Source organism: Sceloporus occidentalis, unplaced genomic scaffold, assembly GCF_023333645.1.
Source record: "Sceloporus occidentalis isolate IW3139 unplaced genomic scaffold, rSceOcc1.0.p SCAF_157, whole genome shotgun sequence".
Taxonomy (NCBI): domain Eukaryota; kingdom Metazoa; phylum Chordata; class Lepidosauria; order Squamata; family Phrynosomatidae; genus Sceloporus; species Sceloporus occidentalis.
In genome coordinates this window covers 289960-362048 of record NW_028317137.1, presented here as the reverse complement: position 1 = coordinate 362048, position 72089 = coordinate 289960, and the positions used below count along the sequence as shown (strand labels likewise).

Below are 72089 nucleotides of genomic sequence, written 5' to 3'. Positions count from 1 at the left end.
CACACACCTCATCCAGCTAACCCCGACAAGCCCAGTTTTATTTAGGATATAGCGGCACTGAAAAGGTTTTATCCGCTAACCTGTAGCGGCAAGAACTGTTATAAAATGTAAGGCTGCTTAAGCCCTAAACATGTTTGGGTTAAAATTACGCTTTTATTTAAAATATAATGATCTTTACAACTTGGGGGGAAAGCGTTAGCATTCTGTAGTTCGCTGTCGACAGATATTCAGCTTTTGTCTTGTGGAATGTAATAATTTACTAAATATTAGGGACACCTATCTTCCGGTACGATTTAATTACCTTCTCACCGGTCACATTGTTATGTTATATACTACTTGTTATGTCCTGTCTACCCGTTGTACAGCGCTATGGAATATGACTCCGCTATATAAAACAATAAACAATAATAATAATAATTAAAGCAGCAGTTTTCTTGCGGAATAAGGAAAATACCAGTTTTTCTTAAGTAAGTTATCCACACTAGAGGGTGCCAATGTGCTGCTTCTTCTGGTCAAACTTAGCCTTCTTCCAGGATTCTTTTCCAGCGGGGATATGTATTGAAAATGCAAAGAGATTGAGCTGAGCTGGCCATCTGGCACCTGGGGCAAATGCCCAGTGGGCCACTGGCGGACAGCACCACACGCTCACCCGATCCGCTCCAGCTGGACGTCGGGCGCTGCCGCGTGCGGCCACCGCTGGAGATGCCTGGCAGTGAGCAGCTGCACATACCTAGCCGCCGGCCACATACTTAGCCGCCGGCCACATATCCGCACTGGAATCAGATATTAAATTGTTTCAAAGAAACTTTTTTTTATGAATTCCCTACATTCTCTCCAATGATATTTAAATATCCATTGCAAATCTTGTATTTTGCTAATTTTAATCCAATGACATGTATTATTAGTATTATTGGGGAAACCACCGTGCTATTATTGGATTTTTCGAAAAGGAAATATGCCATCAACATAGGGTGACCACATTTTGTTTCTGACATTCAGTGGCATGAGATCACACACAGGCGTACATTATATATACACACTGATTCACATATACACACCGTCACGTACAAATACAATGCCTTTTATATTAATCGATAGGGAGCCTTGGGAACCATGCTGATTTCAGATTTAATAATATATTTATCTTATAACATACATACACTCATTACACGACATGAGCAGTTTGAGATAATTAACCTCTCTATTACCAGACATGAGCAGATTCAGAGAATTAACCCCTCTATTACCAGACATTACACTCACAGTCATAATGTTATAGACACACGGGTCAACGCCATCCTAAAGCGCATGATTTTGGAACGGGATGTCCAATAAGCTCGTATAGGTGTGATGGTCATGGCTCCACATGCTTTTGGCCATATAGTGTATATCGCTTATTGCCATCTGTAAATACAATTATTCACCTTATAAAAGTGGAAAACGTAGGAATTGGGAAAACTGACCCGTCTCATTTAAAGACTTAAAACTGTGAATTCAGATGAAAGTTATAGGGACTATATGACTATAAGCATAGAGGTGAACGATGCAATAGGTTAATAAATTCATTTCACAGGACGGGCTTATTTAATAGACTCGCTTCAGCGTTCTAATCATGCAAAAACAGAACAAGGGATCCACAACTCACGGGTTGGTCATAAACCTGCCATGAAGGTAAACGACTCCATTGGGGAATCCGCATTTCATCAGAGGGGTGCGGTACATTGTTACCGTGTATTACGCCAGTTAATGATGTGAGAAGAGGCCCACGGGCCAGACCTCTGGCCTCATGCCCGGCTGCTTTGTTTTGTGTACACATGTTTTTTTTTGTTTTTTTTTACCGCTACTCTATCTGTTTATATCACGTACCGTACCTTGGTGGGTCTGTATAATGGAGAACAAGGTAAACATCAACGTATGTCACATCATCAACCCGTCAGTCGTCACGCTCTGGATTTATTAGAATTCAGGCATAACCGTGGAAGCTCATGTAATAACGTTCCGAAGACTGCATGTAGGCACGCTCCTGGGTGGGTTGGGTATTTCTAAGGCAGTTATTTGGGGAAACTCAACAGAAGGGACGTAGTTAACACATCCCATTATTCATTATTGGTGATTCTATCAAATATCATAGATGCCTTCAAAAAAAGTTATTTTAGAAAAACTCACAGGGCTATAAATAATAAATAGTAATATTTTGTTGAATTTCTTGATTCAGGGAGAAATCTGATTGCCTTTTGGGGTGAAGAAGGATTTTTCCCTCCTACGTGGCATAATTTGATATTTTTTTGCCTTTTGGGTCGAAAGCAGGACGGATAGGTAGAAGGGTTGAACTTGATGGACTTGAAGATGGTGATGGTGGAAAGGCGCTCCATGAGGGCCTCAGAGGACACTGGGTCCCTGGTCTTCTTTTTCTTGGGGACCCACTCTCCAAAAGTGAACCCTTTTGGGTTCGAGTGGCCATGTGACTGACTTAAGTGTCTGCTGGGAGGCTGTTCCAGTTATCTACCACCCTTTTGTGCTTTAAACCCTCTCTATTCCATCCTTTTTTTTTTTTTTTGAAGAGCTGAAGTGATGATGAATGAGACAGTGATGCTGTATTACATGTTAATCATTGGCATGCTAAACACCCTGACAGACCAGCCGCTGTGAACTACAAGCTGCAATTTGCTTTTGATTTTTGGCCGGCTGAACCTTATAGGAGTTGCAGTCCCCAGTAGCTGCATTGCTAGAGGTAAACATAAATTATTCAAGCGCAAATCACACAACTTTCTGACTTTCTGAAATAACTTAATTTCTTTCTTGGAATAAGCGTGGGAATGATCCATTCACCGACATGTCTTCTTATTAAATTGTGCTGGAAATTTGATAATTTTTGTCTTGAAGGAGGTCCGAAGGCCGGATGGGCTCTAGTTACTAGAAAACTGGAAAAAATTAATCTTGATTAAAGCATTTCTTCCCTTGAGCGAGAGACCCTGAGCCTTGATTACTGGACAGCTGTGCTCGTGGCGAGTGCATGAAGAAGGAGAGATCTGAAGAATCGTGTGTGTGGAATGAAGCCTTTCCGTGGCGTAGATTAATAGAATGCTGACAAAAGCTTATTTCCAGCTAAATGCTTCTAACAAACCGCCAGCAGTGATCTAATACAATGTGCATCAGCCGTCGGTGTTAATAACAAGATGGCTTAATGAGTTACGGGTTCATTCTTGGAATGACGCTTTGCGATATTCAAATAAAAAACTTAGTGTATGAATGAACAATCCTTCTAAATGATACTGAATTCTGTATTGAATAATGCACTATGCAGGGCGCTTTAAATATTAACCCTTTAATAGCCCATCTTAAATACTCTATGTAGTAACTCACCAAATGTGTTCATGTGGCTCTAATGCCGGTCCACCTTGAGTTGTCATTCTGTAAAGATTCACTTAATTGAATCACCTGCATCCAAGCAGGAATATTAAGCATAATTATCTGGGAGGGAAAATCCCCAATAAGGAGTCTTATGTATGATCATAGCGGTATAGAATATTAAGGAATCAGTTCCAAACTGTGTGACCCTTAGAATCTGCCCCTTCACACTGAGATTGGGGCAAAACCCCTTAGGGTCTATTTTCTGAGCGTTAACCGCCTAACATTTGAATTAAATACTCGATTCTTGCTGAAATGCGGAGAGCGTAAAGGTTATTAGATGCCTGTATTTTTTTGCCTGAACAATCAAGTAAAATCTTTAATCAAAAGATATTCTAAGAACCGATTGATGTTAAGTTTTACATTACGGACATTAATGTACTTTTTTAATGATTAATCTTCTCGCGGTTTTCTTTTAAGCGATCAAAGTCCTTAAAGGTCTTCCTTGAATTCACGTTGGGTTTCATCAGACGTTGTTTCGTAGAAATGATACCAACCTATACCGTTTTTTTCCCCCCTTTTCAATGGAAAAAGTGATATAACGGATCCCCAGAGATTTTTATATTAACCCGGTAATCATTTGTTGACCTTGGCTGAGAAACTTTGACCTCCTCCTTCCTTGCTAATAATTTCAATCAGGAAACCATAGACGCGATGCAAGGTAAAGCCCTGCGCACAGGGGGTGAACTGTGTTAAATAAATCATGACCGAGGATACACAAAATATGAATAAATACCAAGTCCCGCTGGAATTATCCATATGGAAAAACATGTAATATTACATTTCTCTCTTATTTATTCTGATTTAATTGCAAGCTCTCATTATTAGGATTTTCTGTTGTTTTTTTTAAAAAAAAAACATATATTTTTTTGGTGGAAGTAATAATTTCTTTCAACATCTGTTATTTTAATAGAACTGTTTAGGATTTTATATCTTGCGTGGAGAAGACTGGAAGGTTGTGGAACTAAACCACAATTGCACACCAATCGCTTGCAAGAAACTTTGCCGGTTATGTATAAAAAGTGATTGTAGTGCAGAGCGTTGGGGGGAAAAAAGCTGTCTTATTACCATAGTAACCAATAGAAACGTCTAGTTCCACGCACATTCCATTGGTTGCTATGGTGATAAGTCCACTTTTCAAACATTGCACTCCAATCGCTTGCAAGAAACATTGATGGTTATGTATAAAAAGTGATTGTAGTGCAGAACGTTGGGAAAAAACCTCTTATTGCCATAGTAACCGATAGAAATGTCTAATTCCATGAACATTCTATTGGTTGCTATGGTGATAAGGCCACTTTTCAAACATTGCACTCCAATCTCTTGCAAGGTACATTGATGGTTATGTATAAAAAGTGATTGTTGTGCAGCACGTTGGGGGGAAAAAGCTGTCTTATTACCATAGTAACCAATAGCAACGTCTAGTTCCATGAACATTCCATTGGTTGCTATGGTGATAAGTACACTTTTCAAACATTGCACGCCAATCGCTTGCAAGAAACATTGATTGTTATGTATAAAAAGTGATTGTAGTGCAGAACGTTGGGAAAAAAACTCTTATTACCATAGTAACCGATAGAAATGTCTAATTCCATGAACATTCCATTGGTTGCTATGGTGATAAGGCCACTTTTCAAACATTGCACTCCAATCTCTTGCAAGGTACATTGATGGTTATGTATAAAAAGTGATTGTTGTGCAGCACGTTGGGGGGGAAAAAGCTGTCTTATTACCATAGTAACCAATAGAAATGTCTAATTCCACGAACAGTCCATTGGTTGCTATGGTGATAAGGCTACTTTTCAGACCTTGCACCACAATTACTATTAACATAACCACCCCATTGTATTGTGTCTTACTCCTCCACGTTGTGTTTACATGTTTTAAGTGGATCGGAAGGAAAACACTTTAGTAATTGATTCCATCTCTTTTTCTAGGGGCATTTAAAGCGCACACGGCGTCCCTCTTCACCTGTAATAAAACAAATCACAATGATTTAAAAAGATTCCAGATGAGAATGTCCGAGAGGAAAATCAGGTGCATCCTGGCAAACATCATGTTCTATACCCAAGAGACTGCTAATGAAAGCGCAGGCGTGTTATTATTATTACTTTTAAAAAAAACTAGAAAAAAACTTTAATGTTAAATATAGACACTTTGGGTACTCTAATGGTTAATACATTCTTGTTTTTTTTACAGGTCCTCTTGAAATAATATTCCAAAAAAAGGGAGAATTTTTTTCAGTAAATTCCAAGTCGTTTGATTTCTTCTGGCCCTCAAGGTATTCCAAAAAGAATTTCCACAACGGCTTAGACTTTCCACATGAGGCATCGATAAGTGATCGCGCAGGCTGTGGATCAATTTATTGTCGGGTATGTGGGGTAAACTTTTTTTGCCGTTATTTATGGATATACCCGATAATATCTAGTAGGGCGGGCTATGTAGAAGAATATGGAACTCAGCGGCATTGTACAAGTGACAGCTTGCACGCTCTTTATGGAATTTTTTTGTAGATCGAAGCTCAATTACCTACCCAACGCTCCTTTTTTTTTTAGGATCTCAAAATATGTTGTTCGTATGCTGTGGCGTATTTACTTTTGACGTTGGCCCCCAGAAAGCGGGGACAAAAAAGCCGCAGGGACGCAGGGATAGCGTTGCAAAATCGGGACTGTCTCGCACAAAGCAGGACAGTTGGAAAGCATGGCCTGGGAACGCTCTGAGTTTCGCTCCGGAGCGCTACATCTCCGTTTCGGCACCCAAATACTCCGGGTTGTGGCAGCGGGATCCTGACACGCCCACTCCCTGCCCATTTCCCCCTTAAATGTCCCACAATATCGGAAGGAACGCCCACTAATGTCAGCGGGACCGCCCGCCGATGTGAGATCAATAAATAATAATAGTCAATAAAAGATATTGGATGACCTAAAATCCTTAAATTTAGATTAAAAAGTATTTTTATTTTGAAGGCCCAACATTCTGTTGCCATAGCAGCAGAAAAGGGGTCCTTAAAAGCTTTTGTATTTTTTTTAAGATGCGAAGTTGCTTAAATACTGTTAATTTTCCCCCCTCAACGAGTCGGACAGCCTATGGCGGCACCCAAATCCTGTAGAAATTAGTTGTGGCCCGGTCTTTCCTGAAATGACATACGGATTGTACCGGTTGGTGTTGCTTCCTTTACATAAGTTTGTTTACAGCTACCAAGATGCACGGACCGGCGAATTTATTTTCCTAGCGAAACATCAGTGATTCATTTACTAAATCGAATTATGCGACTGAAGAGATGTGTGTGTATTTTGGAGTGACTGGCTATTGATAAAAGCCAGATGGAAAGAGGAAACGGCCCATTTCAGGACTTTTTAAACATTTAAGTTTGTTAACTCTCAGCCCCGGTTACGGTATAGCGTATAAGCAATTTGTTATTACAAGGACCCTCTGAAGCACCGGCTATGGAATATAAGCGTCTTTTATCTGGACGGCCCACCGAACCGTCCTTACGCCAAATATCTGTTAATTCCAATTAGATATGAATGATATATTTAATATGTGAGCTTCTAAAGGGCAGGGCTAACCGTGGGCGGGGCTATCCACGGATAGCAGTAAGTGGGTTGGGTGTGGGAAGGGAATTGGGCGGGGAATGGGTGGGCTTAACAGACATGAAGAAAGAGGAGAGTATCCCGGAGACCCATGGAAGCAACGCTTCACCCAGAGACTCCAAGTGAAACCCGGAAATTCCCATGCATGATAATATAAATATACTGAAAAATCTTGTTTTAAATTCATGCGCTTAGGTATTAACTTACATGTGGAATTCTTATTTTTTTTTTTATATTTTAGAACATGTCAAGACTACTTTATTTGCCAGTAAAAGATCACAGCTCATAGCCGATAGCAATGAAATAAAATTGAATCTATGGTTATATGAATATCAGAAGAATGCCCACAGGGTCTGATTCCGAGTCTCAGGGTGAATGGATAAATTCTCAGGGTCTACTCTGATGATATCAATACTATCTCATAGCATTCCAATTGGTGCTTTTCTCATTGGTAAAAGTACATCGGAAATTTCTGATTGAATACAGGTGACTAAATATCTTTACCTGCTTACTAAAAGAAAAAAAATGCAGGTGCAAAAAATAAAAGGAAATAAGACACTTCCCTTCCTAGGAAGCACTCTTCCCCCCCCAAAAAAGAAAAAAAATAATAATAATTAAAATAAATAAATCCGTGTATATAATGAGTACACTAGAAACTAAATCACTTATATGAAGAAGGATCTTGAGAAGAATACACTGATTGTCCTTAGTTGCTCAAAAGTGTGTAATACTATAACAAAAAATACTGATATTTACAAAAATCTCACTTCCAACCCAATCAGTATTCTGTGAGTGCTGCTTGCCTCGTTGGTGTGAAAAGCAGGAGAATAGGAGTAATGGTGATGGTCTTTTGCCACCATTAGCACCTCACTGCAATATAGTCTTAGTAGGACATTTACAGTATCTAGCTTGGCTTCAGCTTTAATATTTAAATACCCAAAACTAAAATAGAGAAGGTCTTGTTGACCGGTCAACAGCAAAACAGAGGATAGAATGGAGAAAACCAGTAGCGGATTGGAGAAAAAAGTGGTGGTGCAAGATCGTACTTCAATGGGGCTACGTCGCAGTCACTCATCCACCACGGCATCCATAAAACATTAGCACACATGACATGCGCCTAATCTGTTTTACGGGAAATCTGGCCGTATTAAAAGATCAGTTATGTCGAAAGAGATTTCCAAATGCTTGCAGTTAAAGGTTTTGAGTTACACGGAACCGTTCGCAGTCATTTAGGTATTAAAAGTATTTTGACAACAAATTGGGGCTTCGGGAGCCGCAATTAAAACTCAGGTCAAGGTAATATTTAAATAATCATTAGAAATTGTACAGCTTGGAATAAATGATTGTTAATTACATAAGCAAAATTAAAGCTTTGTTTAGTCCTTTTTTTTAGCAAACCTTTTTTTTTTTAATAAAAATAATCCATAAATAAGCCGTTTATAAATAAGCTTATAAAAATACACTGTCATTTTTTTCTACTTTTAATTCGTTTTTTTTTCTGGAATATATTATAATTTTTGGGAAAAGACAATCATTAAATTTTTTTTTTTTTGTAATTTTAATGGAACAATAAAGACAAAATATTTAAAATAGAATTAAAGGTAATTTTAACGTCATTAAACAATCTCATAAGAGAGAACCGCTTTTTGAGTATTTATTTTGATTTTTTCATGTACTGGCATTTTTTTTTAACACGTTCTTCAACCAATATACTTATTGCTCCACAAAATATAATTTAATTTTATTTGAAATTTGGGCTTTTTTTTTAAAAAAAGAAAAAATATATTCTGTATTGGTCATATTTCACATTTTTACCATTCAGTTGATTATTAATTCTCTAAAAAAATGTATAATTTTCTCACTTTCTCACCTTTTTTTTTTTTTTTTTATCTGCCTTTTCACTTTATTCTGTATTTTACATGAAATGAAATGTAGTATTGTAGACCGACCTGGATATTAATTAAAAAGATTTGTTTTAAATTCATATGGCCTAAAAACATTGTTTCTGTGTCCCAAAAAAAAGACAAAAAACATTTTTATAATAGAAGAACTAAATGACCATAGCAAAAAAAAAACAAAAAACCTTTTAAAAATAATAAATAATTACTTACAAAAATGTTGTCAAGTGTAGATAGAGTCATTATATTATAGAATTGGGAAAATTACGGTAAATATATTTCCGCACTTTATTTTTTTCCAGTGGGGAGATTGATTGGTTTAAGGCAGATATGGAATAAAGATATCATGTTTTCTATCTCACTTATTTCCAAAATATTATTAAATTCATATGTTTTTATCCCCCGTTAGTTTACTAGTCTCATCGGGTTACTAAACTTAAATACGTTATTTTTATCCTAAACGGTGATGATTAATACCATTGTCCTTAAGTAATTTGTGCAGAAAGGGGTCAAGGTTCTGTTCGCATTTAATAAAAGTGGTGAAAGCGGCGGTTTATGGGTTGACATCATACGTGTCCTCTTTCCTCGTGGTATGTATACATGGTTGATGATATCACGTCGAGTGTTTTATCATTGGCGGTTAATTCCATAGCATGTGCCAAAAATTATCCTTGAGTCGTGTGTCCGATTGTTTGGCCAAACATGCCACGATCCATATGGGCCTTGTTGGAAACTCTTCCACATCATCAAGGTCCATGTGCAACTTATAAAGGGAGTTTTAATGGGTAAATAACAGAGAGACATGGGGGGGGGGGGGGAGACAAAGCCCGTGCAAGAAGGACGCCCTATATGTTTTCGAAGTGCTAAACTCCAGGGAAATTACTTCATCAGAACCTAATCCAGACCCTAGCAAACAAAGTCTGAGATGTGGAGAGTCTTCAACCATGTTGACTTAACGGCGTCTTACTGGAATTAATCCACGTGCATTTTAGATCCGTGAAATCATTTCCAGGCCGCGGTGTCTTGAAGACTGACCTCATCTTCTCAGGCCAGATGCTGAATGAATAGGATCGGGGGGATTAATGCTATTAATGAGATACTGTTGTACCCGAAGAAGTGACAGCAGCCTGTCTTCATCAAGACAAAAAACGAGGCTTTCACCAACATTCCTCTTAAACCGTGAACCATGTAGAAAATTCTTCGCAACAATCGGTGTTAATAATATCTGGGGCTATAATTGCGTATCGAGTGTTGCTTGGAATTTTCGGGCTACGTGTTATGATCCTTTAGGGATTTTTGTATCCGAGTGTGCTTATTTTGCACTTAATTACACATTTGCAGGCAATTTATTGTGGAATATGATGGAATAGAAAGGATAAACTGTGTTAATTTTGAACTGTGAACATTGGAAAAACACATTCTGTTGCTTTGCTTTTGCCAAAATAATTATTTTCCGATACATATTTTTTGTTACCCCATCACATTTTTGCCCTCAAAGTCACACGGCGGCACCTATTTAGTTAAATATGTACACTTCAGCCATCATATCCACCTTAACGTATATGATGTCTTAAACTTTTTGTCTGGTTCCCCCTTTGAAATTCATGTGGGGGGATTCTGCAGAATTTTCCCAAATACATTTGCCCCTTTTCCCATCCACCAGCTTCTTGACTTCCCGCAAACACATCTCCTGCGCCCGCATGGTGTACTCACCCGCCAGGCAGCTCGAGTGCTGGCTCAGCAAAGATTTTAAGGAGGTCTTACAAGACCCCCCAAGTGCAGAAAGGGCTCACAGTTTCCTGCCACTTCAGGCAGTCAATCAGAGGTGCAAAAATGGGACCACGGAGGGGGTTTCTTCTAAGGGTAAGTGATTTTATTTGTATTGTTTTAACAGGTGGAAGCGCGATTATTAAAGTAGTCCTTACGTCTTCGTTGGTGATGTTGCTCGGGACACTGGAGTTATTCTTTACACTTTTCTCCTGGCTGGTCCGTTGTGAACTATTTGAAATTTTTTTAAAAGTTTGTATATTTATTGTATTGGCCAATAGGTGGCCATACCTTGTATTGCATCACTTGCTCATTATATATATATATATATATATGCTACCGTTCAAAAGTTTGGGGTCACTTAGAGACATCCTTGTTGAGATGGATCAGAAATACAGCGCAGATGTTAATGTTGTAATGTGATTTTTAATGGAAAATCTTCATAGGCGTACAGAGGCCCTTTATCACTCCCATCACTCCTGTGTTCCAATGGCCCTTTATCGCTCCCATCACTCCTGTGTTCCAATGGCCCTTTATCACTCCCATCACTCCTGTGTTCCAACGGCCCTTTATCACTCCCATCACTCCTGAGTTCCAATGGCCCTTTATCACTCCCATCACTCCTGAGTTCCAATGGCCCTTTATCACTCCCATCACTCCTGAGTTCCAATGGCCCTTTATCACTCCCATCACTCCTGAGTTCCAATGGCATGTTGTCTTCGCTAATTGATCGTTAGAAACCCCTTTTGCTATTATGTTACAGCTGGAAATTTCCCTGGTTTCCATGAATATATATATATATATATATAGTGTATGTATATTATGCACACATAAACATCTGTATAATGGTTTTCCCCAGTTTTATGATAGCTGAGGGAGATTTCCCCAACATGTAGTTCTAAATTAAGCATGCGCGTTATACATGGGTATATGCTGCACACTTACAGTACATTAACATATACATTCATACGTTCCCTTTAAACGGAAACCGCGGCACGTGGTATTAGACACATTCATTAGATTAATGGTACAAAATATGCCTCGGATCATAACCAAAAGCTTTTGATTCCTGATAAGATTAAAATTCTTAATCAAACAAAGGCTGTAGGCTTCTAGAGACTAAAGTGAATCAGGATGGATTCTCTGTCGTGTTTTAGATTTTAAAAAGACGAAACTCAATAAAGAGATGGGGGAACCGCCAGGAAAATATGTCAGTTTTTCTGTCCTGTGCTTTCCATTATAAAATAGAACCAAGGTTAGAACAGATGTACAATTAATTATTTTGCCATGTCGGCAGATAAAAGCTTCATTCCATGTATCTTCCTCCTAGAATGGATCTGGATTAAGCCACAAACGCTCTGGATCTACTCCAGTTATTGGTGAAAATTAGCCCCAGGGACACATTTTAGACACATTCTCCAGCCACACTGGGGTAGAAGTATCTAGAAACTGGAAAACCATTACTTTTTACTATCACAAGCACATAAATATGACATTGACAAAAATATTTATTTTACAGATCTAAATTCATTTAAAGCTCCTAGTAAAAACATCAGGTTTCTAGTCTAGATGTGTATTTACTGATACTTTCATGCTGCTAAAAGAATAAAAATTGACCAGACCATGCTTTTCATGAATTATTCATGAAGTTAATGAAGTTTTGTAACGTAAGGACGTTTTACTTCAAGGACAGAGTCGTGGTTAAAGGGAACAGCGACCCAGCAGAAGTGGTAGAGGCTAATACAGTGAATAGACATGCATGGGATAGGTATACGGCTCCTGAATCTAAAACAAAACCAACGACTTATTAAGGATTGAGTTTTTATAGCAGGAAAAATGGGCCAAATAGGTCTGATCTGCCATTAAACTCTGCATTTCTATAAATCTCTATAAATGCAGCCACGATTGGGTGTATACAGCTTTACATTTAATTGCATTATCCTTACTATCGTACTCTTTAGCTTTATCTTGAAGCCGTCTTGGGTTTAGAATTATGATCATTTATGGTGACGCACGGAAAACCCATTATTGATCATTTAAAATGCAAATGTCATAATTGAAATGATATGGCAGGGAATGTAGCAGTTAATATATAGTAACATTTGCATGAAAATATATTTATTCAGATCTGATAATTAACATAGTTCTTTGCAAGGGAGGTTAATGGGAAGATTAGTATTAAAAAATACATTTCCATAAAAATACACAAAAAGCTGAAAATAATAATAATAATATTAATAATAATATATATATATATATATAACATTTCCAAGCTTGTGAGCAGCCTCTTCCTCGGAGAGTTGCAGTACCTTCTGTCCCCTATGAGCTGAGCTACTCCCCCATAGGAAAAAACTATACAATGTGTAACATCTTATTGATAGAAACAGATACATAGAATCCGATGGCAGATCAGACCCATTCTCCCCGTCTAGTCGCCCGTTTCTCCTGCTGTAAAGACTCAGACCTTAATCAGTCGTTGGCCTTGTCTTAGATTCCGGAGGTCTATCCCATGCATGTTTACATTCAATCGCTGTACTAGCCTCTACCACTTCTGCTGGGAGGCTCTTCCGTTTCTCCACAAAGGCTTCTATTGGTGACAGCGAGATAATCAGCAAAGAAAAGGTTATATCCGCTACATTTTAGCAGCAAACCTGTAGGTATTGGTTAAACAACTCATGTATTAAATAAATAAGTATTTAAATCATGGCAATTCTAATACCAGTGCCTTGAAAACAATGAACAAGGTGAATCTGTAGACCAGGAAATGTGCTTTTGAGCCAAAGAGCTTACAGTAGTCATACCCCCTCCGCAGGCTGGATGAGGATCTTGGGAGTTGCAGCTCATCAATAGCTTTAGAACCTCATCCTCTGATGTAGCGTTTCATATTAAAGCTGCTTAATGTTTCTAATTAAATACATGCAGCTGATGCGGCTCACATCTGTACTTTATTCCACCCCGTGCGGATGAGTTAGCAGTCTGGAGGGTATTTGACCCCGTGTATTAAATATGGGGCAGTTTAAATACTTTGGATTATGTGTGAAGTGGTGCCAAATACAAAAAAATAAATCCCTTGTAATATGACGCAAAATAAAAAAGAAAGAAAATCACCTGTGTTTTTGTAGCCTCAGGTTAATTGAGTGCAGTGCAGTACTGTAACTACGTTACGCAGCCAGGACACCCCATCAAAGCCCCAAACCGTCATTTATTCAAATCACGGGACACTACTTTATGTACCGAGAGCTAATTAAAATGTAAATGTTACCGAAGTGTGGTTTGACATTGTTAACGATACTTAATCAGGTGGAATCATTACATTTACCGGTACTTAACAAAACATCTGCGTCTTAAGAAGGGATCTCTGAGATCTTGAAAGCTAAATTTATTTTTTTTGGTGAGTTTTGCCTGCAAAACCATCTTTAGCCACCAGGGGGTGACAAGAGTAACACACCGCTAAGTTGAAAGTCGCCAGCCCTCCCCTGCCAACACGACATTGTCTATTTATGTTTAAATCTCCCATAAGGCAGGGTATGGGAGGTCACTTGCCCCCCCAGTCTTGAATATTGTGAAAGGACAATTTTTGGATTCCTGCAACTGATGACAACCTATTAGCTGGGTTGTTGCGCATGGCCACACAATAAATAAATAAATAAATAATTATTAATAATATATTATTAGTTTCTGCGGCGCTTCTTACAGTCCGTACATTCAAAGGAACTGATGCATTGGTGTAAAGACGGCCCGTCTCCTGTTTATTGATTTGCAGGCCAGAAAAGGTTTAGAAATGTAAGTTTATCCATCCATTGAAAATGGCGTTTCAGGTCTGATTTTCACCACTTTGGCATTTTTTCCACCCTTTCCTGGATTTTTTTTCGGAAAAAAATAGCTGTTCCTTTGCATAGACTAACTTCGGGCTTTGCTGGTTTTGGATTTATTGCGTGTAATATAGCCCCATTCTGGCCGTCTTTATATTTAGCTCGGTTTATTGGGATATAATAAAGATACAGATGTCAGTGATAATCAAAAACATACTGATATCCAAATAAAGGTATTATATGTGTCCTTCCACAATTATGGATATTCTTTTACTTCGGCATTGTGCGACCGTGGGAATCACACAATATGTATATAAAAAAAAAAATATATATATTGTGTGTTTGGGAGAAGACAGAAGGACTTGCTTTATAAATGTATAGGACAAGGCATGGCATGCGTAAGGAATTAAAGGAGCTTCTTGCGCGGGGATCTATTTTTTTGAGGACCGGCCTGGACCTCAGAATACTCGCAACTGTGTGTTCTGTGGTTTTATTCCGTTGGGAGAACAGACTTAATCCTCAGGTTTGTGTTTTCAAAACGGTATAAGCATTGCTGGGAAAGCTGGGTTTGACCCGGAGTCTCCGGTTGAAGAGCTGCTTTCCAATGATGGCCAAAGTGTATAAGAACCAGAATCTGACTCCAACAAGTACACGGAAAATAAAAACATTTTATTTATGGGACGAATTATTTAAATGGGTATACATTTTGGCTCATTGTTAAAGGCATTAGGTGCGTATTTTGGCATTGGGGGGGCTTTTGATTGGGTCATGGCCGTGATAATAACATCCTGTTTTCTAGATCATTATAAAAATAACAAATGGGGTTATTTACTGAAATGTAACCAAATATATGTTATACGGGGGTTGTGTTTCAATCACTGTGTGGGTAAAGATTTATTTCTTTAAAGATTTATTAAATTGTGTTAGAATTTCTGGCCTATCTGGTTTTATATTGAGAAAATAAGAACCACATTTCAAATAATGCATGTTTTTTTTTATATTATATATATATATATATATATATATATATATATATATAGAACGGCACAATGAAGACCTACAGAAAAAAACTGGTGGAAAAGTGTTATCTGCCCAGAGCTTAACCATGTCCAGTGACACGTTGCTTTAACCATACCTCTCAACAGTCATGGTTTTCAAGGGACTTGCATAGTCACCTCATGACCATACCTGAGACTCTGGGTAAAGTACCGCTTCTCTGGGTCTCCGGGTCACCATTGAGAAATACTGGGTTGCGGGAACGGCAACTTTCCTGCGTGTGGAGGTAGCCCGGCACGCAACGTCACTGGGACCGCCCACTGATTTCAATGTACCTCCCCCCTATGTCAGCAGGACTGCCCACTGATGTCAATGGACCGCCCACCTATATCAACGGGACCACCTACCGGGATCCCGAAACGGATGGGGTCCTGGTAGCCTCAAACTGGATGTTCCCAAGTATGCTCACAACAATCCTAATTCCGCAATAATATTACGGCTTGCTGTTCAAATGCGTCACATGGTGTAATATTACGGTTCACTATTCAAATCTAGAATATAGTATATCTCGTAACATGTAATAATATTACGGATCACTATTAGAAGTTGTTACACTTTGTACCGTACGATACATTGCATGTAATAATGTGGCGGCTCGCTCTGCATAATTTCTTTGTTACATGATCCTAAATTTGACAATGATTTTCACTCTGAATTAGAGAGTGAAAATTAAATTAAATCACACAATTTGTTTAGAGCCAAGAGAAACCGAAAACCAGGCGCTTAATCTTTTGCCTTTTCGAGATGTCTCACAAATGCGAAGGAAACGGAGGATTACCATATATACAATTTTTTAATAATGTCATCTGAACCGAGATAAGAAATAAGAAAGCTAGACGCTGCCCTGAAATCTTGGCTTCCAATCGCTTGTACGCAGTCGACGTCGAGTATAAGGTCATCTCCTTCCTAATCTGATAGTGTGTCACGGTAATTCACTTGTGTTTATCCATGACACACCGCTGGGTTCAGGAGTGATATACCCGGCCCTGGCATTCTGTCAAGACTAACATCGCACCGCGTTCAGGAACGGAGCGCGCCGTCATTTTTCCTGCCCTCCGGCAATGACAAAAAAAGGAAGTTTGTTAGGATCAGATTCTTACATTGAGAAGGCAAAGCGAAAGGGGGTTATCTATTAAACCGAGCTCCGGTAGAGGTATCGGTGCCATGTGCAAAAAAAAAAAACACAAAAAGAAAAGAGCAAATATTTGGTTTTCCTATCAAAACATTCTAATAAAACATAACGTGCGTTTTTGTTAAAACGTGACTTCTAACAAGAAAAGAATGTTGAACGCTGGGAGTCGAACATCATATTTCATGCTGTATGTTTCTTGTTCAATAGCAATGGAGCGGGGAACGTCGCATCTTGGGTAGCTGGGCTCGTTCACATACAATTTTTGGTATTCTTTTTAAATCATATTTTTGACGGTGCTATATTTTGGGTCATGCGTGTGATTTTTCTTGTTCTATAGCCCCATTGATAGATGTGGCCCCTGCCCCAATAGCCCTCCCTGCATTCAGTTGACTTCTTCCTGGTGCCTACGCTTCGGTCTCCAAATTGTCGACCCCATTCCAGGTGACCTCTACTGTTCCCCTCTACCCAATTGGAAGCCCTTTTCAAGCACCTGTGTTGCTCCCCTTCTCATTGGTTACTTTGTCCCTTCCCTGGTTGGTCCCTGTTTAAATTGATTGGTTCTGCCAAGCAAACCTTCGTCAACATTCTCAACACTCTACTGGCCAGAGGTAATGGCGGGCAATTTGAATTGTGTTACCATGTGCTTAGCGTGAGTTACTATTGTTCTGCTGCCCTTAAAACCCAGTTTGCCCATTAAAGTGTGTGTTATTTTCCATTCTCACTGGTGTGTCGGTTCTTTGGTAGACTTTCCCCAGAGTAGTCTCTGAGAACCTCGTAGCCGGCAGGGCCGGCCCGGGACCTCCTAGTCGACCTAGTTCCTGTTATAACATCATACAGGGTTAACCAAGCTTAGGGTCGTAGAAGCTTACTGGTACTGGGCCATTATAATGCACGTTGAAGTCGGCAAAACTGCAACTCTCCTGCAAACTCCTTTGGGCTATACTAGATTAGAGCTGGGACCCGGACAACGCTCCCTTTTCCTTGTCTTAAATGGTGTCTGGACAGAACTCGACCGGTCACCAGCGGGATTATGGATCTGCTTTAAGGACTTGTGGCACGCAGTCCCTGGCAGCTAAACATCTAACGAAATACAAACACTTTCCGGTGTCTAGAAATATGTATCCAGTCTTGTCTTATGATGTCTTTCCCAGGTTCCAATCCTTATCTATAAAACAAATCATGACAACTGGCAAACAAATAAGTCAGCTCGCTATATCCTGCGTACAATAAAACTACAGCTTGTATACCATTCAGTGTGAGAGATACACATATCTAACATATGACCTGCATTTGTAATTATGTGTTAAAGGTGCTGTTCCGCCTACTGCTAAATTTAACACTTTTTAACTAAAGACAATATAATGCTTATAACACTGTATGGGAATTTTGTCAATACTCTATCCTGTATATGTTAAATGCAAAACACAATCAATGTATCAATAACAGCCTCCTCGGTGTCAGCCCATAATCTATGTATCAGAAAATAAATAGTTTTATATGTTAAAAATTATTTCGTTGAGGGAAAATCTAATAAAAATTAGTCGAAAACGGCGATAGGATTTTACATTTTGCAGAATGTATGTTTTTTTATTATATATATATATATATATATATATATATATATCTATATATACATATGCATAACCCACACATGGAATAGTTTAATATACTCAATAAAGATATTTCCTGGTAATTGAGACTGTCTTACAAACTGGTATAAGAAATCATTTTATATCTCAAAATTCACCAAAACGCTCAATACTGGGCAGATAAGGACTAAATGCGGCTTATTGTTTCTCAACAAAAACTAGTGGTTTCTTGTAAAATCTCACAGGTTGGATAGAATACAGAGGAACATTTACATTTCCAGTTAAATTTTTTGTGTTTACATTTCCTCAATTCACATGTACACGGAGTACACTTGATAACTAATTTATTTGGAGGTCTGATTCCCTTAAGAAGTAGCTTCATTTTTTAGCCAAAACCCCAATTGATCGGTTTTAGTTTAGGTAATTATTACTACAAACTGAAAGACATTGTGCTGATGTTAAAGAGAAATCCAATCAGTTTTGTTCTATACCTAGAATTTTCAAAATAATCTATTTTCTTTTTTAAAACTGTTCTAGTTTTTGTAGAATATAACGTTTCCAGGCAGCTGCAGATTAGTCATTTGTATGAGTTCTCGCTATATCATTATCAAGGAGACAAATACCCTGACTCCTTATCATACTACCTGTTGTAAACAATGGAATGGCTTAGTCTTAATTATCCAAATGGACACTAATAAAAGTCTATATAGGAAAAATGTTTCAGTGGGGAAAGTCACCCAAAATGTCACATGACTGACAACAATGGAGGCTTTTTTTTCTATTATAATAATCCAGATTTTGTCAATGCTGATTTACAGTACTGTATACAGTATTGGGGTTATTACTGTATACAGCGCTGGGGATATATTACTGTATACAGCGCTGGGGTGTTATTACTGTATAGAGTGCTGGGAAAGGTTTAGCTTACTGACTTGACCATGCATTATGAAGAGCCAACCCCAGTGAACTTCTCATGCAATAGTTCCTGGGCTGGCCCTGTATAATGCATCAGTTAGCGGACCTTGAAGATTTATTCACGTACAGCCTGTACATTACAGGACCAGCTAAGTGTTATTCGTGTGTTTTGCAGGAGAGTCTGGCTGGAGTTGACCCCCCATATTGCATTATGAAGCCAATCCCCCAGTTGCTTTAAGACATTTCTGTATCACTATTTAGAAACCTCTGCAGAACAACTCTTGCTAAATTTGCAGCAGAAAAATGCCATTCTATTTCAAATTCTGCATGAACAACACTGTTTTTTTTTAAATATAAGTGAAATTAATAGTCAGTGACTGAAAGGACATCAGCAGTGTTTAGGCAGTCTGGCATTCTAATGGTTAAATTTAGAAAATGTTGAAATTATAAAACAATAAAGAGTGAAACAATAAAACTAGTCTCACAAATGATCAAATTATATCATTCTCAAATGTAAATTGAATTATTGCATACCATGGAATTAGTATTATTATTAATGTCCTGTATAAGCCATATTTCTTTGAATCATTCATAGAGAATAGACAACCTCAGTTACAAAAGATGCTTGGGAGTACAACTCACATCACACTCAGCTACTTACTATCCAACTTTGATATATGGAGATCTGTAAGCAGGAGCAGCTGTCAAGCATGATGGGATATGTAGTGTAGAACAGCTAAAGTGCCATAGTAAATCCACTTCTATTTTTTTTGGAAGAAAATGCCCTACCATAAATTTAGAAACTCAAAAATATAAGCTATTAACAATTTAAATGCCAGATTTATTCATGATATTTAGTTATTTTAAAGAATTGTTGCCATACACACACACATATACACATTGCATATTTAAAACTTTAATTGTTATATTGATCATATTAGCATGGATATATAATTTAATTCCAACCTTTTTTTTATAGATTAACATTTTCCCTGCTTTACAGTAAATACTATATAACTCTAGATCCTCGCAAAAATATTTAATCGCAGAATTCTGAGTAGAACGTTAAGAATGCCACATATCTATACCGATTACAAAATATTACATCTTTTATCACCAATATCATCCCCTATTACTAATATCACACAAGTACAATGTAAAAATAATTACTGTGACTATTTCAGAATGCAACTCAAAATCAAAACATTTTAGTGAAAACATTTACATGGCATAAATATTAAATAGCCCCCTTTAAACACAAACCGTCTAAATTACTGTTTTCACGGTAATATTAATCAAATTATACAGCAGACTTTACTTTATAAAAACGTGTTGGAATGGATAATAATAAAAATACAATTCTAATCAAAGGATATGCACACAAAGTCTCAATTTTAAATGTGTGTATTATAGATTAATGATAATAATAATAATTACAATTAACGGTAGTAGTAGTAGTATTATTTTGACAATATTAAAATTACTGCAATTTTATTATGTATAAATTATACTTATTTACCATATTTATGAACGAGAAAAAAACGTAACAAAAAGGCTAATAGTTAAATGGTTTGGTTGACATAGCAGGCAAAGGAGAACTGTGTTTTAAAATTATTATCGATTATTTTAAATGTCTATAACCGAAGATATACACCAAGTCATATGCTAAACTCAGATCGTTTAATACATAATGTCTCTTTAGCAACATATCAGATATACTCGCTGGAAATCCTAAAACATTTTAAGAAGAATAATAAGAATCAGAAAACTTTGTCAAATTTATTCCAAGTTATCTATTTTCACTTTAAATTCAATAATTTATTGTCAAGAACAAGTTAAGTGAAGGCACACTGTGGTCCTGTAATAAATGTGCATTTACAAATTAGACCATTTACTTCTTGTTTAATAAGGAAATGGTTAAAAAAAATCCCAAAAATAAATTCAATATAGAATAAAGTGCGATACACAAGTTAATTCGATTGAAATGTATCAAGCAATAAGTTACATCGAATCATTCATAATTACTATTGCCTCTATCACTTTTATTTATAATTACTTACAGAACAAGAGCATCCTTCCTGTACATTCCAAGTAACTTGTTACTAAGTATATCTTCTTGTAAAAAATGAGTAATTTAATGTTTCTTATATCACTGATCCTGTCTTATAAGAAAAAGATCACCAAATGCTTTATATATAGAACCAGATTGACAGGAAAATCACTTTTCCAAACACATATTATGGATCATGAGGAATTTTCCCCAAAGCCCCTAAGATTTGTTCTAAAGAATTCTCCTTGACAATCTGAAATATGATTTGTAAGACCTGTTATTGTAAGACAAACATCTCCCCAAACTGAATCCATGTGTCCAGCCTGTGTAATGGGGAAGGTCCCAGACTCTGTTACAAGTGAATTTATTTTAAGGATAGCCTTGGGAATATCTGCTACACCTCAGCATGACACTTACAGCTCTACCAATCCCTGTTATATTTAATTGTAATACATTTCTGATGAAAGAGTATTAATTTATAATCAGAAACTAAATAGTATATATATATATATATATATATATATATATATATATATTAGAAAAAATAAAAAAAAACAAAATAAAAAGCCAAAAAAACCAACCATCTGACATTTGATTATTGGTTAAATATATACAAGAAATTCAGACTTTCAGAAATTCGTCATTCTACCCCTATTGAGATGGACATATCATTTTTAAATGTTACCATGTTTTTTTTTTATGCAGGATTATTTTTATATGAATATGCAATATTAATATTGGATTATATATATTAATATTAATATATATAATCCAATATTTCTGCATTATTAGCAACAAAATTTGGATTTTGGGTATTTTTATTATTGTCACCAAATATCATTTTATCTGTAACTGATTATGATTGAGCTCCTGATCTCTGTTTCTCTGTCTGTATCTATGTGTCCATTATATCTAAATATGTATATAAAGAAATATCTACACCTGTCTATTATTTACGTCTCTACTTATTATGAATGGATGATCAGAATAACCAAAGAAAAAACAACTAAAAAACTATTATCAATTAGTTAATTATTATTAATTATTAATTAAATACATTTGCAGAATAACAGTTCCCACCTCCTGGTGATATTATATTGATCTGTAATACTAGTATAATAACAAAATGTAATCCTCTAATAGTAAATAAGTAATATAATACTTATATTATATATATATATATACATATATTTTGAATAAATAAATACACTCTAATGGATAAAAGTTATATGTGGCATTGATGGTATGTAGCAGTAGTAGGGTGTGTAAGTAATATAGCTTGTGTGTCCAGTATTCCAGTATTATACCCATATGTGCCTAAATGCCATGTATACAGTAAATCCTGGATGCAGGTAGACTACTCTGAGACACCTATATACACAGATTGGGGGGCAGTCTGTTGCACTCTCTCAGTTGGAGCTTTCAGCCTTTGACATAGAGGGCTGGTCCCTTCCCTCATATCCTCCCCCTGCCTGTCCTAAACTGAGCTTAGTACCAGAACTGTGGGGATTCTATGTGCACATTCCACAAGGTCCTCATTAAGTCCACGTTTCGCCCACGAACACTCCTGCTCTTCAGCCACTGGAGGGAACCTTTAGGCGGCTGTGGATCTTCTGGCTCGGTCCTCACACCAAGGATGGCTTTAAGCTCCAGGGCTCATGCATTTTCAGTGGAAGCTTTGGTGGGGAAATGTCTAAAAAGAAAGCTTCAAGACAGCAAAGAAGACGAAGGAGATCATCTTGGAACCAGAAGAACCCTTGAGAAGGAAAGCCTGAGGATCACAGGGAGTGAAGAAGCTGGTTAGTCTTGGAACTTTGGGTCCCAATGAGCTGAGACAGGTCTGCAGCCCATAGGCATTTATAGAATGTCAGCGAGGATTTATGGTCAAAAATACCCCTCAGATCCAGGGATTTGTGTATGAAATTGCCTCACAAATCTCAGCCGTAAATGCACATTTTTGACATGTTGGCAGAGGTCCAGCCCTGGTAACAATAGCGCTATTATAGAGCAATAAATAGCGGCTGGGATCAAGAGCTACACGTGGGATAAATACACCGGCTTATTAAAAAAACGAAAAGATCTTCTAAACTAACAGATAGATGCTGTCCGTAAAATACGTGTATATTAATTCATCAAACCGGGTTAGAAAGTTAAGGATTTACGATTATTTGGGGATACATTTATAAAATTCGATAAGGAAGCTGCGAGTTATTTTACTATTTTACTGATCACATTGACCCTTAGCAATCACTGGAGAACCAGGAATTTATATATGTATATTCATATATATATATATATATATAGAGAGAGAGAGAGAGAGAGAGAGAGAGAAATCCTAAAAAGAAGTCATTTTCTGGAGGGTCTGTAGAGGAAATCCGGAGGCTCTCTAACCCGGTGTTTCGGTTTATCTCCAGCGGAAAAGAGACCGAAATCCGCCGTATTGTCCGGTCCAGAAACAGATCTCAATAAAAACCAAGAATCCGTCCAAGTGGAATTACAGGGATCTGAGCTCTGGAGGAGATTTCACGAGATCGGGACTGAGATGATTATCACCAAGGCTGGCAGGTATGGGCCATAATACTAAATAACACTAAAATTAGCCAAATGTGTGTATATATATATATATCTATATATATCTATATATATATCTATATATATATATATAGATAAAGATATAGATATATATATAGATATATATAGATATATGTAAATATATATATACTGTATATACATATACATATATATATCATTTAGGTATAGACACACACACGTATATATATATATATAGATATATATTTACATTACATTTTAGTGCACACTAACAATTACAAAATACAAGCCTCTATAGCTACCCTATTCACAGATGAACTTGTCTACACGCAGACCATTTGTCGGCTCTGACCCCTCTCCCTTTTCCCAGTTTGGCCGTCAAATGGTCCCAGTTTGGCGCAGACACCGCACGGAGCCCGTTGTGTTTTTGTAACAAGCTGTGGGAATAAATATAAATGATAAAGGGTTTTAGAGAAGGCAATGACGATCAACAAAAATAATACACAGATTTATTTTAGGAAAATGATGTCAAAGACTTTGAGCTGTTTTGTGACGTATTTCCTGGGTAGTATTGCTATTATAACTGTTTAGTCTCCAGAACATGATTGATTAAGATAATAATAATACAAATAATAAAACCTCCTTCTTCTTGATAGTATTATTATAATAGAATTGATTATATTATTATTATTATTATTATTATTATTATTATGCTTCTTCTTTTTATTATTATTCTCATTATTATTATTTTTATTATTGTTAGTAGTATTATTATTAGTATTATCATGCTTGTTGTTCTTCTTTATTATTATTATTATTATTATTATTATTATTATTCCCTTCATTATGAGTAATTATTTTTATTATTCTGTGTCTGTGTGTTCTCAGGAGAATGTTCCCTTCTCTCCGTGTGAAAGTGAAAGGCCTGGATCCCTCCAGACAGTATTATATCGCTATGGATGTCATTCCTGTGGATTCCAAGCGATACAGGTAACAGTATCACGACTTACTGAATCATTTTACACATAATTCTGGCTACAGATTTCCAGTGCGCAACAATGGAGTTCATTATTTCATGAATTACTTTACCTTAACGAGGTGTGATAAATATCACATTCAAAGCTAAAGAATGTATTTTTTTTCATTTATATGAGCAAATTAAAAATGTAATTATTGTTAATCAATATTATATTACTATAATTATTAATGTATTTTGCTCATCACTTATTTGAGGGGAGATCTTCAGAAGCATATGCAGGTCCCCCAGTGCTTCATTCATTTCTTCCTGTATGCGTTAGATGTAATATCTGTCTGTTCATTTTTCCTTCTGTATATTGGATATTTTAAATTGTATGTCATCCTGCCTATAAGATTAATATTGTTATTATTAGCAGTATTATTACTCATAATATCATTATAATATAATTTATATTATTTATAATATCAACAAAAAATACATATGGCTGTGTTCCCAATTCAGGGTTTTATGTCTTTATGTACTTTATTGGTACTCAGTATGTATTATAGAATTACATATGGACTTTTCAGGTAAGATGAGGGTCAAGCAAAAGCCTTAGAGGTCCATAATTTAGATAACAATAATTAATATGAATCCATCTGTCTGCCCATCAGTTCACCTATTCATCTGCCACTCCTCGATGCCTTCTAGATTGTAAGCTTCTTTGAGCAGGGTCATCCTCACTTTTTGTTTCTGTAAGCCCAAATAGTTATGTCCTGTTGACCCATTGTACAGCGCTGCAGAATATGATGGAGCTATATACATTTTAAAAGAATGATAATATTACTAATGTTCATAGTCCCTGTGTTTTCGTGGTTCTAGGTATGTCTATCACAGCTCACAGTGGATGGTTGCTGGGAACACTGATCATTCCTGCATCACTCCAAGGCTGTATATCCACCCGGATTCTCCATGTTCTGGAGAGACCTGGATGCGGCAGATCATCAGCTTCGACAGAGTAAAACTGACCAACAATGAGATGGACGACAAAGGACATGTAGGTGTGCGGCCCGTACGTTTTATATTCACGCCACTACTACTGCTGGGTTCCATGCTCCATATGGATTTTACATACTCTAGATGTGTGCAACGTTTGTGTTCCAGGCAACTGGTAGATCTAAGGTAGCAGGAGAACTACAACTCCTATGAGTCTCAGCTGATGTTGAAAAAACTGGAGTTCTACTTGAAATAAATAAATGAAAATAATAATACTGCCCAAATGAAAAGCAGCAGCCAACAACACTCTTCCTTCAAGTGTTTAAACAAATAGTCGATAGATCATGGCGCGCACAAACATATGGGAAAAAGAAAATAAAAGACAATAGTGTAATATGTACACACAAGTGATATATTGATATGGTGGCTTATCAACTCACAAACGGGCTGAATAGATCAGGCTCATCAAAGGTATCGGTAGAAAAGGTCCTTTAATATCTTCTAAAATCACTAAAATATATATATAAAAGATAATATAAATAAACCGGCAATAGTGCCACCATATCAATATATCACTTGTGTGTACATATTACACTATTGTCTTTTATTTTCTTTTTCCCATATGTTTATGCGCTCCATGATCTATCGTCAGCTGATATTTAGACAGCCAGGATCTTTCTAAGGATCATGAAAATAAATGCTGGTGGGCTACCTAATGATGACCCCCTATCACTACTAGAGGCAAAATGAGGTGGCCCTGTAGTGTTCTCTTATAATATGATCCATCTACAACCATCCTGGAGGCTGGAGGAAAAGTGTCAAAGTAATCCTGTAGGGGGTAATGTGGAGACCCCAGGATTTTGCCCCCTTCCACAGTAACTCCAACAGGAACAAAGATGCACGCCACAAAATGTTATTTTATTGGCTGCGGGCCTTAAAGTCCCAGGGCCGATTTTAATCCCCAATTCTGGGATATATACATATTTGAAATAGCAATATTAATTTTTAATCTGCTCGGCGTCAGTCCTAATAAAATATGTTTCATTATGATAAGTTGACTTGGGCCTCCTAACGCATTGCTCTAATGATATTTTATTACAAAAAAACCCACATTGTTTTCAATAATACAAAAAAGACTTCAGTATAACAGAATAAAAAAAAAAAAATCAAATAGAAAATCCAAATAAAAAATTTACGGTAAATATAAAATGTATTTAAAACAATGACATGCAGCGGTGCTATTAACAAAATACATATCTTTATATCGTAATATGTTCATTGGAAGATAAACGGAAGTGATGACGTGAATAATATATTTGCTTCGGTGTGAAAAGATGCCTTAATCTTTTTTTAATATATATTAGAAAAGGAGCACAGAAAAAGAGTTTTTTTTTTTTTATTTCTTTTTTTTTAAACAACCATTACATTCAAATGTCTTCTTTAGTGTTTATATTCCTCTCCCATTTAATTTTTTGGAAGAGTGAAGATGACGTAATATATTTCCACATGCAAACTTTTTCCATAGGTTGATACTTTACACAATTTTGTATTCAGGTTGTTCATAGAATACCCAATTATATTCATAAATAAAAGTCTAGACATTCGCAGAATTTACACTTGAATAGTACGTTTGTGAAAATCTGACTTTGGGTAGTGTTTTTACCCTCATTGGTGAGTTTCAGTATTAAGAAACATAGAATTTGATGGCAGATCGGCCCCATTCGGCCCTTTAGACTCAAACCTTAATCGGTCCCGTGGGGGTCGTCTTAGATTCAGGAGCCATATGCCTGTCCCTTTCTTGCATATACATTGCATTGGGACATGGCGGAAACATTTAGGATAGTTGGCAGGATTATTTCCCTTTACTACTCAACCTTTAAAATAAATGACCTTTATTATTAACATTTATTATGCTTTATTTTATCATAACAATTATATAAATATAAATATGTTATTATTAGTATTATTATTGTACAGCGCTTCAGAATAACATGGCACTATCTAAAACATTAACTAATAATAATAATTGTCATTATTATTACTTCGGCAGTAATACATACATTAGATACGTCCCTGAGCCATGGTTTCATGTCGTTATTGGCGTGTCCAGTCTATTTAATATATTATTACTATTATTAGTATTATTATTATTTTTCAGACTAATTACCTTTTTTCTTTTACCTAATCCTTATTCCCTGTAAACCAAAATATTCCAAAAATAATAACCATTTTTTTGTTGCCTTATCCTATGTAAGATTTATGTGTAATTGTGTGACACGTTGGTGTTTATTGATCAGCTATTGTTTTTACAGATCATTCTGCAATCGATGCACAAATACAAGCCTCGCGTTCACGTCATTGTCCACGATTCCAGATTCGATTTATCACAGATCCAGTCCCTTCCAGCAGATGGAGTTAAAACATTTTCATTCAAAGAAACTGAATTTACCACCGTTACTGCTTACCAGAACCAGCAGGTGAGTTCAACACCGGAATGATATCAGGTTCCGTATATACCTAGAACCTTAAACATTGTAGCATTGTGTCCATTAAATATTCTGCATGGGTGTCAAGGGACTTTTATTTTCTATCAAGATTGTGTTCAGAAATTTCCTTTTTTTCTCTCAAAAATATAGACTCAAATTGTATTTTGATCCATTATCTGAGTTTCATTGGAACCTGGCATAGAGCTGACATATTGTATCTATAAAATGCTCTGAAGTCCCTCTTCCATAAACTAATAACTTGGTGTATATTTAGTGATGGAGAGAAAGGAAATGTAAGAAAAAATATTATACAATAAATAAAACTCTAATATTCAACATTTAAGTGCCCACACAAGTTTTGGTATTGGCAATTTAAAACAAAATATATATTATTATTATTATTATTTTATTTATTGTTTTATATAGCCTCATATATATATATAATATTCTGTGGCATGTTCTTTTAATGTGGGCTTAATGTGGGCTTTTGGTCATGAGAAAGATAGGTTAAGGACATTGTCAAAATTAAAAAAAAAAGAGAAAATATATTTTTATTTTTACATGAAATTAAAAAAAAAATAAAAAATCTGGAATAAGAGATAGGGCCGATAATCACATAATATTTATTAAAACGGCACAAATTGTATTGGATTGTGTAACAAAAATAATATTTAAATTAGATATTTTCAAATATTAAAACTAATTAATATCAAAAATTAGTTTGTTAAAATTGTAACCAATAACGCAATTTTTTAACCTAGCTATATAAGGGATATGTTTAAATTATAAAGCGCATACTAGTTATAAAAAATTGAGAATAAAATGCGACAAAAGCTGCCATACAAATAACTGTTCAGAAATAGGTCCTTTTCACGAAAGAGCTTACAGTTTAGGTGTAGGATCTGCAATTTTTAAGTTATATATTTCATTAATATATAAATATTGTTCTTGTTTAATTTATATATTCTAAGATTAAATCTGTAATATTTATACCAGTTTTTGAGATCAGATAAAAATATATTTTGCTTGTTTACTATTTTTTCTTTTAATTTATAGATAACAAAGCTGAAGATAGACAGAAATCCTTTTGCTAAAGGATTCAGGGACCCGGGAAGGAACAGGTACAGATCAGAACACAAGGGTTTTTGGACTATGCCCCCTCTTGAAACATAGAATTTGCCGGCAGATCGGCCCCATTCGGCCCGTCTAGTCTGCCAACATTCCTGCTGTAAAGACTCCAACCTTAATCAGTCGTTGGCCTCGTATGAGTCCAGGGGCGGCATGTCTATCCCATGCATGTTTAAATCCCCTCACTGTATTAGCTTCTACCACTTCTGCTGGGAGAGTGTTCCACTTACCCACCACCCTTTTAGTAAAGCTGGTTGCTTCGACAAATGGCTGATTATATGACATTTACCTTACAGAGGTGTTTTGGACGGCCTTCTAGAGACATATCCATGGAGACCCTCTCTTCCTATAGACTTTAAGTCCTTTGGGGCAGAAACACATGGTAAGTAAATTGCCTCCAAACTGTGCGGGGGATTAAGGGGGGGGGGGAGGCGAGAACCATTAATCAATCCGTTTATGATAGTGAATTAGGAGGGAGCGTGTAACAGGTGAGATAGTCTTACTGCTTGTCTTACATGAGATATAAAACAGATTTGGTGTTGAGAGACTTAAACAATAGACACGGGTTAAGCCGGACAATAAATCAAGCCCCCCCCCCCCATAGAACTAACGTATAGAATGCGGAGCTAGAATATACGGTCTGTAGAATCTTTATATTGCGGTTATAATGCTTCTTGAACATTAGCGTCGGAACCATAATAAAAAAACAAAGAATCTGGTAAATGTCCGGGGCTGTAATATATATTTACGTGGCCCTGAGGCGGGGGTATTTGTGACTTCCGGCGGAGTCAGTAGGAGACCGTTAAGTCTGAGAGCCCCCGGTGCACCTGTTACCCCAAGCGTATTCCCGACAAAGATGTCTGCGACACGTCGGATAATGTGCGCTGCGTGTGTTTTCTATATTAGCTGTAAGTTATAAGAGAGGGGCCCCGTGGCCCACGGCTGCGTGGAGCAGCGAGGATGATAAAAACAGATTTTATAAAGCCCCTGTTTATGGCGAGCCGGGCTACTTAGATTTACAGCCGGCTGTCTGGAGCAAGTGATGGACCGCTGTAGCCCAACAAGCATCAGGACGGGTGTAAATTATGTGACCGAGTTGGGATTATTATCCAATATCCGAGAGTTTTAGGATCAGTATATTTAAAGATGCCGTTCCGCTGAATTGTGCAACTACATTTTTAACCAAGTATATTTGTTTCTCATTCATTAAATTTACTGGGAACACTTAATTGTGAAAAGCAGTCACTGCTATAGAAACAGAAAACAAGAGTTTTTGTTTAGTTTTATTGGATTAAATCTTCAGATATTTATTTTTTTAAATCAGACCTTTTAATTTTTTTTTGCTTAGCCAGAGAGTTAAACTAATATTTTGTTTGTTTAATAAGCTGTTAAAATAAATCTGCATTATTGGCATCGTGACAAGCAGGAGCTACGTAATTGGTTTTAATGCCGCTACGGAATATGATGGCGCTATATAAAAAAGTAATAATAATAATAACGTGTCTTGTGTATTTTCAAATGATCTGTCTCATTAAGACCTGGGTTTATCATGGTTACCAAAAGTAAATGATGTTTTCAGTAAAAAATGAAGAAGTTTGGTTTTGTAACTCCGCCTCCAGCTGCCTCTACTGATAGTAGGGAGCATACTTTGGTATGCCTTCTGCACATGCTCAGTGGAACTCCCAGTGCTTCATGTTTACATAGTAATGCTTCCCGGTTTCTGTGGAGGCCGTCAGGGAAGGAGTTAATCAGACAAAATTTTTGTTTCTTAACTTTTAACTGAGCAACACATTTGCATGGATTAATAAACTAAAAAATGCATTAAAAGAGCACAATTTCGGACTACAACGTTACTACAATCTACTTTTATAGCAAATTCCCTTTAAAATCTTGTGTTAAAGACCATAGAAAATGTGCATCCGTTGAACGTCACTCACGCTCAGCTCATATTTGCTGAATGCAATGATCTAATTTAGAACCTTCTAACAATATATATATTAGTAAACCCTAGTCCAGATATACATTCATTGTGTTTAATATTTCTACAATATGTCTTCTCCCAGGAGGAAGCTCTGGCTCTTCACCCATTACCTCCAGCGGAGGGGCTCCATCACCTCTCCTTTCTCCGTCCTGCTCACCTCCAGCCTTTCACCTGCCATCCAGTAACCTCGGAATACAATATCCAGAGACCTATTTGCACAATATCAACATGCCCCTGTGCTATAAAGTCTGCCCTAGAAACGTTTTGAGACAGCGGTCTCTTCTATTTTCCAACCAGGAGAAGCATGGCGGCCCCGGCTCACACATCCTTCCTCCTCTGATGGTGGACGTGCCTTTGTTGTCTTCACTTGGCATCTCCACGTCTAACAAACTGGAAACCTATAAGGGTCAGTGTGTCCAAACTTCGTCGTCTGCCAATCAAATGTTGTACGGATTACCTGCATCTGGAAGCATTTTCCCCCCAGGCACGCTCTCTCGGGAAACACTTAACTGTTCTCTACATCCTGCCTATGGCTTTTACGGCTACAACCTTTCAGTGCCATCTCATCTGATTACCGCAACCAGCCACTTAAAAATGACAGACAGCTTTCCAAGTTCTTTCAGAGACGTCAGATGCAATAATTCCCACTGGCAATCCCCAGTAAACCATTGCTTGTAATGGGACGTTCGGACTGTTGTAACGTGTAAGCAATTATTTAACCCGAAACGTCGACTATTTCTAATATCGAGATTTTGTTCTGAACCTTTAGCGACGGGGCACGCTGTAAGAAGCTCAAGGGGAATGCATTGGCAACGAGATCACAGATAACAGACTAGAAACATGGTGTCCATAAAGAACGTTTTTCGCAGGCGGCAGTTAGTCCGTGACAGGTGTACTTATATTTTTCTGGATATTTTAAACATATTTGATAATATGACACAATAAAATATAACGAACATGGTTCCGGATAGATTTTAATGACTTTCTAGGTTTTGATACTTTGGGGTTTAGACTGGTCATGGTTTACATGCAATTGCAATCATCAGAATCACTTTTTATTCATTACCCACCTAGTGATGAAAAGTAAGATCCTGCTATAAAACATAATACATGAACCATTCAAAAATCATGATGGGGTCAGGGCCAAATGACCTATAAGGTGAACCATCCATGAGCCTAGAACCCATTATTTTAGGGTTGACTTTTTCTCTATTTGTCAAGAGCAGTTCTGGTACAAAGTGCTAGATGTGGTCAGATTAGCTTGAAAGTTCCATTTGATTTCCATTAATTGAGAACTTTGCACCAGAATGACCTTTTATTAACGCGTCTGCTTAAATGGCACGCGTTTCCACCTGGACAGAGATGATCATGTATATGTTATTGCGAAAACTATGACCCGTTTCAGAACTGTTGGGTAATTGTTGGGAACGCTCTGATTACTAAAGATGACCAGAATCCACTGTCTGGTACTATTGCCTCCACCAAGTTCTGCCCATTACCACAATGTATGTTCTGCCCTTACCATCTCTCCTCCATACCGTGAGAAATAATCAGACTGTTATTGGATTCTCTCATCTCTCTACTTCTCCTGCATGTTATCACCGTTGTCACAGTGCAAACAGATCTGATATATTCTTAGCTGGCAATAGCGGTCTTAAAGGTGTCCTCAACAATAGTCAAGACCGGAAAATGAAATGTTTGGTACCGGCTCAAGAAGGATGACGGCTCCCAGTATATCAGCTTCTCCCCTCCATTTTTCTGTATGATTAATTGAGCTTATGAGGCATTCTGTGTATCTCTCATTATGTATACAGTGGGGCATAATTTTGTATAAATATTTAATAAAATAAGTTTTTAAAAAACATGTTTGATAATTGCCAAGGCAGACAGCAGAAGACACACAAGGCTGGACATGCCAGGTGCTGCGTGGATTACCAAATGGTCTTCTTGGGTGGCTTTATGACCAAAAACGGGTGGCAAATTGTCATTAGGCCTGGTCTACTCAACTGTCGACAGGCAGAGAGATGCTATGAGAAGTATAGCAACTGTCTAATCACAGAACCTTAACTCAGGATGAAGCGAGTTGACCCAGTAACCTATACAACTCAACAGGGCTGACAGACTTGGCGACTAATTCGATCATCAACTCGACAGAATACTCAACTGATTAAGGCACGGCAGGCTGAACGGCAACTCATCTGGCAAGTATTACTAAAAGACTTGGCGACCAACTTGTTAGCAGAAAAGTTCAACTCAACAGATGTTGAGTTGATCATCAGGTCTGTTAGTGAAGTTGATTGTGCGATTGGGTCATCGAGCCTTTTTAAACCTTTTTATTTAAATATACTTTTTAATAGCACTGGGGGCTGAGTTTTAATGGAATCTCTTCATAGGTGTACAGAGGCCCTTTATCACTCCCATCACTCCTGTGTGCCAATGGCCCTTTATCACTCCCATCACTCCTGTGTTCCAATGGCCTTTTATCACTCCCATCACTCCTGTGTTCCAATGGCCCTTTATCACTCCCATCACTCCTGTGTTCCAATGACCCTTTATCACTCCCATCACTCCTGTGTTCCAATGGCCCTTTATCACTCCCATCACTCCTGTGTTCCAATGGCCCTTTATCACTCCCATCACTCCAGTGTTCCAATGGCTCTTTATCACTCCCATCACTCCAGTGTTCCAATGGCACGTTGTGTTCGCTGATCCAAGTTCAAGTTTGAAGGCTAATTGGTCGTTAGAAAACCCTTTTGTAATTATGTTAATTATGTTACAGTGAGACATTTCCTTGTTTTTCATGAAAACAGCTGAGTGACCCCAAACTTTTGAACGTTATTGTTTACCCCGAGGTGATGCCCTACAAAAGGCTCGTGTTAACGAGACAATACATTCGGCAGTACTCCTTTGACACAATGCAAACACAGCTCTGACTTTCGTACCACGTCGTGCATTGAATCCTATGAAGTTGTGCCTGTAATTAGAAAATAATTAGTATGACAATGGTATAAACCGAATGTAAATACAGTGCGGAGAAAATGACATGCAGAACTTCTGAAAGCCGTCCAAACTCACGAACTATTTACATACCCAGCTTCTGCCAACCTGGACATGCGGTTTCAATAAAAATTTCGAAAGGAAAAGGGTACGTCGAATTTCCTCCAATGTGCATGTTTACAAATTTGTGCTGACTGTTAATATGTAAACACACCTTATTGTGAACAGATGTATGGAAAATAAGCTAAACGCGCTATTTTATCCTTAAACCACCTGGTTTTGTTGAACATATCTTCCCCAGTGTTTAAATTGTAGCAAAGGGCCGATTGTTTAAAGATCTCACTACATCGGGCGTTCTCGTGCAGCCGGTTACATTGTTTGCCGGTATAGAAACACTTTCTTCTGTACCCGTATGTGAGGACAGGAGTCTGTGTCATGTTTGGGCATTTATGCCGTGTTTTACTTTTCACCCGCGCCGTTCGCCAAAGCAAACTAATCCAGTTTCTGTGCTTTTTTGGTATTAAAAAAAAGTTTGGCCCATTGCACATCCATTAACCAAAAAGTAGCAAAATAATGTAACGTAGAGTTTTGATGAGGTGTGCAGGATAAGCGCCACATGATGGTAACAGATAATGTATTTTTGGTAAAAAGTTTGAAACGCGGTCTTATTTTGGGTAGTATATTTTGCCCCCTCTGTTCTCCTTACCGTGAAAACGCCAGGAAATGGAGAGTTCCTACTTACAGGACCTTTCACATGGTTGCTATAGCGATACAAGAACGTTTCTAACTTGGTATCAGAGCCCCACTTTATGTTTGGGTTGAGCAGAAGACTAATTTCACACAATGTCCATACCTGGGAACTCTCTGGGTGACGCACCGCTTCTCGGGGTCTCCGGGCCACCACGGAGAAACTCCAGGTCGCGAGAGTGGTGTTGCGCCACACATCCCTGCCCCATTCCCCGCCCCATTCCCCACCCGCTTTCGCTTTAGAAACAGGCAGCTTTCAGCGGGACCGCCCACCGTCATCAGAGGGCTCCGGGTAGCCGGATTCTGGATGTTCCCAGGTGTGACACTGGGACATAGTCAAAGATGAGGCCTATGAAGTCTATGGCAGGTGGGCCTTTGGTTTGCTTTGCTCTGGAGGACAGCGTTACATGAAATACCCAGTTAAGGGCGAGGGTCTGATCCTCCTAACTTGAGCCCCAGAGAGAATCTGCAATCTAAAGTGCGTGGCATTAATAAGCACCATAGGGACCACCTCCCGCGGTGCTTAAAGAGTTAAAGGAAACGCCAGCCATCATATACACTTTAAACGCATCGAGGGATTCTGCCGAAGCCCCCACATGATTTGCTCCCCTTTATGTGCTTCTTGTTGCTTAATAAAAAGGGGCAAAACATTTATTTTTACTTTCACTCCTTTTTTTTATTGAGATTCTACAGATGTTTTTTATAAATTTAGTTCTTGTTCACTTTGTGCGTTTAATTCCGGTTCATTTACTAACTTTTGCTTTCCAGGTTTGGAATTGGCATTTAAAGACACATCGTCTCTGCGATCGACGCAAACCCTCCCCATAATACTCCCGGTGCAAACAATTTCCTTACTCGCTGACTCAACAGATGCTAACAGTTAGCAGCTAATCAGCCCAATTCAACTCACCTGCGCTAGCGAAACACGACAGGCACCCCCAATACCCACATGTTCAAGGGTCCTAGATTGACCCCCCCACCCCAAGTGAGTGCCAGAGGGGGCAGCCGACCTGGAACAAACAGATCATGCCCCCTGGTACATCAGAAAGTGGATGGATAGAAACGCGCCATCGTGGAAGTGGGCGAGAAAACACAGATATTTTTAAAGAAAAGGAGTAGATGCATGGAAGCAGCACTGAGAAGGATTTGAAAGACAATAAGTTAAGTGATGAGAGCGGTGCCACCCTGTGACTCCACGTCCATTTAGGTTCCCCCATTATTATTATTCTTATTATTAGTAATTATAATATATTATATATAGCACCATCATGCTCCGTAGTGCTGTACAATGGGTAGACAGGACATAACAATTAGTATGTAACATAACAATCTGACTTACAGAAACAAGTGAGGGGGTCTTGTTCAAAAGAGCTTACCATCCTTGACAGGTGTTCACCCTACGGAAATGGGATAAAAAAGTTTAAGTGATCAAATATGGACTCCACCCGAGCTGGAATCAGCAGTGGTTTCGTTGTGCGCAAGACCCTGTGCTTCTACGTATGCCATTATATTCAACGCTACAGAATCTGTTGGCGCTATATATATATATATATATATATATATATATATATATATATATATATATATATAGGAGCCTTGAGGAGAGAGTTAGATGTGTAAGGGGAAGACAACATAATAGAGCATTATAACCTGACCTGATGGATACCTGCCACCTGTTCAGTGAAATAATAAATACATACATCCTCATAACAGACTGAGACTAATGGGAGTTTTAATCCAACACAGACAGAGGGTCACAGCTTCCCACAGAGCTGAGCAGGAGACATCCTCTGTACCATAAATGATGGATAGGATGGGTAGGACTAGATGGTTACTTTGTATCATTGTTCCTTTCATCCTCTTCTGGAAGACCATGGATTTATTAGCTTGGTTGATTATTTAACTTAATCTTTTGGGGGCTCCACATTGTCGACTTGGTGTTGGTTGCCCCCTTTGGATTAACTGTTGAGCTGCATATCAGCTGTAGGGAATGAAGATTGGTCTTCAAACAGGGAATATACCAAACATGAGAAGAAGTCATGTAGCCAGCTGTGCCAGTTTTATACATTTTATTACTAAAAGTTTTTTTAACTAAAAGTTCGATACAAAGAGAGAGAATAGATTAGTAAATTAACTCATGAATGATACTCTTCGGCAGCTACAGAGTAAACCAACGTATCTGAGGAACGGAAGGAGGATTGACCTGAAAGTTTTCAGAAGATACCAGAAGAACCCCGATGAAGGCCAGACTCTGGAGGGTTGCAACATTGGTACTAGTAGAACAGTCCCTTTTTTGTCGCTTCCTTCATTACGCTTTTGTATGGAGCTATATTTATTCTGCTGCATCCATAAATTGCCCCCAGCAGCGGTGAGATGCCGTCTACGAATGAATGATCTGCCTTTAGAATGTTTTTGGCATTAATTTGGACTAAAAATGCAAATTCCCAATTGATATCCTTTGTATTTTGGCACACAGTTCCTGCATAGGAAGTTCCATACTATTTGAATTTCAAACATTTCCTTCACCTTCCCTCTTTGCACCGATCACGTTCTATGCCCCATTGTGAAATGTTCCAGCCGTTCTAAATTGAAGGAAAATATTGACGTTAAGCCATTCGAGTTCATCGCTCGTTCTTTTATCCATTAATATAAAGGTTCCAATATTTTTTTTACAAGAGAAAGTTGGGGAAAAATATGATAAAGGGGCCAAAAAAAGCAATTTTTTTTATGCAACACAAGCTAATATCTGCCTAGAGGTAGACGAGATGTCTGGTGGAGTCAGGGCCCAACCTGACCAGTGACCACTGACCAGTAGGACCAAAAAGTAGACCAAGAGTAGGGTTTTCAGCTGATTGGATTCTTGCTGAAGCTCTTCAGATCTTTACAAGCCCGGGCCAGATGTTGGGCTGTTGAGTCAACACCAACTATAGCATTTTTTGCACCTTCTATATGCAAGAAAGTAACCGAAACAAAGTATTCATGCTGAAAAAATTATTGGACGTCGTTGTACGTTGGGACATCAAATGAGTTCTCAAAACACATAAAGCCATCAGAATCGACCATTCTACGACATTATTCATAAAGCGCAAACCTGAGACCTCGTTTTATCTAAAATGATCTTTCCCTCCACATTTAAATCTGGATAAGACTCAAAAAAAGAGCGTAACGTTGCCTTTTATGTAGCCATCATTACTGCGGGTTTCTGGAGGGTAGTAAATTCCTACACCTGCAAATAATAAAAGCTTTAAAACTCTGCAGAGATATGAATTTTTAATGAATAGGAAACAAGGAACTTCATTCCAAAGTAATAGAAACAGATAACTCAAGTCGCAGCCTCCCGGCAAGACTGACATTGACATGATCTCTGGGCCATACCTCCCGAGTGTCTCTGTTTATGGAAGAACAGTCCCACTTTAGGACCCGAATCTCACTGTCCCACTTCTCTCTTCTGTTACATGATCCCAAAACATACTGGGAAGAGAACTCTATCTAATCCCGTCTATAACGTGTTCCCGAAAAGCCACAAAATCCAGAAAGGGAGCATAGAACGTGTCCAGGTGGGGCGTAAATGCAGCTTAAGGTCCTCATCAACCCTAAGGCTGTATGTGGGATTCACAGGATACAACAAAAACCGTTTGGGAATTTCCTTTAAAATCTACCAATTGGTGCACCCCAGGGGGTAATAAACCCTTGCCAACCCTACACCACTGTGGTCCCCATGCATTTTTAAGAAGGCTCTGATATCAGTTGGTTTAGTACTCTGTGATCTATGGGTCTAGAAGGCCAATTATGGCTCCCAAAATCTCCCTTTGTATTATTAAACATTATGAACATTATAAATACCTACAACTTCACACAGTCCTCTATGAGGGGTATTTTCTAGCTGTCAACACTTTGGTCGTTTATCAACCTTTTAACACTTTCAAAAATAAAAATAAATAAATAAGTAACATAAAAAAAATCTAAAGTACCAGATCTTAGATTTAACCCTTAAACCCAGCAGGGTGGTTAACAGAACAATGTTTATAATATAAGCAGCTTGTGAGGACTCTTAGAATGTGGGATTCCACCGCATTCCTTGGGGTTTCACAAGGCGCACCTGACATATATTTTCCTTGAAACAAGATAGTTTTGCCCTGACAGACACATGCCAATCAAAGGGCAAAGCGAAGAAACACCATATGCACGCAGACGACTCGCCGACATGTGTCTGCAAATTGATCCTCAAGATGTTCCGTGCCTTTGGGTGAAGGCGTCCGGCAAACGAAGACCAGATTGAAGCGAAATCTGGTTTTCATTTTTAGCCCGAATACGCCTAGCGTATCAATAATATATTGTATTCCACGTGACAGCCGTTTAGTGAGCCGAGCCCAAGTAAGATAATTGGCGATAACTTAGGCGCATTCTGCGGAAAAAAGGGCCAAAAATCTCATATTATTTAAAATAACAAAAAAAAAATATTAAAATCTGACAATTAAATTCACTCCATAAAGTTTGTAGATTTTTTTTATATTTCTTTTATTTTATTTAACATCATAATAATTTTATCCATATTCAATCTGGTTTACGTTTTCCCCTCGTTTTAACTAGATTACGGCTTTGTAAATAAAAAAGCGAACGTTTTTAGTTATGCAAACCTAATTAAATTGCTGTATTTTGATTACCGATGGTTCGTGTGTCTTGGGAGTCTTCTTGCTATTGAAATTAAATTACCGCTGTGTAATTGCATGTAATGGGCGCTTGAACATGAGCTTCGTTGCGGTGAAACATTCTATGCGATATATGAGTTGTGAAATGGGTTTAATAGTCTGTGTGAATGAACATCTTAGAGCTTTTAATGAAAATCATAAACACAGGGGTTGAAGGAGAGGCTGATTTCAGCCCAGGAGGCAAGAGTAACCTCAGTCATAGTTCCCAACAGTCCCGATTTCAGGCTTTGTGCTGAGTAGCTGCTCTTCTTAGTGGTGATGGCAGGCCGGTTGAGGTCATTCTCCGATCTCACGCCCTCCACGCCCTCTTCATAGATAGACTCCGCCTCTTGGCACACCCCTTATACAGGTGTCTTGATTTGGACGCTTGAAATGTTTGGCGGGCTATTCTGATTGGTCCGTTGAATTAAAGGATGGATGGTATGGGCATAAGGCTTTCCGGAGCATAGGAATATACCAAAGACAAAGTAGGGCTAAAGAATAAAAAGGTATTACCAAAGAATACTAATATTACATATTACTGCCCCTCCCCCCAAAATAGCCTAAAACTCATAGGCTAATAGAGAGAACGACAAGTTTAGCTGTCGCCCCCTGTGGCCATATGTGGAACTGCAGATAGAACAAAAACTTCAGCTGGTGGCCCAAATTCTTCGGAACACCACAAACCAGCAATTGCCCCCCCGTTCTCCCTGACAGTACCCAGGGAGCGAGGGTCCTATGAAAAATTAACCATATGCACCCATGATGACTTATATTGGATTAATATTACATTCCAATACCTGTGTACAGAACAGCGGGTGGGTGCATCATGATTTACCCGTCTTAGAACAATATATAGCATCTCTCTAATTCAATGAATTCACAGAAACATTCACAAATGCCTATCCCATGCATGTTTAAATCCCCTCACCTTATTAGCCTCTTCTGCCGGGAGGCTGTTCCACCTATCTATATATATATATATATATATATTATAAAATTGTTTATTGTACATTTTGTGTTGAAGAATTGTCTTTGGAATGTTGATTTATGGTTTATTTTAAAAGAAAGCTTCTCGAAAATAATAATAAAAATAATAATAATAATAATAATAAGTGTAGGTTTGGCGGAGCGGAGCGGGACAGAGGTTATAGAGAATGGTTTCAATTTTGTCGGAAAAAGCCCAATTTAAAGTCATCTGTAATAGATTGGAATGATGACTGCACTTCCTGACCAGGTGAAACACGACCTCTCGCTCCGTCTGAACGCGGGACGCACAATGTAAACCTTTTCTGCCGACCAACATGAAGCTTTCCTTTGTTGATGGTTTTCCCAACAAGCGGTAACAAGAAACATCCCTTTCCTAATAACAGGAAGGAGTTTTCTGCTTTAGACAACGCGCTTCATTCAAAAAAAATCGCTTTAAAATAAAGTGAATCGAGCAGGTTGGAGAAAACGATATAATTCCAATTAAGTGTATTATAAAAAGTGTCGCCTGAACTCATAGACACACAGAACGTGACGGCGGAAAGAACCATCTAATTTTGACCATTTTTCCTGAAGCTTGAGACCTTAATCAGTCTACCACTTCTACTGGGAGGCTGTTCCACGTATCTACTACCCTCTCAGTAAATTCCCACAATTTGCTTTGTCCTGTTTATTCCTAACGCATGTTCTCTCTGCTTTAACAATAGACCTGCCTCTTACTTTTACAGTTTTATTACAATATTACCATTGTGAATAATTTGGGTAAAATTCTATAAGACATTCTAAATAATAATTATGACTTTTACTAATTATGACTATAAAATAAATAGCAACATAAACATTTTACGACAGATAAGGACGCTATAACAAAACTTACCTGGTCTTTTTTGGATGGCCTCATGCAACCCAATGCATTCAGAAATTCCCTTACTGTTCTGACTGCCACCACGCTTCGAGGGAAAATTGCTATTTTGTAAAATACAAAAATGTATATTTCAGGACAGCTGACCCTTTGAATGCACGGACTGTAAGAAGCGCTATGGAAACTGTTGGCGCTATATAAATAAAAGATAATAATAATAATAAATAAAAAAATAATAAATAAATAAAATAATAAATAATAATAACTATAATAATAAAGATAATAATCAATAATAAATAAAAAAATAAAATAAATAAAATAATAAATAAAATAATAACAATAATAAATATAATAATAATACAAATAATAATAATTAAGAAAGGCAAACCGCACCAAGTTTATTCTACAAGAAGGGATGGAGGAGAAAAATGATATTTAAATCAGTGAACGTATACGTATTAAGTATCAATTATTAATAATTACACAGGGCCAGCTTAGCCTTTCTTGCATGATAAGCTCGATGGGTGACAGTCAGGCCCCCCAACGTCATCAGTAACTAGTTTGTGGTGGCAGCATTTCATCTGCCGTGGCCAGTTTGTTAATCCCCTTCCATCATCGTTGGGTGGGGAGCCAGCGACAGATCCCCCCATGCCAATAAAAGCAACAGATAAAGGATTTTTTACATAAATATGCAGTCAGCTGGTGCGTTGAGGCCGAGCCGCTCCGCGTACCTCGGAATTCCAGCCCATGTGCTGCTGAATGTTTTTTTATACCAGCGTGGAACTAAAGGTCAGCGGCCGTACTGATTGAAGGGGCTACCATTTGCCCCGACTGTTTTCCTTTAAATCCCTCGACAGCGCTTACTCATTCTCATTCATTAGGGAGTGAGAGCTCCGATCCTCAGCCTCAACCCTCACCAGCTGTATATAAATCATATCTATCTATTATCTATCTATCTATCTATCTATCCATCTATCTATCATCTATCTATTATCTATCTATCTATCTATCTATCTATCTATCTATCTATCTATCTATCTATCTATCATCTATCTATCTATCATCTATCTATCTATCTATCTATCTATCTATCTATCTATCTATCTATCCATCTATCTATTATCTATCTATCTATCATCTATCTATCTATCTATCGTGCAGCCAAATAGCCCCAGGCTTATATTTTGCAGACAATACTCGATGCTCGCCATCCAGTCCTGTCCAACATACATGCAACAAAAAGAGCTGTGCAGAAAGTTCATTAAAAAAAGAAGCACAAAAAGGATCCAGCTATGGATACATGTAAACGCTGCCTACAGTCATTGTGACGCTGGACCTTTTTGTGGCTGGATGTAGAATTGCAACTGAAAATCACACAAAGAACACTGCTATAGTAATCTGAAATCTGCATATGAGGTTCTCCCAAGAATTGTAGTTTTTTTCCTCTAATATAATGACATCATTTTTTATTATCATATGACCTCATACTAATAGTCCTACCCAAAACATGACCTAATAAGTCAACTAATCAGGACAGAAACATTGCATTTGATGACAGATAAAAGCCATTCTGCCCACCTAGTCTATCCGCTTTTGCTTATTTTAATCATCTTCTACCTCTTCTGCCAGGAGGCTGTTCCACGTATGTACCCCATTCTCAGTAAAGTAAAACTTCTTTCTGTTACATCTGACGCTCAAGTTTCAGATTATGACCTCGTTCTGCTTCTTTAAGATACAGAACCCGGCAGCGATCCCGCGGACCCCCTTTGTTGGCGATTCGGTTGCTCCGCACAATGAAGATTTAGGTGGCAGTAAACCCGGAATTGCTTGCAGACGGCTCCGATTTGGGGATCGCTGCACGTTTTCACAATTTGTATACATCTGATATATATAATCCCCAAATCGCTGTTTGTAAGATGTTGTAAACACTTCATTTATTTGACAAAACACATGTTGTTTGCTTTTGCAAATACTCGAGCCGGCGGTTGGTGAGCGGATCGGGGGATCAGCGTTGTTGGTTCGGAACGTAACGTTCTAGGAGTCACAATCGTTTTCCATCAAGCGCGTTGTGTTTACAGAGGAGAGACTCGCTATAAATATATATATTCGCCGAAATCATATTCGCAGACCAAATGTACTATTAACCCCTTCACCGGGAGAACACCACCAGCTAGAATCCCTCTAGAGTGCAAGCTCTTCTGGGTAGGGCCCTCCTTAACCCTTGTTATATGTTATAAGCTACTTGTGATGTGCAATGTGTTACCCATTGTACAGCGCTGCAGCATATGATGGCGCTATATGAAAAAATAAATAATAATAACGCCGTATTCTGGCCTAGGCTGACGAGAGCAGCAGGTCGAGGGGGTAACAGTATGAAACCCGGGGCAGATTCACGCCTTGAAGTCACAGTGATGACATCATATGCTGGTGCTGCGCAGTGATGGCGGCGGCCAGGGAGGGGGCAGCTGGGGCACTGGCGCTCGGTCAGCACTAGGGCAGCGCCCGAGGTTAATGCGCCCCTCTTAGTCATTTTATTATTTTGGGGGAGATTTAACCATTTCAGCGACTTTTCTGATTGTTAACTCTGTATTAGAACCCAACGTGGTTTATTTTTCAGTGTAAAATATAAAAAAAAACATCTCAGTCCTGGAGGAGAAAGTTTGTGGACAACCGTATCGAAGACCTCGGAGGTTTCTCTTTCAGGGAGACCACAACCTTTTTATACACAGGAGAGGGGAGGCGCGATGTGCGCCTTAAATACCCCAATCACCCCTATCACACCTATCACCCCCATCACCCCTATCACCCCTATCTCCCCTATCACCTCCATCACCCCCATCACCCCTATCATCCCCATCACCCCTATCTCCCCTATCACCCCTATCACCCCCATCACCCCCATCACCCCTATCACCCCTATCATCCCCATCACCCCTATCACCCCCATCACCCCTATCTCCCCTATCACCCCCATCACCCCTATCACCCCTATCACCCCCATCACCCCTATCATCCCCATCACCCCTATCTCCCCTATCACACCTATCACCCCCATCACCCCTATCACCCCTATCTCCCCTATCACACCTATCACCCCCATCACCCCATCACCCCTATCTCCCCTATCACCCCCATCACCCCTATCACACCTATCACCCCATCACCCCTATCACCCCATCACCCCATCACCCCTATCACACCTTTCACCCCATCACCCCTATCACCCCCATCACCCCTATCACCCCTATCACCCCCATCACCCCTATCACCCCATCACCCCTATCACACCTATCACCCCCATCACCCCTATCACCCCTATCACCCCCATCACCCCTATCACCCCATCACCCCTATCACACCTATCACCCCCATCACCCCTATCACCCCTATCACCCCATCACCCCTATCACCCCTATCACACCTATCACCCCTATCATGATGAGGCAGACGTCAAAATCCAATAGTGAAAAAAACCAGAAAAAAAACACAGAAAAGAGGCGCAGGCCGTGTATGGTTGATGAACGTTGTGTGTTTTGGGTGATACGAGGCCTGGTACCCCGCACCCCGCGTCTCTGCATCTACTGCACGCAGACAATCGTTTCCAGATGTGAAGAGAAATATATAGAGAATCTGACCCATCGCAGTCCCGAATCCTGAGCAAAAGCAGGACTATCTCGTGCAAATTGTGACAGTCGGCAGGCATGCATTTTTCCTTATGTAAGAGTGTTTAAATCCTCTCTCTATATTAGCCTCTACCACTTCTGCTGGGAGGCTAACCCGCTGATCTACCACCCTCTCAGTAAAGTAAAAATAAATATGTGGTTTATCACATCAGTGTTGTACCCCTCCTCTCTATCCATGCCTCCTCAACATATATGTACCGTATATATATATATATACCTATCGTACAGTGCTGCGGAATATCATAGCGCTTTACATATAGCGGCAACACGCTGCGTGAGCCGCAGTGATGTCATCAGGTGACCTAAAAATATATATCCAAAAAGGGAGAGTGGGCACGGGCTCTCCCAACGTTCCCGTTTTTAGTATAATTTAAGTTATCCGTGGCGTTAGAATAAGAGAACATATACCGTCATGCACTGAAACGCGGTATTTTTGGAAGCTTCTTCTTCAGACCGAGCTGTCACTCACCTTCTGTCCTCCTGAGATCTGTTGAAAATTTGCTAACAAATTAATGGCCTTAAAGGTTAAGTGACAGTTTGGCAAACATGTGTCTGCGTGGAGGCGCATGCCCGACCACTGGCCTCCTGACACCGAGCCCCGTGGGGGGCAGTCAGACCGGAATCGGGTTACAGACTCTACACTCGGTTCAAGTAACCAAAAAAAAAAACCAACACATCAACAAAGAGGCCGGAGGAATGTGACGAAAAAATACGGACAATCCATGAAATCGGATAATCTCATTTAATGATAGTTTTTTTTTTAAACAGAATGTCCAGCTTGGTAAATAATCTCATTCTAAACAATTTGGCGGCCCATCCTTGGGATTTATCATAACGTCCTACTGGCCGTCGGGGCTTCTTCCTCCGAGACGTAACTCTACGTCTTAAAGTAATTAAAGAACCGTTTTAACACAATTATTTATTATTATTATTATTATTATTTATTATTATTTTTATTTAATTTATTATTATTATTTATTATTATTGGGTTTTTGTTGGCCGATCAGTCATCCGGCCGTACAACACACTGACGGTTTATTATGTCCACCAGCGCTGCCCTCGTTCCCTGTTCCAAGAGCACTCTGGGCACAGACACAGGAAGTGCCTGGTTATGACATCATAACCAGCTTCCTGTGGTCTGGTGTTGCTTGTGTAGAAGGAGAAAACAGATCTTTGCTTTCCAGCTCCAGCACAAGGCGTGTGTGTGGGGGGGTATTAAAGCTAGACTCCTGGGACACAGTGGCGGCAGCAGTACCCATAAACACCAATGTGACCCCGCTTTTGTGTTTCCGAACGCAAAGAAAGCAGTCATTCTTGTAAATTCATTCAAAATTCCATTCTCCTTTCTTAACAAAAAAGCAAAGTTTTTTTTATCCAGAAAACTGCATATTTTGTATTCTCTTTCGCACCGGTGACTGTTGTCGTGAACGTGTAGATGATACCCCGATCTCATCTATGACATCAAAAAGGTAACAGAATAATAACATGTTAAGGGTTCTGGCGTGCGAGGGGTGCGTAACTCATCGCCTCCCGTCCTAAAAAGGAGTAATTAGCGCCTCTTTTGTTCCAGATTTGGAGGTGGAAGCTGTCAGCAGCTCTCTGCGACCTGACAGCAAGCGGCAAATACTCCTCGCTTTCTGACCCCGGCTGTCAATCAATCCGCAACCAGAAAGTGATGATTTTATATCGTTTTTTTCGGCCATGTTTTGTGTTAAAATAATCCAATATAACGCTGTATGCGGAATCCCTCTTTAAGAGCAGCTGCCCAGGCGACTTCTGTAACATTGTACAGCGCCACGGAATATGACGGCGCTATATATAAAACAATAAATAATACTAATAGAAGGGTTTTTTTTTTATGCCGGACGTCTGGAAGAAGTTCTGCTGCAGAGCCGTGCAGAGACAGGTCACTCGCTGGTTAATTTCTCAATCACTTTCAAACCCATGATCTAAATCATAACAGTTGTTTTAACTTATGTCAGACGTGTCACCCCCCCCCAAGAAACAAAGAGATGCAGAACCGCTTGGATCAGACTTTTTTTTTAAAATTTATTTAATTTTTTTCTTTTTTTTTTTGGGTATTCCTGGAAAAGCCAAATATTTCAGAAAAAAACAAAAATCCCTCTCAGCTCCAGTCAATTATAAAATCATGCGCTCAATTAAAATTCTAACGCAAAGCATCCTGGCCTTAATGTAATCCTTTTTTTTTTTTTTTTTTTTTTTTTTTTTTTGCGGTTTTGGCCGCGGATCACAAAGTATTCCGTTGTGTCTACGTGCGGAGCATGCTGGGTTATGTTGCCGAAAATGATGAATTCCCTTGAGAGATCGTAAAGCCTATAAGGTGATCTCTACTAGAAAACAGATCCCGTCTCGTGTGTGTTTTTTGCTATAAAAATATTAGGAAAAAGTAAGAGGATTTAACTTTCTCTGAGTGCCCCTGAAATCCGCTTCCAGCGGGGTCGCTTGACTGTATCTTAATGCCATGACGTGCCAGGCACGTCATTGGTCATCAACCGACATTTTGCTGGGGTTAATATCTGTTATTATTATTATTATTATTTATTGTTTTACTTAGCGCCATCAGACATTAATTTCCTCCTTACAACGAGCGTTGGGAATGACGGAGCTAATTAGTATTACTGATAGGTTAACATCCCTGCTTGGACACAGGTGTATTTTTAAAGTGTATTTTTAAATAATACAAATCAAGGTTTCCACGCGCATTATTAGGGTATTAGAGCCATTTAGGTAACACATTTGGTGAGTAGCTACATAGACTCGTCGTGATAGGCTATTAAAGGGTTAATATTTCGTTTAGAGAGGCTGACCAGGTGGGCCGAACGGTTCTTTGACATCAAACTCTAGGTTTCTAAGACAAAATGCATTTAAACAATCTGGCTGGCTAGTTATTGTCCAAAAACATGGTCTATCTCAGAAAGTAACGCTGTAGAGAAGTGTTAGGGGTTAATGAGACCCAAGCCCTGAGTCTATTTGGGCAAACCCCGAGCCAGGGGTGGCACCTATTTGATATGACCCCCCCCTGAGGGCCAGTGAATATATTTAGGAGAGAACATGTGGCTCGGATAGTTTATTGCATGTATGATATTTACACGTCTACCTGGCCTCCCATTACATTCACTTACAATGCCGCACAGCTTAGTGACAGAGCCCTAAACAGCAGAATTAAAGCCCCTGGATGCCTTAGAGCTGCCTTCTAACGCCTGCGCGGTGCAGAAATCCCTTATAACCCCAGGGAAACTTATTTCCACAAGATGACACGAATAAACGATGCTTGTAATTAGTTATACACACTCCGCAATGTCACACTAATGCTTTAATTGCTGAAAATAAGTGCGTTCACTGGAAACAATTAGGAGACTTTTTCTTTGCCGCGTGACCTGGTAACGGTCAGGGCAGGGCACCGTCATCTAAGCACGTTAATGGTTAAGGAAGTTATATGGTAGTTATTGGTGACAGAGGCAGCCAGCATGAGCGGCCCTTCACCCTCTTTAATAAAGGTAGAGATGACCGCAGCCTGCGAGAGTTTGCTACTTTTCTCTTGTTGTTCAGAGACAATAAAGAGGGGAGAAACTGGACCATGCCCGGTTTAATGGTGGGTCTGAATCATTCCGGGCATCTTTTGATACAGCCGTTGGAAATACTGATATATTTTTATATTAGAGTTAGAAACCAAAAATAAAAAAGAATAAGCGTGGCTGTGTGGTGCGAGTGAGACGTTTAACTTTTACTTCTGAAGGTCAGAAAACAATTGTTACATTTTTACCAAAACCAGTGATCTTCTCACAATCCTGATCTCTGTGCGGCCGGAGAGGCTGAGGCGCCATCTAGTGGCGGAAAGATATTTTGCATGGAGGGACCTTTTTTTTTTTTTTTAATGCAAAAACCACTAGATTTCTTAATTTCTTAGGATTATGTTTAAATTTAATCAGGGCATAAACACATCCCCAGAAGCCCCTGTGGTGAATGGAAGCTCCTGGATCTTAGGGGCCCCCAAGGCTTCTTGGCGCAAAATTGTGCCCTTTGAAATTGCCCTTAATTTTCTGTTAATGATGTCTTTTTGTAGTACTGATTGTACCCGAGGTTTTTTTTACATCCCACTGGCTCGTATTCTGAGCAAAATTGCATTTTATTTAGAGCCAAAAACCGAAAAGTTATATTATTATTGTTATTTATTGTTTTATATAGCGCCATCATATTCCGCAGTACAATGGGTACTCAACAAAGCCAGGGGGCCGCATCATTTTGTGTTACGCTACCGAGCTTAACTGTGGCTTAAAAAGAACAACGGGTCTGAAATCATTTACGCTTTACCAACACTTTTGGGAAAAAACCTTTCTTTAAATGCCTCATATCTCACTCTGCAGAGGTTTTCTTTGTGAAATGCTCTGCAGAGGCTGCCGATAACAGCATTTACTTCTTTCTTTCTTCCAGGTTTACTATGGTTGTAAGGAAGAGAGCATCAATTATTATTATTATTTTTTTATTTATTGTGGGCTGAATAAGAAGGGTATAACGGCTTCTTAAAAACAGTTTTTAGGTATTAGGCTTCGGGAAAAAAAAAATTGTAAAAATAAAAAAATATAAAAATTGCATTTGAAGGGATTAAAGGGTTAATGCTGAAAAATCTCAGCGTCAGCCCGTTTAGAAAATCCCAAAGTATGGATCAACTTTGTCTAAAGTGGAAAAAAAAATCGTGGCAGCAATGGGGGGAAAAACACTGACACTCGCCATGGAATTTTCACAGCCGGAACAATAACTATAATTCAGTAGAAGGAAAAATATCTTTAATCGCCATTATTTCCGTGCGGCCACCGTTCTGGAATCCAATATCTGTCCCTTTCCTCCCCGCAGAGCAGAGTCTGTGATTTACAACCTAATCCTTTCAGGTCTAAGGGGACCTTTGATTTACTTTCATGCCTGGTAGCCGGGGTCAGTGGCCCCTAGGAACCGCATGCCTTCATTTGGTTGCCATTTGCTGCTGTCATTTCTCCCATATGCCCTTCACACGAAACGACGGTCCATCTCCCGCACACGGCTGCCAAGTAATTGATTTTGAGGCAGCTGGTAATGTCCGTGCAGCCTGTCAGCTCAGCCATAATGTTTTCTTCTTTCTGACAAACGTAATTTAATTAGGCAACCAAAAGGCAGACTTACCGTGTAGCGCTCAATGAGTTCCCCAGATGCCCCAAAACACTATTTTACACGTAGGGCGCTGAAATTAAATTCAGCCAGATCCGTCACTTTAAGATGATTCTTATGGATGTACGTCACAATAAAGAAGGAATTCAAAAATCATTATTAAAAAAAAAAAATGGTAATTAATTTTTGGATGAAATTATGAAGGGGTTAAAGGGTTAGTTTTGAAGGTACGACACCTTATTTTATGTGGCATGTGGAATACTTTATTTCCCCGGCTATAATGTATGTATTTATGTATATATATATATATATATATACTGTATATGTACTGGAATCAAGTAGGAAGCCTTATGCAGAGAAGCTGCTGCTCTACAGCTCCCCCTGGCAGGAGGGCAATGAGATTGGGACTGACCAGAGAGGGATAAGAAGAACACAGACAAAGCCAACAGGTCAGAGGCAGAGTCAGGAACTTCATGGTAGCCGTCGGCCAGCCTGAGGTGCCAGGTGATGGCACTGGGCACCGGTACCCAGTGCCGGTGATTTTGCACCATCTTTCTTGGCAGATTGAGGTCATTGCGGCTGGCCGGATGCTGCTTGCAGACGACACATTTTAAATCGTAGAGTTTTTAATGGGATTCAGATGTAGAATCTGACGCGGCTGCTCCAAGACATTCACCTTTCAGGACTTGAAGCGCTCGGATGTCGCTCTGGTCTTGTGCTTGGGATCGTTGGCTTGCTGAATGGTTAATCGCCTCTCAAAGATGGATTAAAGCAGATTTTCTTGCGGTAAAAAATCTAATCTTTGTCCGCCGAGATTCCCATGCATCGGCGCCGTAGCCAAAATTCACCGTAGGATGGTGTTTTTACGTTTGCACCGCATGCAGGGCTTTCATGTTTGGTCAAGACGTTCCACCACCTCTCAATATGACTACAGATACTTTTTATTGCCATAGGTTAATTTCTTTCATCTGCGGAGACCGAGAGCTTTCACAGCACAGGCATTGAATAATTGGAAGAATTGGAAGAAACATATTTTTTTTTTGTATTCTTAATAACATTTTTGCCAAAATAAAACAAATACTCATTTTCAGCTTTAAAAATAAGGTACGCAAAACAAAATGTTTGCCCGCTGGTTGAAATTCAGTAATACGAGAGAATTGGTAACAGGTCTGAATATATTTACAATGAACCATACCTGCCGACTCTCCCGGGGACAATATAACGTGACTCATGCGCAAGTGCATTATACAGCACTCGGGTTTTAGAGGTTGCTAGCTGACCCCCATATAAACCTAACGTAGGTGGACCCAGAAGAAGACTATTCTCCAGCATGCCAGGTCATAATATTGCTTAGTAAGCAAATGCATTAATGTATAATAAGAATGATGTCTAATTACTCATTGAAGTGATTCCTGCTAGTTATATAGTCACACATTTATTTATTTTATCATTATTATTAATTATTATTATTTGTTTATTGTTAGTAGTAGTATTATTGTCGTTATTATTATTTGTATTATTTTATTATAATAAATATAATAATAATATATAATATATAATTATATAATATAATGATAAAAATAATGAATAATAATGATAATAATATAGTTCAAAAATTCTATCTAACATGTAAATGGAAGAAATCTGATTTATAACATGAAGTCATTTACATGTCAAGTTTAAATTATTTAAATTAAAAGCAGGCCTTCTTAAATACAGCAAAATGGATTAAATTCCCGATGTATTTACCTGGATCAAGATCAGAGGGAATTAATGGCCACGAGCGAGCAAAGAGCCTTTATATTTTATTTAGAATCCCAACCCTGCCACAAACTAGAATGTTAATTTCTAAAATTACTCTGATTGCAACAATAAGCCCTTACAATCTTTTCAATGTTGGGTAAGGAGTTGGGGGGGGGGGGGTATGAAAATCCTGGGAACAATACGGGGTCGGACAAGGTTTCTTGGGGTAGGTCTTGGAGAGACGCCCAAACACGGCTCGCTAGACGGTGAAACGGGCAGATTGTAAATCATACCAGATTGTTTCTCTGAATTAAAACGGAATCTTGTATGAAGTCGCCAAGAGGCTTTAAAGTGAGATCACCGATAATTTAAAGTTAGAACATCATTTCGGTTACTTTTTCCCAAAATCCTCCATCATCACAGATCTTTACTCAGATTAAACGCGTGCGACGGCGTCTGCCGATTGAAACAACTGAGTTATCTCTCACCTCTTAAGATGCTGATTGTTGCTGATTGGTTCAGGCAGCCTTAGCAACAGTGCAAGGGTTTCAAATTGATTGGATAATGCTCTGGCCACTTTATGTCACAGACACACATATATATATATATATATATATATATATGTGTGTTAAATTAGTTCCTTAGTTTAAACCTGATCGTCTCCAAAATAATTACACACATTATTACTCACAGCAAAAAGTACATCCCGTAGATAACGTTGATAAATTAAGTTCCGATTTTTTTAGAATTATTAAAAAATTTCCCTTTCAATTCCACCCTGGCACTATCTCAGTAGAGGGGTGAGAATAAAACAGAAAAAAAGGTTTATTAAACATAATTATAATACAGAGAGAGCAAACATTCCAGACCGTGCGGTATACAGAAGAAAGAAACACGCGAAGCCGTTGACGTTGTACGATGCTGCAGAGAATTAAATATTTCATCCACGCGGAGTTCCAAATCACCGATTTCCAATCTTGCAGCAAAGCTAATTGTGTCTAATAGGGAGTAGAGAACCGTAAAGCCGCGTCATTGTCTTTCCGCTCTGCAGTAACATCGAGCCGGGTTACTGGATACTTTAATAATATATATAGATAAACATTAATTACACAACCGTTCAAAAGCAAGTTTTGTCCATTAAAATAACATGCGTTGGATCAGAAATCCAGCGCAGACGGGGTTAATGTTGTAAATGACTATTATAGCTGGAACCGGCTGATTTTTAATAGAATATCTTCATAGGCGTACAGAGGCCCTTTATCACTCCCATCACTCCTGTGTTCCAATGGCCCTTTATCACTCCCATCACTCCTGTGTTCCAATGGCCATTTATCACTCCTGTGCTCCAATGGCCCTTTATCGCTCCCATCACTCCTGTGTCCCAATGGCCCTTTATCGCTCCCATCACTCCTGTGTCCCAATGGCCCTTTATCACTCCCATCACTCCTGTGTTCCAATGACCCTTCATCACTCCCATCACTCCTGTGTCCCAATGGCCCTTTATCACTCCCATCACTCCTGTGTTCCAATGGCCCTTTATCACTCCCATCACTCCTGTGTTCCAATGGCCCTTTATCACTCCCATCACTCCTGTGTCCCAAATGGCCCTTTATCGCTCCCATCACTCCTGTGTCCCAATGGCCCTTTATCGCTCCCATCACTCCTGTGTCCCAATGGCCCTTTATCGCTCCCATCACTCCTGTGTCCCAATGGCCCTTTATCGCTCCCATCACTCCTGTGTCCCAATGGCCCTTTATCGCTCCCATCACTCCTGTGTCCCAATGGCCCTTTATCGCTCCCATCACTCCTGTGTTCCAATGGCCTTTTATCACTCCCATCACTCCTGTGTTCCAATGGCCCTTTATCACTCCCATCACTCCTGTGTCTCTGATTCCAAGACAAATTGATTGTTAGAAACCATTTTTAAAATATATTTTTTAACTAAAAGACCGTCAATTCGATTAGTTTACATGCTGGTAACGGCTCTTACACGGGGCGGTGTAATAATACGGACGCTCCCCCAGCAGGGCTGTTTCTATGGACTCGCTATGAACACAGATTCAGGCAAACATTTTTTGTCATTTATTTAAAATAAGATAACAGAGGATCTGGAAGGCACAAAAAACCCCATCCTGGTTTAAACCATCGGCTGAACCTATCGGGGCACATAGAGGTTTAACCCTTCGGTCAGAAAAGGATCTTAAGGAAAACATGGTTACCGGGAGCTTTGTCTGTTTGACTTATTAAGTATTTGATGAGCAGATACGACATCGCGTACGGCATAAACAGAAGTAGTGACAGAAGCCAGAAGCGTGTACATAGAACGATAATTAAAGCAGTGTCGTGACACAAGACCCCACAGCAGCGCGATACGCTGGCCATTCCATTTATTAGTACTAAAATAGTGACAATGAAAGTCTGTAATGTCATATAAATACGTCGTTGAAGACTTGTTAGAGCGCGGGAGAATAAGGAGCGATGCATTCATATTTAAGAAACGTTCTAGATCTTCACAATTTGAGGGTAACTATGTATATTTACGGATCCCAAACGCAATTTGCTTTGGGGGGCTTCCGCCATCCTTACTTTACTTGTAAGTAGGAAGAAAAAAAGCCTGTACATAAGCGTCTTGCGGTATGAAAGATATTTACGCGTTGGAGACACGTACAGGGCAAAAAAACCAAAACACATCCGGGTATGTTCCACGTATATACAAAAACGCACTTAAATCAACGCTCTTCCGCTACACTTGATCCCGTAGACGCGCGAGTCTTTGCGATAGCTCGTCCTGTAAGAGATAAGGAGAGGATTAAGTGCAGTCTGACCGATTACTGGAAATCACGTTCGGACAATTTAACGAGCATTCTGGAACGCTCTACTAGAAACAGAATGTGAAGGCAGATGAGACCCATTCGGCCCGTCTGGTCGCCCATTGTTCCTGATGTTAAGACTCAAACCTTAATGAGTTGTTGGTCTCGTCTTCAGGAGCCGTATACCTACCCCGTGTATGTTTAAAACCCCTCACTGTATTACCCTCTACCACTTCTGCCAGGAGGCTGTTCCATTTACCACCCTACTACTGGAATATCTGCTAATATTTGCATATTTTAATTATCTATATAATTTACATTTAAACACCTATTTTTTAAAGCCCCACATTTGCAGAGCAGGGATGGCACGATGAACGGCCGAGCGCTTTTCTTTTTGACTGGACTCTGGCGATATCTCCAGAACCCCAGATGGCGCGGAGGGCTCATAAAGCTATCGACAGATGAACAATAAAGACAGCGAGCGAAGCCACAGATCTGCACCGCGGTCCCTTACTGCTCAGTTCATGAATTACTCATAAAACCTGCTGGAGTATGAACATGCGCCGACCCCATACCCAGAGAAAACTTAATAAGAACTGCCAGTCCTTAGGAAAACATAAGCGCTATCCCCAAAAGTATCCCCCTAAAAAGCGTTAGACTTTATAGTCTCTTCGCTGTTCTTTTTAGTTCTATATCACGTTAATTACACGGACTCTTCAACAAAGCGAAGTACTTCGGGAACGGTTTTGGTTTCAACGAACCAAATATTTCCGGCCAGGGATCAAAAAGAGTTTATTATATTATTTTTATTATAACCCAATACGCGGGCAAAGTTTCCTCGAAGCGATCATAGCGTACTTTAAAGTAAGCGAAGAGATCTTTCTCATAGGAGTGAGAGGTGGAAGAAATGTTCTTACCTGTTCTGCGGATGCTACACTGGTACCGACGGAGCCCGTCTGACCCTGGGGCAGTTCCATATTCAGTTCAAGGCTGTAATTACAACATTTTGTATCATTTAGGATCGCAGGCCAGAAAACGGTTCAGTGCAAAATACGAGGAGATCCTCAGACCGACTATGACCGATACCCCAGCGGCTCCCGTACGCCAATCACTCTTGGTGCGAAATCCACAAATGGGAATAGAATGGGGGGTTTGTGTAGCAATAAAGCTACAAACCTTCAGATGATATTTGCTATTTTTTTCTTTTAAAGATCTTCTTTTTTGACAAAATGCTGCAGTTTATACTGAGGTCCCTTGGCTGACGGCAACGAAACATGGCCGGCAGCCTCCACAGGTACCTCTAAGTAACATAAATCCAGCACATCACCCCAGAACTTTCTGTATAAATCACACAAGAATCCATCTTGTTGTAATTTAAAGGGACTTTTTTTTTTTTTTTACCCCCCCCCCCCAGCCATCAGAGCTGAGGGTTTGCATCGGCGCATGAGAAGCGAGTAAAAGCTCTTTGCTGGATGTTATAATAAAAACACTTACCCGGCTTCATCTGCCATTTCATGTAACAATCCCTCCACCTGATTCTGCAACCAAAAAAAGAAAAAACATATTAGAACCCGAGCAGACAACACAAACCCACCTAATGATCCTTTAAATCCTGCCAACGCGCAGAACGTGGACTGCCAGGCAGCTTCTTCTGGTTTAAGATTGAAGGGCAATTGGGGCCGATTTCAAGGTATGCGGGGCAAAAACCACAAGAGCTCACTTTGCTGCCGTAACTTGCGTCCTCCACCACGTGGAGGCATTAAGCGGTTAACGATGTTGTTGGCAACCAAATAAGGTAGACATTAAATAAATATATTCTTTTTTTTTTTTTTATGATGGTTTATAAAGCCGCATTCCAAGGATCATTAAATAGAGGAAGGAGCTTTCCGTACCTGCGGAGTGGTCAGGGTAGTGGTGTTACTCATGCTATCCTCCATCTGCTGGGTCTGTACATCTAGCGTCTCAAACTGGTGCTCAAACTTGTCCATTAAGGCAGAAATCTTAGGAAAGAAAAAAAAAAATGGTTAACATGAGGAAACAGAAGAGCGAGTAAACACGAGGAAAGTAGGCGTTATATATAAAATGCGTCACCTTCTCCAAGTTCATGCTTTTCAGAGTGGCGTCCATGGATTTGACGACGCCAGCCATGGACTTGGTCACCTAAAAACGGCAAAAGACAATGACAGCTAAAGGAGCCAATCAGCAGCAGGAAGGCGCCCCCATGCAAATCAATACGAAGACCGTACACATGCGCGCTGGCCTCTAAACCAACGAGGAAGTCCCGTGCAGCGACCGTATATATAAATGTAAAGGGGCCACACGCACCGATCATATATGTTAAAGTGAACACAACGGCTGGAGTGTCCCTTTAAAGTGCTAGCGAGGCACCCAAGGCTTTGTAAACCTCATGGGTATTGTCTGTCTTGGTTTATATGGCACCGTCATACTCCGTGGCGCTGCTCAAACTCACCTTGCCCATGGTGACAGCGGTTTGGACTCTCGCGGCTACAGCATCGACGCGGGCGCTCATGCGCAGGAAGTTGATGCCTTGGTTCTTTTGCCGTATGGCGTTCTCTGCGTGTATCCTCGCTATCTCCGTGTTGCCCTTCTGGATCGCCTACGTTCAAACATAAAAAGCCCTTCAGACAGCTGAACTACACAGAGAAATGTCCCGAGGCCGCAGACAAAGTCACGCCGCCGTGGAGGGCCTTAGAAGGAACCAAGTTCGTACCTTTTTAATTTTTGCCTTTTCTGCCTTTTCTTCTTTTTCACACTTTTTGGCATTTCGATTGAGTTCTTTAGCAGCGAACTTCAAGTTGAACAGATGCTCTGGTGCTTGCGAGTTAAGGAGCACAAACTCAAGATGCGTCATTTAAGAAAAGAAAGTTCTGCGTTAAGCCCAGAACAAAAACAATGACAGAAGCATACAACGTGCTGGCGGATCGGCCCCATTTGGCCCGTCTGGTCTGCCCCTTATTCCCGCTGTAAAGACTCAAACCTTAATCCGTCGTTGGCCTTGTCTTAGATTCAGCAGCCATATATGTCTATCCCATGCGCATTTTAAATTGCCTCAATCTATTAACCTCTACCATTTCTGCTGAGAGGCTGTTCCACTTATCTGCCACCCTCTATAAAAAAAAATAGTAAACTATAACTTACACAAAAATACCAAATGGATGAAACATTATATTATAATAACCAGGCTCTCAGACATGAGTGCTTTACAGCGGCTGCGACCGGTTACACGGCATATAAATAACAAAATACTCTGCTGGGTATATAGAAGCACTGCGTCTTTAAGATGCCCATAAATACAATGTATACGATGTAAAGACACAAATGTATAGAGTCTGCTGGTTAGACTGTGCTTTAGGTATACATGCAGGCTTAACCCTTTGAGTGCTGGAGGGATACCCTGCCCCTTTCTGTGTTTCCAGTGATGAGGAAAGTAGTCTTGCTCACAAATGCTGCTGTTCGGGTAAACAAATTCAGCCAACCGCATAAATACTTTGGTTGGGAGATGGTTAATAGGAGCAGCTTAAGGCTTAGATAGAATGTAAGGAAGTTTTTTTTTTTTTACTGAGAGGGTGGTAGATAAGTGGAACAGCCTCACAGAAGAAGTGGTAGAGGATAATACAGTGATGGAATTTAAACATGCATGGGATAGGTATACGGCTCCAGAGTCTAAGGCGAGACCAACGACTGATTAAGGCGGCGGATTAGACGGATTCTTATCTGCCTTTAAATGCTACGTAGAGACACTGAATGTTTAATATGAGATTTCTTCTGCGCCGCTATGGCAATATACCAACACAAGTCTCGCAGGGCCTTCCCTGAACACAGCTATTTATATCCCAGCCAAAAGAAATCAGCGTTGTGTCGTTTAGGGCTGTATTTCCGTGCGATCACGCGATGACATCACTAGTTTGCAGCTCGCTAACCCTGATCGGCCGGTTTCTAAACGGTGGCTCTCCCTCGCAGGTATGGCGAGAAACGGCCTGATCACATGCTCTGCGGGCTACACGTCACCTGATCACATGCTCTGCGGGTTACAGGTCACATGATCACAGGGGTGCTGCCAGGAAGCCTGCGCTTTAACAGCCCGATTTCATTACTTCTGAAGAAAGTCTCAGCTGCAGACTTTGGCTATCTATGCAAGTCAGCGTTAGCTTTCGATCCGTTCCTTCACGCCCACCCGTCTTGGGTTTCAGCTCGGTAATCCTAGAGGAGGAATCAACAGCGAGCTGTAAACATTCAGGGCATTTATTGCGTCACATGTTGTCTAGGACTGATGGCCCATGTCTCCTAAATGGGGAAAAACCAAGTGCACCTTACATCCCCACTCTAAGGGGGAGAATTAAAATCCTATGGGTGGGTTTACTAAGGAAAAAGGAAAGTTACCAGCCAGCCGGATACAAAAGTATCAACTCGCACAGCAAGTGTTTCTTTTTTAATCTTCTACATGGTTTGATCTGTTGATACCGTTTATAGTTTAGTAAAAAAAAAACCCATGAATTCCTCCCCAGGACCCGACAACGCATCACATGTAACATGTCTTACGATAGAACGTTCCAGCTCCAGATACTCGTCGATATGAAAACACTTACAAGGAGCCAGGATCCCGCTTATATCATCACTTATTAGGATACAAAGCACCAAATGCATACAAAACAATTCCAACTTTAATCTGGGTTCAGCAATTCCGAGCGACATGAGCACTTCTCCCCTTCTGGGGTCACAAAACAAAAGTGAAAGAGTTGGGCTTCCTTTAAGGCCCAGTACACTTAATTACTAGATTGTACCTAGCGTACCGGTTCGTCTGTTGGTTCTAGTTTTTTCGGACCCTTTGAATGTACGGACTGTAAGAAGCACCACCGAAAATGTTGGCGCTATATAAATAATGATAATAACTTGTGTGATGTCGTTATAAACGGAACTCATAGGGAGATACAATTTGAATTAAAAAAGGAGCAGACAAAGGACTGCCGTCCTCTCTAGATACAAAAAGTTTAAGAAAAAATACCCAAGAAAAACAGACGTGAGCCTTACTTTATCGTTTTAGAAGGGAACACGACCGTTCAAAAGTTAGCTGTTTTCATGGAAAAGATGAACATTTCTGGCTACAAAAGGGTTTCTAACCATCAATTAGCCTTTTAAACCTGAACTTGGATCAGCGAACACAACGTCCTGCTGGAACACAGGAGTGATGGGAGTGATAAAGGGCCATTGGCACACAGGAGTGATGGAAGTGATAAAGGGCCATTGGAACACAGGAGTGATGGGAGTGATAAAGGGCCTTTGGAACCCAGGAGTGATGGGAGTGATAAAGGGCCATTGGAACCCAGGAGTGATGGGAGGGATAAAAGGCCATTGGCACACAGGAGTGATGGGAGTGATAAAGGGCCATTGGCACACAGGAGTGATGGGAGTGATAAAGGGTCATTGGAACACAGGAGTGATGGGAGTGATAAAGGGCCATTGGAGCACAGGAGTGATGGGAGTGATAAAGGGCCATTGGAGCACAGGAGTGATGGGAGTGATAAAGGGCCATTGGCACACAGGAGTGATGGGAGTGATAAAGGGTCATTGGTACACAGGAGTCTCCAGCTACAATAGTCATTTACAACATTAACCCCGTCAGCACTGGATTTCTGATCCATTTCAGGTTACTTTAATGGACAAAATTTGCTTATTTCAAGAAAGGCTACACATGTAATAGGCTGTTGAATCAAAACTCTAGTTCTATACTCAAGAATCTATAGCATTCAAATGGTTAAAACGTGACAAACATTTCACCATAAAAATCTCAAAAACAGGCTCAAAATTAACAAGATGAGGGCAACAATTTAGTTTTCCGTTACCATAGAAGTAAGAATGTTATTTTTAAAGCAGTTCCCTTTGCTCTATGTTCCTTAGACATGACATCAGAGGGCAAATGGCAAGTGGGAAGTCCTTATATCTGATGTAAACAGGGGTACTTTAGTAAAGTATCAAGGTGATCTAGGGCAACAACACACCCTTTTAAAGGTGCTGTTCCACTTGGACACAATAATGAGCATCCTCTAGCATATTAAACATATAAGCCTGAGCAGATCCGTCATTATATCCTTTCCTTCCGGGAAACCTTTTCTTTTAATATGCCATCTTATCAGCCAAGCAGCCCAAGAATGTAAGACAGAATTTTGTATACAAAAGGAAGTAAATACAGAACAGCGCCTTTAAAAGTAGACTTAATTGGTAAACGTTAAACAATAAATAGCACATATTATTATCAATATTTACGATAGCCCCCATTTCACGAAGCGTGGGTCCCCTCTCCCACGCTATACAGGATACTCTCCATGTTAGACATAATTCCGGCCTCGGTGTTGTCCCCCTTCTCGTTCTTTACCGCACTCCCGTTCCGTCTCGTCTCTTCGCTTCTAGCCACTTCCGGGGTGCTCTAGTTTTTTGGTTCACTCCGCTTCCCGTTGGTGCTGACGTCACAGTGATGCTTCACAGGCATCGCCCTGCGAGTTTCGAGGGGCGGGGTTACAAGTCAGGCAGTGAGTGATCATCACGGGTTCGGAGTGACATGAGGAGGGGCGGGGCTATTACGTAATCGGGCGGAGCCTGAAGCTATAAAGGTCCATTGATAAGGTGAGGCGTTCAGTCGTTCATGTGAGTGTTTGGCAAAGTTGCCGCTAGGTCTCTCTCTAATATTGGTAACTAAGCTGGAACGCAGCCTTTCTCTTATTGGTCAACGTTTCAGGCACATTTTGGCTTTATTTCCTGTAACATTTTATACAAATACAATACAAATATTTATTAAAACAGAATTTTGGAAAATGTAATTGATAGATGCTGGTCCTGGCCCAAATATTGACCCCATATTGACACAGGCATTAGATTATCCCCTCTCCCGGCTTCTCCTGCACGGGCGACCGATGATTATTATCAGTAGGTGTCTGACTGCACCAGCATTTACGGTATGTCTCCACACGGCCGCCTCTGTTAAAGAGATAGCTACCGGCGCTGACGCGAGGAGATCCTGAAAGACCGTTCTTCCAGGACGTATAGAAACGTACAGTAATACAATAAATGAAGGGAAAGATGCGTTTACTGAACATAATAAATCTCACTCCGTTAACTATACGGTATGCAGGGAGCTGCACTATAGCGATGTAAATACAGAACATGAAAAATGGGTCAATTTAGGCCAAGCTGGCAGCAGTAAATGTATAGATCAAAAAAAGAGTTTAACTTCTATTTTTTCCCCCAAATGATTAACGGTAGATGAAACAAATCCCAGAATGATTATTCTCCATTAGAGTCCCCATTTATTTAATCTTCACATGCACGTGTTATATCCCATGTAGGTCTTCTTTGCCTATACATTTGCCTGTACATTTGCTTGTTACGTGCTGGAACAGAGTATAGAGTTCTCAGATTATTTCCATAAAACTGTTTCTTTTTTTTTTCCAACCAGGAGCCTTCTTGACTATCAGTAACGTGTCGTAATTCTTACAAGGTTTAGCTTGAAGTCAATGTTGTAGAACAGTGATTTCCTCGGTAAATAGAGTTGTGATGAGCAGAAGTCATCGGCCGAGCGGCTTTAATTACTGTAAGAAGAGCCCACGTCACTTTGCACGCGCCTCGTTAATAAAGATGGCTTTGACTAAAGCACTCGTAATGCTTTAGGGAAAACCGAACGCTCTTTGTGTATGTGTATTCTTCTTCTACGCCTGACCCTGGGAAGTCTCTATATCTTCTCTTTTGAGGACGTATGATGGTATCAACGGGTTCTACAGCCATAAAAGACACAATAATGTGTATGGAAACAGCAGGAAATTTGTTTATAACATAACAATGATGTAAAAATATAAAGGTATCTAAAAAAAACAGGGGGAGGCACCAAAAAGTATTCTTGCCCTGGGGGTGTAATTAAATCTGCCACTTTGCTCAATAACAGATCAATGTACTTTTATGGAGAAATCACTAAATCTATCCTCAAGAATATCGTCCCCGTGTGTATCAGGGGAAATAAGATTCTAGAATGGCTGGAACTCCTTATATCCCCTAAATAAAAGATGGTCCTGAGCAATGTTCCCTCTAATTTTTCTTAGGTGGTGTGCGCACAAAATTTCTCTTGTGCAAAAATTTTCCCAGAGCCAAAATTTTGTGCGCACAATATGCTTCTGCAAACGTTAAATTTAAATTGTTATTCTATATTTTTGGTACAGCTCGCTCATGGTTAATAACACTACATTATAGTGTGATAATGTAGTATTAGTTACACAACAGTATTACTTACTGTAATGTTTTTTAAAGGTGAAATTCTCACTGCATAAGTAAATTATGAGCGAATCACGAGCGGAGGCTCCAGGCCGCATAAAGGATAAAAAAAAATTGGGAAAAACTGTTGTGCGCAGGGGCGTACCTAGAGTATTTGGCACCTGGGGCGGATCCTGTACGTGTGACCCCCACACACACACTCTTTAAAACTGCATAGCTTCTATCGTTAGGCAAACATTGACAGGGGTACAGCATAACTTATCATTATTTACTAAGGCAGACATTGACGGTGGTACAACATAACACCTATCACTATATACTGAAGCAGACATTGACTGTGTTACAGCATAACTGCTATCATTATATACTGAGGCAAACATTGACGGTGGTACATAACTGCTATCATTATATACTAAGGCAAACATTGACGGTGGTACAGCATAACTGCTATCATTATATACTAAGGCAAACATTGACGGTGGTACAGCATAACTGCTAACATTATATAGTGAGGCAAACATTGACAGTGGTACAGCATAACTGCTATCACTATATACTGAGGCAAACACTGACAGTGGTACAGCAGAACATCTATCACTATATACTGAGGCACGCACTGACGGTGGTACAGCATAACACCTATCACTATATACAGAGGCACACATTGACCGTGGTACAACACAACACCTATCACTATACATTGAGCCAGACATTGTCAATAATGCAGCATAACCCCAATCACTATATACTAAGCCAAACATTGATGTGGTGTAGGCCTACCACTTTAGTGTCTGGCCTAGTATATATATATATATATATATATATATATATGCACCGAAATTAAAATTCTGGACCTGAAAATTTAGCATTCACTTGACTGAAACCGAAAATGACCCCCCCCACACCTTAAAAAAAAAAAACACTTTTATTAAAAGTAACACATCAAAATTAGACAAAAAAATCAATAACAATATATATATATATCTATATATATCTATATATGTGATAAACAGCAATCACACTCCTATCATGTCCAGGTTCTAGCATGTACTGGTTGCTTGGGCATGATAGGAGTGGGATTGCTGTTAGCAATCATATATATATATTAATATTGTTATCGAATTCTTCTGTCCAATTTTGGTGTGTTACTTACTTTTAATAAAGGTGTGGTTAACACACCAAAATTGAACAAAAAAATATAATTGCTAACAGCAATCTCACTCCTATCATGCTTAGGCAGCCAGTACATGCTGGAACCTGAGCATGATAGGAATATGATTACAGCCTCCCTATGCCATACTATCCCCCCCACACTTACACATCCATGCTATCACACACACACTCATTCACAAACATTCAGTTTAAACTACAGCATAACACCCATCTCTCTCACACACTTACTAATACACTCTCACAGAATGTTTTCATACCTGTCACTTGTCCTCCTCTTCGTTCTTCCTCTTCTATGTCCTCTCCTTCCAGTGCAGTGGAGGCGGTGGGCATGGCTTCAGTGCTGTGCGCCGGGATATGACATCAAATCCCGACGCACAGCATCAGTTGCCGCGCGCATCGCACGGGAGCAGGATCGGAGGCCTGCATTAACAGACCTCCAGCTCCCTTGATTTTTTTTTTATGACGGTTAGAGGGAGATCCTTGATCTCCCTCTAACCGAGCCTGCATCTCTAGCGGCGGACATTACTGCGCTCCCTCTTAAAGCTTTGTGTGCTCGCACAAGCGTACAGCTTAGAGGGAACACTGGTCCTGAGACAACTGACCAGAGAATGTCCTATAAGACCCCTAAACCAAACCAGTGGACAAGGCAACCAGTGACCCCAATCACGTTTATATCTTCTAAACATTGCTCCTCCAGAAGCAGGATTAAAATGCTATATAAGTAGCCCCTCCTTTATAATAATAATTATTTCCTTAAAAAAAGATCAGTAAGAAGTTCAGTAAAAAAGAAAAACGTTTCTTAAAATGTGATATGGGCTCTTAGCGAAAAATTATGTAGAAAAATGTGTTTTTTTTGACATTAGTAATGGCTTTGGCAGAATACTGGGTTCTGACTCTAGAGATGCAAGCTCCACATTCTCGACAGCTCGACATCATAATGACTCAAGGTGGCGTCTGAGGTCTTCCCAGTCCGGGGGTGATGTAGAAGGAAGCGCTGTCATGTGCGGAACGTATCACTGCTGTTACTTTCTGTAACTCATGTTCAAGACAATGTTAATAAAAAAGTTACTATTCATTGCTGGTGTTTTCTCCTCATCCCCGCTGCCGAGTCCCTTCCAGAATTCTGTGTCCAGAACAAAGCAGGACATGTTTATTTTTTGGAGGGGGGGGGGGTACAGAGTTTAGCAAAATGCTTAGTATTTTATTTATATAGTCAAAAGTTAATTTTGGGTTGTAAACCCTTAGTTTGGCATTCAGAGTGTTACAGTCCTGTTAATCCCAGGACACTCAGGTGGTATACTGATTTCCCTGTCTTTAAAACATACTCCATCATTAACCATACTGATGTGAAGTGTGTGCGATTTCATGAAATGTGGTATTGGAGTTCAGTTTCTAATCTAATCCGTTTCATGTGTCGGTGCTCTCGTCCTTCTCACCCTCCTTTATGTGAACCAAACAACAGCAACAGCCAGCTGCTTAAAAATCTGTCAGACGGCAGTTAATGGGGATTCAGCGTACTGGGTTTGACTCGGAGTCTCTGGGTGAAGTTGTCACTTCCCAGGTCTCAGGTCACTTTCTTCCTTGTCTGAGCAGGGGGCGGCGTTTGGACATGGCCACTCCCCTCCGACTTCCTGTCCCACTTAAGGCTGTCTGGGGCTAGCCCTTCCCCTGAGAGCAGCTAGCCCTACCCCTGGCATGATAGCCCCGCCTCCACACACATCAGAGCCCCCTCCTCTTTGGATGCAGGTGGGCGGGTCTACTGACATCAGCGAGTAGTCCTCTGATGTCAACAAGTGGGCCGCTGATGTTGTGTGCGGGGCTAGTCCAGCGACCCAAAGATTCTCAGCGATGACCAGGAGACCTGGAGAAGAGACGTTTACCCTGGAGTCTCTGGGCAAAACGTGTAAAATTCCCCAAAAAGCCCATGTTATAAACATTTTAATACATATATATTTCAGATTTTTAGAGTTTCGTTTTTATTATTCTTTTTAGTTACCTTTGTTAAAGATGAAGCGCAATAAACTTGTTCATTTAAGCAGCCTAAAAACCTACAGCTGCCTCTAACATAATCCCTCTGGTTCCTAGACCAGCAGGGACTCCTTATAGTCTTTTTTAGCGACACCTTGATTGTGTTTTACACGGAGGCGGAATCTGTCAGTTATTTTTACCTCCGGTCGGCTGATCGGGTGGAGGTTCTCCTTGTAAATGGTTTCCTAACTCGTTCATAAAAATAGAGTACATTCACGATTGTTACATTTATTTTTATATTTTATTTATAATCAGTCGTTGGTCTTGTCTTAGATTCCGGAGCCATACGCCTATCTTATGCATGTTTATATTCTCTCATTGTATTAACCTCTACCACTTCTGCTGGGAGGCTGTTCCACTTACCTACCACCCTCTCAGTAAAGTAAAACTTGCTTACGTTACATCCAAGCCTCCGACCTGCTAGTTTTAGGTTATAACCTCTCTTTCTAACATTTTACCTCCTTTGAAATAAACTTCCCTCCTGTACTTTATATATTTAAATGTTTTTTAATAGTGTTTTTTTGTGTTTTAGAGGACAGACGTCTACACCTCTAGTTTCCATCGAGAAGCGAGCCTAACGCTGTCACTCCAGATCATCTGGTATTCAAATGTATTCAGCCGCTACAAAGTTATATATACGTTCCATGACAGGTAATAGCGGGCTTTGCAAAAAGCCTCGTATATTAATTTCCTCGTTTAATCTTAATGTACGTTTTCGCCGTGATTGCTTTTTTTTTTTGTTAAGGTTTACTGTAGGCCTTGAGTAAAAAATAATTGCTTTCTCGATGTTCCCAGCCGCTCGCGAATCTAAAATATTCATGACAACAGATGGCCACAAGTGAGATTAACTTGGAAAACAAGTACAATTGCCTATCAACACCCATTAAAAGCATGCGCGGCGCGGTATTTTGCAGTTAAAGGGACCTTAAGATCTACGCCGCCGCCGTGTCTTACAACCTCCATCGCAAATTAAAACTATATTTAACGGTGCCTACATGTCGAGTGTGCGGTATATAGGATTGATACGGTTGAAACTATAGAAAATATTGAAGGTCAGGGACACCTATATAATTACAATGCCGTTTGCTGTGGGGAGGGGGAGGAATAAACGACAAATTTATCTGTGAAGAAACTGTATCTGTGGGATTAACACAGAATGAAGTTTTAACCAAAACCATCACTTCTGCAGCGTTTGCGCGTCATGAAGATAGAATATTGTCTGCAGGGATCTTCTGTTTCAATTTAAGTGAATAACACCAAAGATCAATCAACACGCGGCTAAGCCCAGGACCGGCTGTTAACTAATGCGATAATATTGAAGAATAACCGGTACGGCCCCCTAAATGTCCGCAGGGCTTTTTAACATCCTCTGCCCGCTAAACAGGTCTGGTCGGGAAGGTATAATTTGTCATTTTAAGGAAGGAAAAGCTCATTTTGGCTTTTAATGCTTTTTGCGTGATTGGAGCCCTACTGTGCATACATGGGAATGCTCCAGGGTAGGCTACCTGGAGCGCTTCCTCTGCTGGGGGAGGTGTTTCACATAGGGGTGGAGCTAGCCATCTGCAGGGGTGGGGCTTGCCACAGACAGCCATTAGTCAGAGGGGACTGGATGTGGCCACCGTCCACGCCTCTGCCCAGAGAAAGAAGAAACTGCCCCGGAGACCCCAGGGAAGCACAACTTTACTTGGAGACTCCGGGTCAAACCCTGAGAGTTCTCCGGTATGCAAATGTTCTATTATTTTAGGGACAAGCTAAATAAATATTCACATGTAATAAAAGGTATTAAGGAATCTCCATGGTATTATTTCGCTTAATACCGCCACACATTTTCTAAGCAGTGTGGATTGTCAGCTGTGATAAATTAGGCTGCATTAGACTAATGTGTTGTGTAGCCAATTGTATGACATGCTTTATTCTATAATGAAGTTTAATTAACAGAATGGGAGCCGCGTGATACCACTCCAGTCTTTTAAGAAGAAATGTTCTCATACGCTGGAAAATGTCTGGATCCAAAGAACCTTATAATGCAAAATATCACACACTCGCCGAGCGGCTCGCGCATGATGGACCCTGAGACTCGCCCTTGCCCCTGACCTCATCTCCAGAGGCTTTTGCCTAGATTGCAGCGCCTGTAATCTATGTTTTAGGTATTTCTACTGAACAAAATGATACATAATTTGTGGAAAAAGGGGAATCATGGTTTAACAAATATAAAAACCAAAAAAAATCTCTGGTCCTTAAGGTTTGCTCCCATAATATACAAAGAAGATGGGGTTCTGATATAATATATATATATATATATATATATATATATACATACAATATTGGTTATCTTTATCTGTAAACACAATTATATGGGTTTATTTGGTGTATAAAGCTGTAAAATGCAGGATTTCGGGAGTGTCAGAATTTATGAAAGAGACACTAAATCTGTCCGTCATCATTTACCCAGCAGGCTCTGTGAGTCATTACTGGAGAGTTATCTATTGTGCGGAGACTTCGCCGGGTAGGCGGTAGGGCTTGTGATGCTAAAACTAAACCCCCTGAGAAATGAATAACCTCAATTTGGGTTTTCTGCAGCGCGAGACAAAAACAAATTAGAGGTTCCTTTTGAATTTGTCTTAGAACTGATGCGTTGTTGAAGGGAACTATGAGATTTAGTTGGTACACCCTCAGTATCACATACCCCCACATCGGGGCATCTGTGTGGGGCTTGGTATGTCTAGAGGTGGGAATGGGTAGGGCCACTCACCTTCACCAGAAAGCCTCCTTGCGGCACTCAGTTGCGGCGCTCAGCATTGAATGATGGCCAGCTGGGACCTGATCTGCAACAGGTAAGACCTCCATTGATTTTATTGCTCCCTGAGTCAGCCAGGGGAGATCACAGGATCTCCTCAACTGGTCCATGACCCCCACATACCAAAAAACCAGGACAGTGGGGCAGCTACGTCGAAAAAATAGGGGCTTCAGATCTAGATTGTAAAGGTTTGAGCAGGGCCCTCCTCACCTGTTGTCTCTGTAAGTCAAATTCTTCTGATACATACTGCTTGTTATGTCCTGTCTACCCATTGTACAGCGCTACGGAATATGATGCCCCTAAATAAAACAATAAATAATAATAATAATAATAATAATACAGTACCGTTAGCCAATTAAGATCCATTGCAGAAAGATCACAGAGCCATTAGGGGGCAGTAGCAGGTCTGTTTAACTTCAGCATTACTAAATAAACTATTTTCTTGCTTGTCAGCTAGATTTATTGAGTTATCTATCCAACACATAGAATAATCAATTCATATAATAAATAATTATATATATATATATATATATATATATATATTGACAAAAAAAGTGCCTTTTGACTGTATCCCAAAATTGTTTTTTAATAGATAAATAATTTACACACTGGTTTGTTTCCGCATTGAACTTTCACAAACTGTGCGCTGAATACGCAATGTTACAATGTAACAAATCTGATAAAATTCCTTTTGCCTGACTCTGCAACAAGCGGAGTAGGTTCGGTGACTTCAGATACTGTAAGTAACTCTTTTCTTGCCCAATGTTCGTCGTTCACCAATCTCTGGTCCATCCACTCATTTCTTTGCATTATTTCCGTCATTCCCCTTTTAAGATGATGCTTGTACAAAATATGTGTTTTTGATAAAAAATGTATAAAACTTTTTGACAAACTATTTTGTGAAAACCTCTGATAACTGAGAGTGAAGTTTAAGGTGTCGGGACAGGAGGAGGTGAATCTCCAGCGTGTGGAGCAGGACAGAGCTGAATGGCAATCAGAAGCATTGAATCTGCATAATTCAGCTTCTCGCTGTACTGAGAGTATATCTTTTGTGTGATCGACTAAAGAAAATCACTAAAGCACTTAAGATATAAAGATATGACTCACGCGTAATATACATTTGTTAATAATGTTAATGTTGATAACAGCCTGTCTTTTATTAAAAGTTTTGGAAGATTTGCACGGAACATTGTAATACGGACCAATCCAATCTGCAGCAGTCCAAGTTGCCCTCTCCCCCGATCGGAGGATCAGAGAGATGTCGCCTCAAGGGCCATTATTTTGGTGGAAGTTCCCGCCAGGTTATGCCCATGGAGATGTGGACGAAGATTGAAGATTGCAGACAGCAGATTGAAGATAGAAGAAAATAGAAGGGAGAAGATAAAAGATAAAGAAGAAGATGCAGAGGAAAGTTCAGATGCAGAAGTGGTCGGCGGAAGTGGTTGCCAGAGAAGGTAGGGAAACATTTAGAGAGTGTACGAGAGGGAACGAGAATGAGCGTGAGAGAGTGAGCGAGAATGGGAGTGAAAGGGCGGCAAATTTCGGACGAATATTCAGAGCTTTTCGCTTTGTTTTCGTCCGATTTATGGGCTGGAAAATACTTCATTAGATAAGCAGGACTTCATTAGCATTGCCATAAAGAATCAGGTCAGTGTGGTGTTTGAGCAGAAAAGGTCACACGACAGCCTACAATAGGAGCCCCAAAAAATAGATTTTTTCCATTGGATTTTTCCTTTCAACCTTATTACGGTCGTACGAGGCACTCATGTTCTGTACTATGCTTAGCTGAAAGCGTGAACGATATGGAATGATATTTCACATGACAAACAAGGCACCTTATATATTTTGTAATAACATTACTTGTAAAATGTTCTTTAATCAAGTAGATAACTGATTAAATGTTGTCTCCCGTGCTGAGTTTGACTAACGATAGCTGTAGAGTCTAATTAATTTGGGTGAATAATAAATAGCAACGGAGCTATAGCGGAGCTGAACGTAACACAGCGGTGTACTACCTAACATGAGGGATGTCTTTCATAAACCAAGACAAGAGTACTCGTGACTTTGTGGACATTATTAGACTATCTTTAAAGGGACATTCCAGTCATCATATGCACTTTAGTGGATATCATAGCTGAGAGGTCCGTTTAAATGTATGTGGTGCCCCCCCTGAAAACACATGGGGAAATTCTGTAGATTCCACTATATGGATTTACCCCTTTGCCCCCCCCCCCTACTTTCATAGGCATTGATTTTTCAGATGGCTTCCTGGAGCACTTGACTTTTCCTTTCAGAAAAAAGTAATGTTCTCCCCTTCTATACATTTTATCACCATTCTGGTCTATTCACTAAAGCCTCATGCCCATTCCTGGATACCTCCCAGGGTAGGCCACTTAGAGCCCTGAATCCTCTGGGGTAGTGACTCAGTGTGGGGGTGGGACTAGCCACATATGGAGGTGGGGCTAGCCCCAGATAGCCTTATATTAGCTGGGAGTAGAAAGGGAAGTGGGCGTGGCCAAATCCCACACGCCTGCTCAGAGAGAAAAAAAAAAAAAAAAGTGACCCAGGGAAGTAGGGCTTCCCCTGGAGACTCCAGGTCCAACTCTGAGAGTCCCAACGTTTGGACACCAGGTTCTCACCGAGGACATGCGCTAGACAGCATGGTGCTTCTTCGCCATAAATAATGTGGGCGTATGAACTGGAATGCACGGTAAATTATCAATGTCATGTGGACTTTGTTATAATTAATAGCAATGTAATTTCATCTAACAGAAAGCACTTAAAATACCTGAAATATTCATCCTATCTCCCTTGGAATTTT

General features: G+C 39.6%; 2 protein-coding genes across 2 annotated transcripts; one reads left to right on the top strand and one right to left on the bottom strand.

Moving 5' to 3' along the window:
• Positions 1-23687: 23687 nt before the first annotated feature.
• Positions 23688-31997, top strand: LOC149280208 (T-box transcription factor TBX22-like). The gene is made up of 7 exons (XM_089500697.1): positions 23688-23785; positions 24659-24760; positions 25611-25785; positions 28037-28201; positions 29267-29331; positions 29635-29720; positions 31402-31997. The coding sequence occupies exons 1-7, from the start codon at positions 23763-23765 to the stop codon at positions 31995-31997; spliced, it is 1212 nt and encodes a 403-aa protein (XP_089356823.1). The 5' UTR covers positions 23688-23762.
• A 22932-nt stretch (positions 31998-54929) lies between these two features.
• On the bottom strand, positions 54930-61348 carry LOC149280207 (charged multivesicular body protein 1b). Its single transcript, XM_089500678.1, has 8 exons — positions 61333-61348; positions 57728-57825; positions 57467-57613; positions 57088-57156; positions 56889-56996; positions 56491-56534; positions 55914-55986; positions 54930-54974 (listed from the first exon to the last, which is right to left on the bottom strand). The coding sequence occupies exons 1-8, from the start codon at positions 61346-61348 to the stop codon at positions 54930-54932; spliced, it is 600 nt and encodes a 199-aa protein (XP_089356804.1).
• Positions 61349-72089: the final 10741 nt, after the last annotated feature.

Coding starts and splice junctions, on each gene's coding strand:
- LOC149280208 (XM_089500697.1), top strand. CDS start 23,763: ATGATTATCACCAAGGCTGGCAG. Junction 24,761..25,610: donor GTGGATTCCAAGCGATACAG/GTAACAGTATCA, acceptor TCGTGGTTCTAG/GTATGTCTATCACAGCTCAC. Junction 25,786..28,036: donor AGATGGACGACAAAGGACAT/GTAGGTGTGCGG, acceptor TTGTTTTTACAG/ATCATTCTGCAATCGATGCA.
- LOC149280207 (XM_089500678.1), bottom strand. Junction 57,157..57,466: donor CCGCTGTCACCATGGGCAAG/GTGAGTTTGAGC, acceptor TGCCGTTTTTAG/GTGACCAAGTCCATGGCTGG. Junction 54,975..55,913: donor GTGTAGCATCCGCAGAACAG/GTAAGAACATTT, acceptor TATCTCTTACAG/GACGAGCTATCGCAAAGACT.